The sequence below is a fragment of the Zingiber officinale genome, chromosome 6B (assembly GCF_018446385.1).
Source record: "Zingiber officinale cultivar Zhangliang chromosome 6B, Zo_v1.1, whole genome shotgun sequence".
Classification (NCBI taxonomy): Eukaryota; Viridiplantae; Streptophyta; class Magnoliopsida; order Zingiberales; family Zingiberaceae; genus Zingiber; species Zingiber officinale.
Window position 1 is genome coordinate 5,917,736 of NC_055996.1, and position 52,126 is coordinate 5,969,861.

General features: G+C 38.8%; 1 protein-coding gene and 1 pseudogene across 2 annotated transcripts; both read left to right on the forward strand.

Annotated features, from left to right (window-relative positions):
• The first annotated feature begins 26,771 nt into the window (after positions 1-26,771).
• Positions 26,772-30,547, forward strand: LOC121991802 (pentatricopeptide repeat-containing protein At3g21470-like). Of its 2 annotated transcripts, none has more exons than XM_042545840.1 (3): positions 26,772-27,189; positions 27,322-29,206; positions 30,235-30,547. In XM_042545840.1, the coding sequence occupies exon 2, from the start codon at positions 27,460-27,462 to the stop codon at positions 29,116-29,118; it is 1,659 nt and encodes a 552-aa protein (XP_042401774.1). In that variant the 5' UTR covers positions 26,772-27,189; positions 27,322-27,459; the 3' UTR covers positions 29,119-29,206; positions 30,235-30,547. The 2 variants fall into 2 exon arrangements, with proteins under 2 accessions (XP_042401774.1, XP_042401775.1); XM_042545841.1 differs by having other exon boundaries at positions 26,772-27,130.
• Positions 30,411-45,492, forward strand: LOC121990165 (annotated as a pseudogene).
• The last annotated feature ends 6,634 nt before the right edge of the window (positions 45,493-52,126 follow it).

The following is a 52,126-nucleotide window of genomic DNA, read 5'->3' on the forward strand; positions in this document are numbered from 1 at the left end:
TGGAGAACAAGCATGTGGTCGGCCATGACAAGAAGAAAAGGAAGTTTTAATTTTTTGTTTTAAAACTTTCTTTTTTAGACATTGGCAAGGAATATAAGGAAGTTTTAATTATGTTTAAAACTTTTCTTATTTGCCAAGACCAAGGAATATAAAATAGAGGGTAGAGGTGCCTCACCTCACAATAATACATCTTCTATTCCTCTTCTCTCTTCCTTGGTGGTGGCCGACCCTTACTCTTTCTCTCTTCTCCTTTGTTTTCCCTCTTGGTGGTCGGCGGCTTAATTGGTGTGGAGATCCATTGATGGTCGGTTACTTGAAGGAGAAGAAGAAGAGAAGGAGGTTATCTTGTCTAGCATCCCTTGGAGGAAAGTTGGTGGTCGAATTTCATCATCTCTTGGAGAAAGTTGGTGGCCGAAACTTGAAAGGAAGAAGAAGGCTTGGGTGGATTCTCGTCTTGGTAGATCGTCGCCCACATGACGTCCGAGATAAGAAGAGGAATACAATAGAAGATCAAAAGGTCTATAAGTTACAAGAGGTATGAATAGTTATAAGTTTCCGCATCACAACTAGTGCATCCTTTTGTATAGATCTTGTAAAACCAAACACAAGAGGTTATCGATTTTAATTATCATTTTTGTTATCGATTTTTGTTTCGATTTCATGTTTCGATAATGTGTTTCTATTGAGGTCTCTATTGTTAAACCTTGTTTACTATGAGAAGTTTAAATATCCAATTTCTTTGAAAGGCTTTGTCTAGGCAGTGGTGGATGATCCCATACTCAAGAAGGCCTAGTGCCTCGCCACGTTTGACCTGAAAGCCGATCCTTGAAATAGATATTTGATCAACTTTTATAATATGGTTTAACTTAGGAAGATCACATCGGTTGAACTTGAAGTAAGAATGTTAAGTTTCGTTCCCAATTCAAGTTTAACTCCTAAAGGAAAAATTTGGATTAATAATGTTAAGCATCGTTTGCAATCCAAATTTAAATTTAGTAGAACACATGGGTAGTTAGGATAGTTCTATGCTTGTATAAATTTTTGTACAGGGGAACTAGGATGATATTCCGAGTAGCAACCAACAATTGGTATCAGAGTTAGGGTTAGCCTCTGTGTGTTTGGTTTTAGTTTAATTATGCACATGTCATACATATTTTAGGCAGGATAATAGTAAGATGTGCAAATAGATTAAATCTATGGTTGCAAGCTCCAATATTATGACCTATTGTGATTGTGTGTGATTGGACTCTCGGATATGTCGAGGGCATTTTATGTGTGTGCATGATTGTATGTAATAAATACAGCAGGAGCTGTATTAGTTTTAGGATTTTACTTTTTGTTCGATCTAGATTACATGTACATTCCTTCGTGGAATATAGGATCGATAAATGTAAAATTCTATTTTTGTCGCGGATCGTATCTTTGCAAGGCGTGGTGCTATGTGAGGACCAGAGGCACAGCGGAAAAAGAAGCAAGATAGATGCGACAACTAGACCCGATTATGGTGGCTAAAGATGGCAGTAGCTAGGGTTGGCAGCACAGGGAGGACAGTGATAGAAAAGGTCATAATAGTTGGAAAATTGTTTTTCCATATTTATTGCTTTTATTTGCTGTGATGTGTGTGTGTGAATGATAAAACCTCATCTTAAAAAAACTAAGTGGGAGAGGGATTAGTAAATAAATTCCACGATCTCCATTACTGGTTTGTAAGTGATGCAACAAACTTCCGTGTTGGCTCTGACCTCCATGTTTCGGTTGATGTGCTTATGGAACACTTTATTCATCAACCTTTGGTAGGTTGCTCCTATATTCTTTAGTCTGAACGGCATGACATTGTAACAATAGGTTTCGTCAGCTGTGATGAAACTGACCTTTTCTTGATGTTTTCGGGTGAGTGGCACTTGATGGTAGTCTTGGTATGCATCAAGCATACATATTAATTCGCAGTCCGCTGTGGAGTCCACCATTTGGTCTATCTGAGGCAATGGATAGAAGTTCTTCCGACATGCCTTATTTAGGTCACGAAAGTTGATGCAGATCCGCCATTTATTGCTTGGCTTGGAGACTAGTACCACGTTAGGGAGCCAACTCGGAAATTGGACTTCCTGCATATGGTCGGCCTCTAGTAATTTTTCTATCTCCGCTTGAAGAATCAAATTCTGCTTCAGCTAAAGTTCTCTTCTTCTGATTAACCAGCTGGGAGTTCGGTCGGACATGTATCTCGTGCTGAGCCACGCTCGAAGAAAGACGAGACCATTCTTGCATCGACCAGGCGAACAGGTCATAGTTTCGTCTGAGGTAGGCCACCAACTCTGCTTTTTTCTTGCTCTCTAGATCGGCTACGATAAAGGTTATCGCCTCCGATCGATTCAGATGGATTTGGACCTCCTCCTTCTCATCGTAGACCAAAGTAGAAGGCTTCTCCATGATAGCTCTCACCTCCAAGCGCGGTGTCTTCCGAGTGGCTCGTGCTTCCGTTCTAACCATCTTGATGTAGCAACGCCGAGAGACCAATTGATCGCCTCTGACCTCACCCACCTTGTCCCCTACTGGGAACTTGATTTTCTGGCAGAAAGTGGATATCACCGCTCAGAACTCATTCAGCGCCGGGCGACCCAGAATGACGTTGTAGGCTGACGGCACATCCACCTTGTTGAAATTGGTCGTCCGTGTCCTCTTCAACGGCTTGCCCCCGAGTGAGACGGCTAAACGCCGTTGGCTGATCGGTAACACTTCGTTGCCGGTGAACCCATAGAGTGAAGTTGTCATGGGCAGTAAATCGCCTCGATCGATTTGCAGCTGATCGAACGCCTTCTTGAATATAATATTCACTGAGCTTCCTGTGTCAACGAAGCTATGATGAATAACATAATTAGCTATTACTGCTCGGATAATCAGGGCATCGTCATAAGGGATCTCTACCTCCTCTAAATCCTGCGGGTCGAAGATGATCTCAGGTCCTTCGGACTTCTCCTTGCTGTAGCCAACCGCGTGAATTTCAAGCCGCTGAATGTGCAACTTTCTTGCTCGATTGGAGTCACCGCTGGTCGGCCCCCCGGCTATCATTCCTATCTCACCTCCAGCAGCGTTGCTCCTATTTTCTTCCTCTCGAGCTGAGGGTCGTCTCCGTTCGACCTGCTCCCGAATAGGACTTGGATTATTCCGTTGTTGAGATTGATTGTTGTTGGATCGTGAAAGTCGATAGAGGGGGGGGGGGTGAATATCGAAATCTTTCGAAAAGAGTGAGCCCAGCGGAAAAGTAAATGCGACGCTAACACAGAACCTTTTTACTTGGTTCAGAGCCTGTGTCGACTCCTACTTCAAGGCTCGTACTCGTTGAGTACTTTCGTTGGGCAATCCACTAGCAATTCGAATATAGAATACAAATTCAGTACAAGATTGCTAATAAAGAAAATTACCGACAATAAAAAGAATTAGAACAGAAAAGGAAAGCTTGTCGGAGATCACAACGTCGCAGGAGCACGAGGAAGCAGATTGTCAATTCTGAGTTGTTTCTTGAGCTCCGCCTTTGACCCTCCTTATATAGGAGGCTCGGGGCACCCCAGATCCCTTCCGAGCGCCCTAGTGTGACGTAGCAGGCCCAACCAGCGAGCTCCGTGTATCGACGCCGCGATCAGGAAAAAATTTGCCTCCGGGTGCCCGGACCACCTTTCTCCAGAAACTCCTTCTCCTACAAGACATGGTTAGTCCAAGGATAATGTATATCCTGCAAAACAAAGTATTAGCACAGTTTATAATTTTAACATAAAGAGTATGAATTAGATTCCGTCTTTCCGAAACCGGAATCTAGTCAAGATCTCGACTTAGAGTTCTGAAATGGTTTTAAGTCAGATCGGCGCCTAAGTTCCCTTCCCGGGAACGCATCCTCACAGTCACTCTCCTCCAGTGACTTACCTTTACTTACCTGCCAGACGTCTGGTTAGCCCTTCGACCCGTCTGGACTTCGTACCAGCTATCCGGTAAGCCCATCGACCCAGCTCGACTTCGTGCTAAGCATCCGGTCAGCCCGTCGACCTGCTTGGACTTCGTGTCAGCTATCCGGTCGGCTCGTCAACCTAGCTGGGTTTCGTGCTAGACATCCGGTCAGCCCGTTGACCTGTCTGGACTTCGCCTGCACACTCGGTCAGAGTGTTAGATTAAAAACAAAACTAAATTAACCTATTTTGTCATTAATCAAAACCTGGGTTAAACCGTTAGTGCTAACCGCACCAACAATTGTGACATGATTCGACCTCTGTCCTTTCACCTTCCCTTCGCCCAGCTGATCGAAGTCTATATCTCCGATCGGGCGACGGTGACTGACGATACTGCCTTCTTGGGGCCGGTCTGTTAGCCAGGTAGCAATCACGGGTATTATGAGTCGTCGACTGATGAAAAGACCAAAACATCTGCGTTCATATTTTGCCCCTGGAGGCTTTTGGGTGTCTGACCCCAATGTGCTGCACGGCATGCGTAGGCTCGTGTTGTGATTGAGTTCCTCCCGATCGGGGTCCTTTAGGAGGTTGATGGTTGCTCGATTGACGTCAATCGGACACCACCGCTGGTTCAACGGGTGCCTCTTTTTTCTTGACCGCTTGATCTTCTTCTATATTGATGTATTTATTGGCCCTTTTCTGTAGATGGTCAACTCTTTTGGCAGTTTCCGGATGAGTGACTAGAAGAATTTTCCTTCAACGAGACCCTGAGTGAAAGCGTTTACCAATACGTCTGAGGTAACTGTTGGAATATCCATTGCCACCTGATTGAAACGTTGGATATATGCCCTTAAGACATCTCGGGCCCTTGCTTCAGTGAAAATTGATTTACGCTTGTCTTCTGGTGGCGGCGACTGCTAGCAAAGTGATGTAGGAAGGCCGCTCGAAAGTATTTGAAGCTGTGTATCGAGATGCTCGGCAAATGCTTGAACCAACGTTGTGCCGATCCAGATAACGTGGTAAGGAAGACTCGGCACTTTACCCCATCTGTGTATTGATGCAGTGTGTCCACGTTGTCAAACTTGGCCAGGTGGTCGTCGTGGTCGGTCGTCCCATTATATTCCCTAATCGTCAATGGGGTGTAATACTTCGGTAGAGGGTCATTTAGAATCCCCTCTGAAAATTTTTGATTGACTCGTTTGGGCGAGTCATCCTCCCTGGGTTTTCTTTTTCTGGTATTTCGAATGGGTGCCTCATCAGAGGATGATCCCCTATCTTTATCCATGTGGCCCCTCTCTACTAGAGCCTATAATAGGGCCTGCGCATTAGGGGTTTCCCTATAGGTGCCGATTAGCATCTTGTTCAGCTCCCAAGCGAAGTGTTGTTTAGTCTGCCACCCCACTATTGAAGTTGCAGGTTCTTGCATTTGATGATCGACCAGTTCTTCTTGTTGTTGCTCCACTATCTTTGTCGCCCGGGCTTACATCAGCGCGTCAAGATCCTCTTACGTCAGCATTACCGTCATGAATCATCTAGTGCCTTCCATTTTCTCGTTAGAATGCAGGTTATGTTCCCACAGATGACACCAAAATGATCTTGTCCGAAGGCATGAAGATGGAAAGACGAGGAGGTGATAGTTTCACTGACTGGATGAAGACCTCACATCTATTTACAAAATAAAACCAAACCAGGGAAGGGATCCTTGGCGTTGGCCCTCCGACGCTCAAGTTACGCGTCTATCTGCAAAACAAAACTAAATCAGAGAAGGAGTCCCTAGCATTGACCCTCCGACGCTCAAGTTAGAAGCAGAAGAGGAAAAAACGTGAGAGTACTAAGGATAAAGATTTTTCTTACCTTTCTTTATACCTAGCATGCCCTTTTATACATTTTCTGGTGACCCTGCATCTTCCCCTGTTTAATGATATTGATTACCGACAGAGGATATTTTTGTCTTGTCTTCTTCTCATTTAATGGTAGATGGAGTATTCTATTTGATTTTCTCTTTCCTTTATTAATTATCTATTTTTTCCCCTTTTATCATTTTATCGATTCATCATGTGTATAATGCTAACACCATTCTTCGAGCTAGACGGGTGGCTTGCTCGGCTCGGGCTCCTGGCACGCTTAGCTTGTTCTCCTGCCGACCGAATTAACTATACTTGTTTACTCAGATGGCTGATCGGACAAGGATCCCTTTAATCAACCAATAAACTGATTTTCGCTCGGGTGCAGTCGAGTCTTGCTTAAGCTCTGGTGTTGACCGTCTTGACTTTGACCTACACTATGACAATTGACTCGTGCTAGATAGGTTCTTCCTTATCGCCGCATCATTTGCTATTTGTAATTTATAAAGGATGAAATATGTTTATCTATGACTTCTTACCAAAGAACATTTTGTTATTTTAGATGTTATATACTTTTTTAAAAAGATTTTGTGAAGTATTATCGAGCATTGATACATGCTCTTGAACCCCTTGCGCCTCTTGTCGTCCCCTCTTTCTCTTTCCTAGGAAAGGAAATAATTAGATAGGGATCAAATTTCGATGATCGTATGCATGTCCTTGGAAAGAACTTTTTCTGTCCCTTAATAATTTGATGGTCGACTATAAGTTGATCCGATGATTTACCTTTCTTCATGTAACCTGAGGACGTATTATAAGGGATGCATAGGGTGAGTGTAATTATTTTTTATTACAGAAGGGAAAGAAAATAATTAAAATGGTATAATCATCTAAGTCGGCTGGGGGCTTTTTCACTAGGGATCGAAAGAAATCCCTATCGATTAAACCCTATGAGAATGCACTAACTTACACCTCAAGAGTTACCAAAGGTGTATCTGTGGCTACCCGACTGAATCTCTGCATATACTCTTTTAAAGTCTTTGGGCTTTTGCTTGAGGGCGAACAAATCGTGTGGAGTCTTTTGGTATCTCTGACTAGTGGCAAAACACCGCATGAATACCGCTTTAAAGTTTTCTAAAGACCAGATAAAAGGTGTTCGAAGGCGATTAAACCATCTTTGTGTTGAGCCCGATAGAGTCATCAAGAAAACTCGATATTTGACCCATCTGTATATTGATGCAGTAGAGAGGCATTTTCAAATTTACAGATGTAGTCCTTGGGATCAGTCACACCATTATACTCTCTAATTTGCAGTGCACAAAAATGTCTTGGTAGTTCATCTCGAAGGATATTCTACAAGAAGGGAGTAATGATAATAATGGAAAATAATCTCAAATTGATTTCAATTAATTGAGATTTATTATATTTAACATCACAATCAAGATCAACATCACATTAAATATCAACATAAATCAAATAGTAAAAATAATACTTCCAAATCTATTATATTTATTGCTATGTTTATAATTGTATGTCATATTTAATATTTTCATTATTATTTAGATAACTTGTATAAATAAGCCTATTAGCTCTAGTAAATTACAGATCAAAGAAGTATTCTCTATTCTATTTCTTTTCTCTATTTATTAGTTTCAACATAATAACAGAGTCATCTTCCCTTCCAATTTTCTTCTTCCGAATTTTGGTTACAATAGCTACAAGAGTTTCTACATGATGGTTTGATATCATCATCTATAGTGCGGCAACCTCGGCAACTTCGACGACGCCAACATCAAATTTTCTTCTCTTTTCATTAACAACTCTTTTTCGTCGACAACAGCAACTTCAACAACGTCAATCGTAGCAAGATAGAGTTAGTATTTATTCGTTTTATTTATCTCTTCATTTTTTTTCTTATTCTTCTTTAGTTTTTCTTCCTTCTCCATCTCCATTCTGTTAACAAAACTAAAACAGGAAAAAAAAACCATAAAGGAAAAAAATAGAAGAAAAAAACCAGAAAAAAATGAAAAAAAAAAGTAAAAAAAAAACAACAGAGAAAAAAATAAAAACAAAGCGGAAAAAATGCCATCTTTATATTCTATTGCAATTTTTGTGTCATCACAAAATAGCTCTTTCCTTTTTCATATGTTTCATTCTTTTTCCGTTAAACTTGACTATAATAACTATTTACTATAGAAATTACAATTTCTTCCGTTACTTTATGTTCATGACTTACTTGGTCATGTTAATGGTACTTCATACCCACCTCAAAAAGATGATTCATCCTATGTTATTTGGTTTAAGAAGGATCAATTAATCTTGATTTAGTTAATCTCATCAATTACTGAGTCTATGCTCCCCATGCTTGTTGGCCTCAATACCTCTCATCAGGTTTAGGAAGCTCTTAATCATTCTTTTGCATTCTACTCTCAAACACGGGTTCTCCATCTTCGTCTACAATTGCATTCTGCGCAGCGAGGAGATGGATCTATCAATGACTATATGCAATCAGTCAAGACCATTGCCCATAACCTAGCTGCAATTGAACATCTGGTCTCTGATCTAGAACTATTAATACATGTTCTTGTAGGTTTAGGTCCTCAATATGTTAGTTTTATTCCTAGTGTGATGACTCGCTTGGATCAAATGTTACTCGAAACACTTCATGGTATGCTATTTTCTCATGAAAGGCTTCTACAAATACAATCTCAAAAGGATGTCAGATTCTCTATCTTTATCGGCACACATAATTAGCAAAGCTCCTCAACCTTATCAATATAATTAGCCTCCTCCCCAACATGGTCATTAAAATCAGATTGGAGGTTTCAGAGGTTGAGGTCGAGGTTGAGGTTGTGGTCAATGGCGCTGTCAGATTTGCTTCAACTATGGTCATTATGCTCAAAATTATTATAAAAGATATGATTCAAATTTTTTAGGAGGACATGTATTATCAAATCGACCCTTCCTCATCTTGGCAATCTAGTACTCAATCATCTCATTATGGAGCATTCTTCCTCTCCATCCCTCCATATTTCGACCGAGCGGATATATATTTCTCGACATGTTACTTTTGATGAATCTCTTTTCCCATTTATAGTTGCTACCTCGGATCCTCCTTTAGATAATCAAGGAACCTATCTAGTATCACCGAGTAATATACTAGAATCCTCACAGATTGCTCCATCAGGATATATTGAATGTACAAGGGGGATGGTATCTTGGATCGTGCTCCATCTCCATAAATTCCAGTAGATTCAGTGGCTAGTGGTGATCCACTCCCTAATTCTAATTCTAATTCGTCTAATCACTCATCTCCGAGTAGCTCTGATGATGATATTCCTCAGCGAATGCTTTCTCTAAGTGATATTTATGCACGATGTCAACCAGTTTCCACTCGTTATCCTCTTCCACGTGCTCTTATTGCTTCTTCAAATTTTGTTGAACCTTCTAGTTTTACACAGACAGTTAAAGATCAAAATTGACGTACTGCAATGACTACAGAGTTTGATGCTCTTCTTCGCAATGCAATCTAGAGCTTAGTTCCTCATACTCCATCTATGAATATTGTGGGCTCTAAATGGATTTACTGAATTAAATATCTTACAGATGGATCTATTGAACATTACAAATCTTGCCTTGTTACTAAAGGTATTAATTAACAACCAGGTATTGACTTCAATGATACTTTTAATTTAATCGCCAAAATTACAACTATCAAATTACTACTATCTATAGTTGTTAGCTCCAATTGGCTGATACGATAATTAGATATTTCCAATACTTCCCTTCACAGACACCTTGAAGAAACTATTTTGATAGAGCAACCACCTAGATTTATCCACCTGCAAATTCCAACACATATGTGTTAATTTTAGAAATATATATATGATCTTCGATAAACACCTTATGCATGGTTTCATCGTCAATCTACTTGGCTTCATACTCAGGGATTTCCCATAAGTACCCTAAGGTAGTTTTGATGTAATCAACCAAGTCAGGTTAGGTCCTGTTGGTATTTAACCCCTGTGTCTAAGTGTGCAGGAACTTAGAATCATAGGAAGTTGAGCGTAAGAGGCAGCTAGTGAGAAGGATGGCATGAGAGGGTCAAATTGATTGACCGGACACTTGGTGAAGAGAAGAAAAGTCTAAGTGGGTCAAAGGGATTGACCGGACACTTGGTGAAGAAGTCCTAGCAGGTCAAGGTTGATCGGGTGCTAGGCATGAGGTTCCAACAGGTCACGGTTGACGGGATGTTGGAATTGGGAACCTTAGACTTGAGTTTAGGCAAGTCAAAGGTGGGTCAATCGATCAACCGATCGATTGAACCATAGTCCAATTGATCAGTTGATCGATTGGATGTGTGTCGCGAAGAAGGTTTGGCACAATTGATCGACTGATCGATTGGGAGTAATTGTCGCGAGCACAGAACCTTTCCCAATTGATCAGCCGATCGATTGGGCACCTCCAATCGATCGACCAATCGATTGGGGAGCTGGAAATCACACGATAGAGGTTGAATCTGTTGGTGCAACATCCCTCAGGTCAAGGTTGACCTGGTTAACCAAGCTGAGTCTTGGTTTGGGTTTAGATGTTTGACAATAAGATATTGATCGAAGAAGAGTCAAGTAGGTCAAGGGTGACCGGATACTTGACTGGGAAGTCCTAACTGGCATGTTAGGCAGATGGAAAATCCTGGTGAGTGAAGCCAGGTGAAAGTCCTAGTGAGTGAAGCTAGGCAGATGGAAAACCCTAGTGAGTGAAGCTAGGTGAAAGTCCTGGTGAGTGAAGCCAGGTGAAAGTCCTAGTGAGTGAAGCTAGGCAGATGGAAAACCCTAGTGAGTGAAGCTAGGTGAAAGTCCTGGTGAGTGAAGCCAGGCAAGGAAGGAAATCCAGATGGATCAAGGATGATCGGACATCTGGTGTTGGGAAGTCCAAGTAGGTCAAAGGATTGACTGGATACTTGGCAAGGAAGGAAGTCCAGATGGGTCAAGGTTGACCAGACATCTGGTGGAAGTCCAAGTAGGTCAATGGAGTGACCGGATACTTGGCACGACGAGTAAAAGTCCAAGTGGGTCAAAGGGATTGACCGGACACTTGGTGGGGAGTCCTAGCAGGTCAAGGGAGTGACCAGATGCGAGGCATGATGTACCAACAGGTCAAGGTTGACCGGATGTTGGTTAGGGAGGTTTGGGACTTGGTTTTGGGCAAAAACCAAGTGCTGGATCGATCCGTGGATCGATCCAGGCTGTGGATCGATCAGTGGATCGATCCAGATTCTTCCCAGCGAACAGAAAGCTTCTGGATCGATCCGTGGATCGATCCAGAGGTCCCGATCGATCAGCCGATCGATCGGGACGATGCTGCTTCGCGCGATAAGCGCTGGATCGATCCGTGGATCGATCCAAGCGCGTTTCCTGAGCACAGAGGCGCTCTGGATCGATCCGTGGATCGATCCAAAGCCTCCCCGATCGATTCGGAACATTCGAATCGATCGGGATCCGACCGTTGCGTCGGGTTTAAAGCCGCAGGCGAGCGTGGTCTTCGGCATCCTATCACGAGCTCTTCTCAGATTCATTCCAGCTCCTCCACAGCTCTCTACAAGCACGTGATCGCCAGTTCTTGAAGATTCTTGGAGGCTTTCCAAGTCAAGAGGCGGATCTATTGCAAGAGGAAGAAGTTAGGGTTAGGGTTTTTACTGCACATCTTGTAAGCTTTTGCTTAACTTATATTTCCCTTTCTTCTTCTTGTATTGAGAGTGTTGTAGGGCTTCTCCGCCTTTGGTAGTTACCATAAAGGAGTGTTATTCATAGTGGAGGGTGTGTGCGTTGGTGTGGATCCTTGGATTAGTCACCTCTTGTGAGGTGGATACCAAGTAAAATCCTAGTGTTAGCGTTTTGTGTTTGTTTCTGTATTTTCCGCTGCACATCCAAGAAGAAACAAGCAACGCCAAGCAACAAAGCGCACCGAGCGAACGCGACGAGCTATTCACCCCCCCCTCTAGCTACTTTTGGTCCTAACAAGTGGTATCAGAGCAAGGCCGCTCTTCACCGGAATCATCGCCGGAAGGGTCAAGCGTAACAAGAAAAGCTAGAGGGTGAAGAAGTTGAAGCAAATTCATCAAAGTCAAAGAATTCACAAGCTCAACTTCAAGATGCAATTCCAAGATGGACTTGGATTTGACACGAGGGTGGCTCCACCATACACCTCCACGAGCTTCGATTCTTGGAAATCAAGAATCGAAAACTTTCTTATGATGGAGATAGAGCAATGGTTTGCTCTTACGGAAGGCTTCGAAGCTCCAACAAATTCCAAGGGCAAAGTTCTAAAGAAAAGCAAATGGAGCCCGGAGCTAGTCCAAAGGTGCGAGGCCAATAACAAAGTGACCAAGCTTTTGGTCAATCTATTGCCAAGCACCATCCTTTGCAAAATTGGAGAATTTGAAGATGCAAAGGATTTATGGAGCAAATTGGCCAAGCTTCATGAAGAGATCCCCTCCACTGTACCGAATCAAGAAGTATCTAAAGAGGGTGACTCTTTGGAGCAAGACCAAGAGGAGGACTCCGAGGTTGAGAGATGCTCAACCTCCGAAGAAGAGGAAATCCAAGAAGCTTCATCCTCAAGGGAATGCAACGAAGGGAACAAGGAGGGAGCATACTCCTTGTTTCATATTCAAGATGATGAAGCCTCCACCTCTAGGATTGAGGGGGAGCAATCCTTGGTGACACCGGATCAAGAAGAAGGAGAAGCTTCTACATCCGGGTCAAGAGAAGAAGAGGAGGAAGAAGCTTCTACCTCCACAAGTCAAGAAAAATCAAATGGAGAAGCTTCTACATCCAAAACAAGTGCCACCCCTACAAGCAAAGGTATAAATATTTCAATTAATAATAAAAATCATATAATATGTTTTGAGTGTAGGGAAAGTGGGCACTACAAGAGCAAGTGTCCTAAATTGGCCAAGAAGAAGGGCCAAGTGGCACAAAAGGGCAAGGTGAAGCCCAAGGAGACCATCCCCGGAACAAAGAAGAGCAAGGAGCACATTGTGTGCTTTTTTTGCAACAAAAGGGACATTACCGTAGTCAATGTCCCAAGGGGAAGAAGATGGTCAAGGCTCAAGGAGGTACCAGTCAAGGGGGAGCCTCCAAGGTAAAGAAGAAGGTATCTTTTATTGAGCCTACTCCTTTACATTATGGTAAAAAGCATGCTAGGTCAAATTTATATCATTTCAATGCTATTTACCATGAACATAGGAAGCATGATAGCATTAAGGAAAAACATGTAGCTCTTCATGCTAAAACTACCACTCTTAGGGTTAGAAATGTAGGTAAAAATCTAGGCAATAATTCTAAGGATTTTAGATACAAGCCTAGAAACCAAAATGCTCATGGACTTAATGAAAACCCAAAATCTAAGGATTTAATGATAGAAAATCAAGTCTTGAGGTCAAGACTTGATAAAATGGAAAAGACCCTAAAAAGGATGAAAAATATCCTATTAAGGCAAAATGAGCATAACTTAGGGTTAGGAAAATCAAAGCCATCCAATAGCCATAGAGGTTTGGGATACAAACCAAAGGCTAAGAAGGATGTGCTTAGTTATCATAGGGTTCCATATAGTTATGGAACAAACCCTAGGTCTAGTGGGCAAGTCAAAAATACTAGGGAAGTCATCCCTAAGAGTATTTTTGCAACCAAAGTGACTAAGACTTCTAAGAAGTCTAAGAAAGTCACTAACAAGGTCACAAGGGAGGCTATCCCTAGGGTTGACCTAGAAAATGTGACCAAGGCTTCTAAGAAGCCCAACAAGGTCACTAGGAAGGTATCTAGGGAAGTTATCCCTAGTGAGTACCTAGAGCACCCAAGGAGCACCAATAGGTGTTGGGTTCCTAGGAGCATTTTCTCTACCCCATAAATGGGTTAGAGAGTGTCAACTCCGATTAGAAGGGTAGTTAACCCAACTTTGAGGAAATTGACACTCAAGGAGCATTTTCAAGGTTTTTGTTAACCTTTGAAAATGAAATGGGACTATTATTTACTCCTTGAAAGAGTAAAATGTGCCTAGTGGTGAAAAAGTGATTTAATCTTTAAATGGCACATATTGGGAAATTCATAAGAACTACCAAGTTGGGATTTTGGTATGTTCTTAGAAAATTTAAGGCAATCCGGGCCTTAATGTAAAAGTGCTACTCTTGTGGAAAAATGAAATATGCCAACATTTGAGGAATATGCTTAATTTCAATTGGCATAAATTAATCAAGGGAATTAGAAATGCCAATTTAGGTTTTGGCATTTTCTTGAAGCACTTTAGGGCAATCTAGGTTTAAGTTGTAAGTTTAGCTAAGGGTTTAAGGATACTTAGATAGTTAATCTAGGTATATTTTATTTATGCTAAATATTGCCATGATTGTTTGCCCATCATATGCCATGACATCATGTCTATTTTGCATTCATGACTTATTATGAAAAAGACAAAAATACCATGTCATGACATTCATACATCATGTAGCTATAGGATATCTTTCTTTTGAAAGTTATTTTATTTTGATGTATGCCATAACATTATCATGCATTAAGTTTAATTCCTTGTAATTAAGGACAAATGGCATTTAACAACACTTATTAACAAGTGACATCCTTGGTGGATGTCTAATATATATCTAAAATGCCTAGATAGATATGCATGATCCCTAGATTAGGGCAAAACCAAAATCTACATCTCACAAGACCTATAAGATGACTTGTATGTGTTTTAGTGCACATTAGATACAAGTGAGATGTTAGGATGATGAACAAAACTCAAGATGTTGATTTAGTGCATTCTTTTGAGTTTTAGGTTCATCAAAACACATAGTTATGTGTTTTCCCATCATTTGGAAAGCTAATGTACAAGTCATGTGCATTAAGCCCAAGGAATATGGTGGGATATTGGTTTTGAAAATGTTTTCAAAATGATTTTGGAAAACCTTGGTGAAGGCTATCTTTTGATAGTAATCACCATTGAATAGTTAGACACAAACTTGAAGAAAACACTAAAGTTTTTGGAAGTTTTCAAGTTTGTGTCAATCTTTGAAAATATGATGTATTTTCATAGAAAACTATTTTTTTCCTGATAATATATGCCCTAAACAATGTCTACACGAAATTTCATAATTTTTGGATTTTTGTAGAATTTTCTAGGGGTTTCTGAAGTTGACTGAAATGGAATTTCAGCAACTATCAGAGTTCCGATCGATCCATGGATCGATTGGAGTGCCTGAATCGATCCATGGATCGATTCAGAAGGCAAATCTCGCGAGCAGTAGCTCGCTGGATCGATCAGCCGATCGATCCAGGTAGTCTGAATCGATCAGTGGATCGATTCAGAAAGGTTCAATCGATTGGAACCCAACTCCAATCGATCCAAGTTGCTGATTTTGGCTGGGAAAGCCTGAGTTCAGCACTTTGAACCTATTTTTAGTCTAGGTACTCATTCCAAACCCTTAAAATACATTTGTATACATAAAAAGGGTGTTTTCGTGTTGAAAACAAGGATGGAATGGTAAAGGAAGGCTAAGTTGAAGTTTAGGTTGAGGTTTGTTTCAAATTTTGAACATTTGAACCTCAAAACTTCTAAATCTGGGTTTCCTAAAGGTTTAGGGATTCCAAGTCATTGTTGGTGCAATGACAGAAGTTACCACCATGTCTTTAGGGGGAGGGACTCTTTAAAGACATGAAAATTATTTTTCATGAACCTTGGAAGGTGGTTAACCTTCTGTTGTGAACTTGCTCAAGGTTGAGCATTTAAACTTGAAATGGGGATAAATGGGGAGTGGATATCCTCATCATTTCAAGTGGCAACTCAAGTGGTTGAAAATGCTCAAGGTTGGGTATTTGTCAACATTGAGGGAGAAGTTAAGGATAATGAAGGGTATGAGACCTTCGATATTAAGTTGATCACAATGAGTGAAATTGTGATCACGATGAGCAACTCTTCAGGGGGAGAGTCTTCAACAAATGGAGTTGTTGAAGTGTGCCCAAAATTGGAGCATAGGTTGATGTGTGTCCAAAGACGGGTTGATGTGTTTTATTAGTAAGAGGTTGATGTGTGCCAATAGGGGAGAATGAAAGGAAGTAAGTTAGGTTTTCATTACCTAGAGGGAGTTTGCCCTCTTAGGGGGAGAATGAAAAGCTTAATTTATGGGTTCATTACCTAGTGGCATGAAGAAGGAGGCTATAGGATTAGCATAACTTACATGTGGGATTGTAAGTGTTATTGTGGTATTGTCAAACATCAAAAAGGGGGAGATTGTTGGTGCAACATCCCTCAGGTCAAGGTTGACCTGGTTAACCAAGCTGAGTCTTGGTTTGGGTTTAGATGTTTGACAATAAGATATTGATCGAAGAAGAGTCAAGTAGGTCAAGGGTGACCGGATACTTGACTGGGAAGTCCTAACTGGCATGTTAGGCAGATGGAAAATCCTGGTGAGTGAAGCCAGGTGAAAGTCCTAGTGAGTGAAGCTAGGCAGATGGAAAACCCTAGTGAGTGAAGCTAGGTGAAAGTCCTGGTGAGTGAAGCCAGGTGAAAGTCCTAGTGAGTGAAGCTAGGCAGATGGAAAACCCTAGTGAGTGAAGCTAGGTGAAAGTCCTGGTGAGTGAAGCCAGGCAAGGGAAAATCCAGATGGATCAAGGATGATCGGACATCTGGTGTTGGGAAGTCCAAGTAGGTCAAAGGATTGACTGGATACTTGGCAAGGAAGGAAGTCCAGATGGGTCAAGGTTGACCAGACATCTGGTGGAAGTCCAAGTAGGTCAATGGAGTGACCGGATACTTGGCACGACGAGTAAAAGTCCAAGTGGGTCAAAGGGATTGACCGGACACTTGGTGGGGAGTCCTAGCAGGTCAAGGGAGTGACCAGATGCGAGGCATGATGTACCAACAGGTCAAGGTTGACCGGATGTTGGTTAGGGAGGTTTGGGACTTGGTTTTGGGCAAAAACCAAGTGCTGGATCGATCCGTGGATCGATCCAGGCTGTGGATCGATCAGTGGATCGATCCAGATTCTTCCCAGCGAACAGAAAGCTTCTGGATCGATCCGTGGATCGATCGGGACGATGCTGCTTCGCGCGATAAGCGCTGGATCGATCCGTGGATCGATCCAGGCGCGTTTCCTGAGCACAGAGGCGCTCTGGATCGATCCGTGGATCGATCCAAAGCCTCCCCGATCGATTCGGAACATTCGAATCGATCGGGATCCGACCGTTGCGTCGGGTTTAAAGCCGCAGGCGAGCGTGGTCTTCGGCATCCTTTCACGAGCTCTTCTCAGATTCATTCCAGCTCCTCCACAGCTCTCTACAAGCACGTGATCGCCAGTTCTTGAAGATTCTTGGAGGCTTTCCAAGTCAAGAGGCGGATCTATTGCAAGAGGAAGAAGTTAGGGTTAGGGTTTTTACTGCACATCTTGTAAGCTTTTGCTTAACTTGTATTTCCCTTTCTTCTTCTTGTATTGAGAGTGTTGTAGGGCTTCTCCGCCTTTGGTAGTTACCATAAAGGAGTGTTATTCATAGTGGAGGGTGTGTGCGTTGGTGTGGATCCTTGGATTAGTCACCTCTTGTGAGGTGGATACCAAGTAAAATCCTAGTGTTAGCGTTTTGTGTTTGTTTCTGTATTTTCCGCTGCACATCCAAGAAGAAACAAGCAACGCCAAGCAACAAAGCGCACCGAGCGAACGCGACGAGCTATTCACCCCCCCTCTAGCTACTTTTGGTCCTAACAAGTGGTATCAGAGCAAGGCCGCTCTTCACCGGAATCATCGCCGGAAGGGTCAAGCGTAACAAGAAAAGCTAGAGGGTGAAGAAGTTGAAGCAAATTCATCAAAGTCAAAGAATTCACAAGCTCAACTTCAAGATGCAATTCCAAGATGGACTTGGATTTGACACGAGGGTGGCTCCACCATACACCTCCACGAGCTTCGATTCTTGGAAATCAAGAATCGAAAACTTTCTTATGATGGAGATAGAGCAATGGTTTGCTCTTACGGAAGGCTTCGAAGCTCCAACAAATTCCAAGGGCAAAGTTCTAAAGAAAAGCAAATGGAGCCCGGAGCTAGTCCAAAGGTGCGAGGCCAATAACAAAGTGACCAAGCTTTTGGTCAATCTATTGCCAAGCACCATCCTTTGCAAAATTGGAGAATTTGAAGATGCAAAGGATTTATGGAGCAAATTGGCCAAGCTTCATGAAGAGATCCTCTCCTGCATCGAATCAAGAAGTATCTAAAGAGGGTGACTCTTTGGAGCAAGACCAAGAGGAGGACTCCGAGGTTGAGAGATGCTCAACCTCCGAAGAAGAGGAAATCCAAGAAGCTTCATCCTCAAGGAATGCAACGAAGGGAACAAGGAGGAGCATACTCCTTGTTTCATATTCAAGATGATGAAGCCTCCACCTCTAGGATTGAGGGGGAGCAATCCTTGGTGACACCGGATCAAGAAGAAGGAGAAGCTTCTACATCCGGGTCAAGAGAAAAAGAGGAGGAAGAAGCTTCTACCTCCACAAGTCAAGAAAAATCAAATGGAGAAGCTTCTACATCCAAAACAAGTGCCACCCCTACAAGCAAAGGTATAAATATTTCAATTAATAATAAAAATCATATAATATGTTTTGAGTGTAGGGAAAGTGGGCACTACAAGAGCAAGTGTCCTAAATTGGCCAAGAAGAAGGGCCAAGTGGCACAAAAGGGCAAGGTGAAGCCCAAGGAGACCATCCCCGGAACAAAGAAGAGCAAGGAGCACATTGTGTGCTTTTTGTGCCAACAAAAGGGACATTACCGTAGTCAATGTCCCAAGGGGAAGAAGATGGTCAAGGCTCAAGGAGGTACCAGTCAAGGGGGAGCCTCCAAGGTAAAGAAGAAGGTATCTTTTATTGAGCCTACTCCTTTACATTATGGTAAAAAGCATGCTAGGTCAAATTTATATCATTTCAATGCTATTTACCATGAACATAGGAAGCATGATAGCATTAAGGAAAAACATGTAGCTCTTCATGCTAAAACTACCACTCTTAGGGTTAGAAATGTAGGTAAAAATCTAGGCAATAATTCTAAGGATTTTAGATACAAGCCTAGAAACCAAAATGCTCATGGACTTAATGAAAACCCAAAATCTAAGGATTTAATGATAGAAAATCAAGTCTTGAGGTCAAGACTTGATAAAATGGAAAAGACCCTAAAAAGGATGAAAAATATCCTATTAAGGCAAAATGAGCATAACTTAGGGTTAGGAAAATCAAAGCCATCCAATAGCCATAGAGGTTTGGGATACAAACCAAAGGCTAAGAAGGATGTGCTTAGTTATCATAGGGTTCCATATAGTTATGGAACAAACCCTAGGTCTAGTGGGCAAGTCAAAAATACTAGGGAAGTCATCCCTAAGAGTATTTTTGCAACCAAAGTGACTAAGACTTCTAAGAAGTCTAAGAAAGTCACTAACAAGGTCACAAGGGAGGCTATCCCTAGGGTTGACCTAGAAAATGTGACCAAGGCTTCTAAGAAGCCCAACAAGGTCACTAGGAAGGTATCTAGGGAAGTTATCCCTAGTGAGTACCTAGAGCACCCAAGGAGCACCAATAGGTGTTGGGTTCCTAGGAGCATTTTCTCTACCCCATAAATGGGTTAGAGAGTGTCAACTCCGATTAGAAGGGTAGTTAACCCAACTTTGAGGAAATTGACACTCAAGGAGCATTTTCAAGGTTTTTGTTAACCTTTGAAAATGAAATGGGACTATTATTTACTCCTTGAAAGAGTAAAATGTGCCTAGTGGTGAAAAAGTGATTTAATCTTTAAATGGCACATATTGGGAAATTCATAAGAACTACCAAGTTGGGATTTTGGTATGTTCTTAGAAAATTTAAGGCAATCCGGGCCTTAATGTAAAAGTGCTACTCTTGTGGAAAAATGAAATATGCCAACATTTGAGGAATATGCTTAATTTCAATTGGCATAAATTAATCAAGGGAATTAGAAATGCCAATTTAGGTTTTGGCATTTTCTTGAAGCACTTTAGGGCAATCTAGGTTTAAGTTGTAAGTTTAGCTAAGGGTTTAAGGATACTTAGATAGTTAATCTAGGTATATTTTATTTATGCTAAATATTGCCATGATTGTTTGCCCATCATATGCCATGACATCATGTCTATTTTTGCATTCATGACTTATTATGAAAAAGACAAAAATACCATGTCATGACATTCATACATCATGTAGCTATAGGATATCTTTCTTTTGAAAGTTATTTTATTTTGATGTATGCCATAACATTATCATGCATTAAGTTTAATTCCTTGTAATTAAGGACAAATGGCATTTAACAACACTTATTAACAAGTGACATCCTTGGTGGATGTCTAATATATATCTAAAATGCCTAGATAGATATGCATGATCCCTAGATTAGGGCAAAACCAAAATCTACATCTCACAAGACCTATAAGATGACTTGTATGTGTTTTAGTGCACATTAGATACAAGTGAGATGTTAGGATGATGAACAAAACTCAAGATGTTGATTTAGTGCATTCTTTTGAGTTTTAGGTTCATCAAAACACATAGTTATGTGTTTTCCCATCATTTGGAAAGCTAATGTACAAGTCATGTGCATTAAGCCCAAGGAATATGGTGGGATATTGGTTTTGAAAATGTTTTCAAAATGATTTTGGAAAACCTTGGTGAAGGCTATCTTTTGATAGTAATCACCATTGAATAGTTAGACACAAACTTGAAGAAAACACTAAAGTTTTTGGAAGTTTTCAAGTTTGTGTCAATCTTTGAAAATATGATGTATTTTCATAGAAAACTATTTTTCCTGATAATATATGCCCTAAACAATGTCTACACGAAATTTCATAATTTTTAGATTTTTGTAGAATTTTCTAGGGGTTTCTGAAGTTGACTGAAATGGAATTTCAGCAACTATCAGAGTTCCGATCGATCCATGGATCGATTGGAGTGCCTGAATCGATCCATGGATCGATTCAGAAGGCAAATCTCGCGAGCAGTAGCTCGCTGGATCGATCAGCCGATCGATCCAGGTAGTCTGAATCGATCAGTGGATCGATTCAGAAAGGTTCAATCGATTGGAACCCAACTCCAATCGATCCAAGTTGCTGATTTTGGCTGGGAAAGCCTGAGTTCAGCACTTTGAACCTATTTTTAGTCTAGGTACTCATTCCAAACCCTTAAAATACATTTGTATACATAAAAAGGGTGTTTTCGTGTTGAAAACAAGGATGGAATGGTAAAGGAAGGCTAAGTTGAAGTTTAGGTTGAGGTTTGTTTCAAATTTTGAACATTTGAACCTCAAAACTTCTAAATCTGGGTTTCCTAAAGGTTTAGGGATTCCAAGTCATTGTTGGTGCAATGACAGAAGTTACCACCATGTCTTTAGGGGGAGGGACTCTTTAAAGACATGAAAATTATTTTTCATGAACCTTGGAAGGTGGTTAACCTTCTGTTGTGAACTTGCTCAAGGTTGAGCATTTAAACTTGAAATGGGGATAAATGGGGAGTGGATATCCTCATCATTTCAAGTGGCAACTCAAGTGGTTGAAAATGCTCAAGGTTGGGTATTTGTCAACATTGAGGGAGAAGTTAAGGATAATGAAGGGTATGGGACCTTCGATATTAAGTTGATCACAATGAGTGAAATTGTGATCACGATGAGCAACTCTTCAGGGGGAGAGTCTTCAACAAATGGAGTTGTTGAAGTGTGCCCAAAATTGGAGCATAGGTTGATGTGTGTCCAAAGACGGGTTGATGTGTTTTATTAGTAAGAGGTTGATGTGTGCCAATAGGGGGAGAATGAAAGGAAGTAAGTTAGGTTTTCATTACCTAGAGGGAGTTTGCCCTCTTAGGGGGAGAATGAAAAGCTTAATTTATGGGTTCATTACCTAGTGGCATGAAGAAGGAGGCTATAGGATTAGCATAACTTACATGTGGGATTGTAAGTGTTATTGTGGTATTGTCAAACATCAAAAAGGGGGAGATTGTTGGTGCAACATCCCTCAGGTCAAGGTTGACCTGGTTAACCAAGCTGAGTCTTGGTTTGGGTTTAGATGTTTGACAATAAGATATTGATCGAAGAAGAGTCAAGTAGGTCAAGGGTGACCGGATACTTGACTGGGAAGTCCTAACTGGCATGTTAGGCAGATGGAAAATCCTGGTGAGTGAAGCCAGGTGAAAGTCCTAGTGAGTGAAGCTAGGCAGATGGAAAACCCTAGTGAGTGAAGCTAGGTGAAAGTCCTGGTGAGTGAAGCCAGGTGAAAGTCCTAGTGAGTGAAGCTAGGCAGATGGAAAACCCTAGTGAGTGAAGCTAGGTGAAAGTCCTGGTGAGTGAAGCCAGGCAAGGAAGGAAATCCAGATGGATCAAGGATGATCGGACATCTGGTGTTGGGAAGTCCAAGTAGGTCAAAGGATTGACTGGATACTTGGCAAGGAAGGAAGTCCAGATGGGTCAAGGATGATCGGACATCTGGTGTTGGGAAGTCCAAGTAGGTCAATGGAGTGACCGGATACTTGGCACGACGAGTAAAAGTCCAAGTGGGTCAAAGGGATTGACCGGACACTTGGTGGGGAGTCCTAGCAGGTCAAGGGAGTGACCAGATGCGAGGCATGATGTACCAACAGGTCAAGGTTGACCGGATGTTGGTTAGGGAGGTTTGGGACTTGGTTTTGGGCAAAAACCAAGTTCTGGATCGATCCGTGGATCGATCCAGGCTGTGGATCGATCAGTGGATCGATCCAGATTCTTCCCAGCGAACAGAAAGCTTCTGGATCGATCCGTGGATCGATCGGGACGATGCTGCTTCGCGCGATAAGCGCTGGATCGATCCGTGGATCGATCCAGGCGCGTTTCCTGAGCACAGAGGCGCTCTGGATCGATCCGTGGATCGATCCAAAGCCTCCCCGATCGATTCGGAACATTCGAATCGATCGGGATCCGACCGTTGCGTCGGGTTTAAAGCCGCAGGCGAGCGTGGTCTTCGGCATCCTATCACGAGCTCTTCTCAGATTCATTCCAGCTCCTCCACAGCTCTCTACAAGCACGTGATCGCCAGTTCTTGAAGATTCTTGGAGGCTTTCCAAGTCAAGAGGCGGATCTATTGCAAGAGGAAGAAGTTAGGGTTAGGGTTTTTACTGCACATCTTGTAAGCTTTTGCTTAACTTATATTTCCCTTTCTTCTTCTTGTATTGAGAGTGTTGTAGTGCTTCTCCGCCTTTGGTAGTTACCATAAAGGAGTGTTATTCATAGTGGAGGGTGTGTGCGTTGGTGTGGATCCTTGGATTAGTCACCTCTTGTGAGGTGGATACCAAGTAAAATCCTAGTGTTAGCGTTTTGTGTTTGTTTCTGTATTTTCCGCTGCACATCCAAGAAGAAACAAGCAACGCCAAGCAACAAAGCGCACCGAGCGAACGCGACGAGCTATTCACCCCCCCTCTAGCTACTTTTGGTCCTAACAGAATCGATCGGGCGATCAATTCAGGCATTTTTCAGAGAGCACAGAGGCGCTCTGAATTGATCAACCGATCGATTCAAAGCCTCCCCAATTGATTGAGAGTCATTCAATCTATTGGGATCCGATCGTTGCGCAGGTTATAACCGTTGGCGAGCGTCTTCTTCGCAGAGTTCTCTCCAGTGACTACAACGACTTTCTCCACAGAGCTCACAGGCACACACTAGATCTTGGAGGCTTAGAGAGAAGTGTTGATGCACTTCCAAGCAAGTCAAGAGGTGTATTCAAGCAAGAAGAAGTAAGCTAGGGTTTTGTAAACCTTATAAGATTTGTATTGTATAAGCTTGTCTTTCCTTCTTGTTGTATTGTGAGTTTGTACAAAGCTTCTCCGCCTTCAATAGTTACCGTAAAGGAGTATTTTCATAGTGGAGTGAGCGTGTTGTGTGTGGATCCTTGGATTAGTCACCTCTTCTTGAGGTGGATACCAAGTAAATCCTTGTGTTAGCGTTGAAAGTTTGTTTCTTGTTCATTCCGCTGCATATCATCACCAAGAAGTAAGCAACGAGGCACTAGGACCAATAACGACCCTAACAAGTGGTATCAGAGCACGGTCGCTCTTTATTGGAATCATCGTCGGAAGGGGCAAAAAGGCTAGAGGGTGAAGAAGTTGGAGCAAAATTCATCAAGTCAAAGAATTAATCAAGAGCTCAACTTCAAGATGGAATTTCGAGATTGACTCGAATTCGACACAAGGGTGCCTCTACCATTCATATCAACAAGCTTCGATTCTTGGAAATCAAAAATCGAAAATTTCCTTATGATGGAGATAGAGCAATGGTTTGCTCTAATGGAAGGCTTCGAAGCTCCAAAGAATTCAAAAGACAAGATCCTCAAGAAGAGATAGAGTCAAGAGCAAATCCAAAGGTGCGAGGCGAATGATAAGGTAACCAAATTATTAGTTAGTTTATTGTCAAGAATAATTCTATGTAAAATTGGAGAATTTGAAGATGCAAAAGAATTGTGGAGCAAATTGGCCAAGCTTCATGGAGAACCCTCCACTACACCAAACCAAGAGAAATCCAAAGAGGACAACTCATTGGAGTAAGACCAAAAGGAGGAGGACACCGAGGTTGAGAGATGCTCAATATCGGAAGAAGAAGAAGAAGCTTCATTCTCAACGGAGTGCAATGAGAAGGGCAAAGAGGGAGCATACTCTTTGTTCCATGTAGAGGATGAAGATGAAGAGGCCTCCACCTTGAGGATTGAGGGGGAACGACCTTCGTTGACATCAGATCAAGAAGAAGAAGGAGCTTCTACTTCCGGGTCAAGAGAAGAAGAAGATGGGGCAACCTCCACAACACAAGCAAAATCAAATGGAGAATTAAGTATCATCCCTACCCGTGAAGGTATAATTAGCTCAAGGAAAAATAAAAATCATATTATACGTTTTGAGTGTAGGGAACATGGGCACTATAAGAGCAAGTGCCCCAAATTGACCGAGAAAAAGGGCTAAGTGGCACCAAAGGGTAAGGAGAAGTCCAAGAAGACCGCCCCACAACAAAGAAGAGCAAGGAGCACATAGTATGCTTCTTGTGTAATCAAAAAGGATATTACCGGAGCTAATGTCCAAAGGGGAAGAAGTCGGTCAAGCCCAAAAGAGAAAGCACAATTTAAGAGGGAGCTCTTAAGAGCAAATCCAAGATAACATTTATTGATGCAATTCTTCTTAGAAATGGTAAAGAGCATGCTAATTCTAGTTTATATGATTTTAATGTCATTTACTATAAAAATAGAAAGCATGATAGTATTAAAGAAAAATATATAACTCTTCATGCTAAAACTAGCTCACCTAAGGCTAGGAAGATAGATAACCACTTGGGCAAAAATACTAAGGATAGTAGATATAAGCCTAAAAATAGAAATACTTTATGATTTAAAGAAAAATCTAAAACTAAATATTTAATGATGGAAATCATCATGGACAAAATTTACTTAGTAATTTCTATATTGTATAAATAATAATTTTAAATCTTAAACTCATCCTAATATATCTCCTAAATATATTGTAATAAATATTAGATAACTTCTATTTTACTTATAGCTGTTATAATTATAACGCGGAGTCTAAGAATATTTTTAAGATAAACAGCAAGTAGTACTCATTTATATTTATTATTATTTATTTATTTATTTTCAGAGACGATTATTTTGATCTTAATTTAGCACCTGTTTTGAATTTTTTAGAAAATTAAAAAACATGTTGCGTCATTTGTTTTAATGAAATTATAAAAATAGATTCTCATTTATAATGTGTGTCTGAAACTTCCACATTAACTCTTTACTGGATAGAATTTCAAAATAGTTAAATCACGTATCATAATTTTAAAATTATTAAATTGCATACCAATTTCTCATTTTATCTTCATCCTCCAATCAACTCGATTGAAAAAATTTTCCAGTTAAATAGATTTCTTTCTATGCGTTTAAACAAATTCATCAATAAATTTTGATCAAAACTGATTGATGGAGCTAGAGACTTCGAAATGATATGAAATCAGTTTCTATTTGTTCGTCTAGTTCTCCTGATGGTAAAAATGCTATCAAACATCAATTTAACATAATATATTAAGAACAGTAATTTTTTAAATATGAATATATTTAAAAAATTAATTCGTATTCAAAAAATTACTGCTTTCAATATATTTGGTCAAATTGATCTTTGAGAGAACTAATATAATCATAAAAACTAGATGAACTCATAGGATCTTGTTTCATTTCATTCTGAGTTCTCTAGGTCCATCAACTGATTTTGACTTAATGAACCTATATTGATTTTATTTAGGTTTATACAACCATAGTTTAAAAAAAAAATCACTGTTATCAATATATTGTAACAAATTTATGTTTGATAGTATTTTTACAATCAGGAGAACTAGACGAACACATAAAAATCACTTTTATGTTATTTCAAAGTCTCTAGGTCCATCAGCTAATTTTGACAGAAATCAGGTAATGGTCTATACCTTGAAATAACATAAAATCATTTCTCTAGTTTTCTTGATTGTAAAAATACTATCAAATATCAATTTAACGCAATATATTGAGAGCAATAATTTTTTGAACATTAATGTGTCCGAAAAATTAATTTATGTTTAAAAAATTACTGCTCTCAATATATTAGGTCAAATTAATATTTGATATTATTTTTACAATCAGAAGAATTAGATGAACATATGAAAATTAATTTTATATAAATGGTCTTTCAGTCGATTTTGATTGAAATTAATGGATGAATTTTTCAAAGAGAATAAAATTGAATCAATTGATTTATTTTTCCAATTAAATTGATTTGAAGATGAGAGTGAAACGAGAAGTAGGTATGATTACTAATTTTGAATCTCTTATCTACTAGGTTCGGTAACAAACAGTTTGGTTTATTTTGAATTGGACCAAATTAGGCCGATCTTGAACCGCACCATAAACCGAAGCAAAGCCCATGACTGCGCGACTAGTCTCTACCATGTGGTCTCGAGTCCATGAAGGCGAGTGTGCCCCGCATCGCATTAACAGTGCGCCGTCCGCCACCGTTCTCTCGCCGCCGATCTCCAATTCGCTCCGGCGTTAATAACCGGGCGCTGACTTCTTTGCCTCATCTCCCCTCACTGACACTACGCTCGCCTTATCTAATTGGGTTTATCAGAGCGCGATGGCAGAGCTCGGATTTTGTGGAAGCCCGCAGTTTTGTTTCTCCATCATCTGAGTTCTTACATCGTGTTTTGCTTGTCTGGTCGTGGTAGAGATTGGTTTCAGCGTGCCACGGATGAGTGGATTATAATTGCTGGGTTTACCTGAAACCTCGATGTTTTTCTTCTCCGGAAAGGTTAGGTTCAATGATTTGCTCGTATTCTAGATCAAGGAGTTCCCTTCCTTTTCGAAATGGTCAGTTTTTTTTTTCAGGCTTAATACGTAATGCCTCTCTCTTCAATTTTCATATTGATACGATTAATTATTAATTATCGGAGAGGTTCATCATCGTTTTCCCTCCTCTGTTTTGTGTTTCCTCTGTTTCAGATAGAACGCGTGTTCCTTCTCAGCAATTCAGGTGATTCCTCGCCATGAGAAGCTTCCTCTCCTGATTCCTGCGGAGCAAATTGTAGCATGAGTCTTCCGTCAGAGCCTTCCCGTACTGCTCTCCAAGTGTTTGTGTAAATGCCACCAAGCTACCTCTACCTGAGGCAGCTCCACGCCTCGCTTATATACAAGGAGTCGCACGACGTATCACAGTGGAATCGGTTGTTTAGAGACTACCTTTCCCGTGGTTTCCCCAAAGAAGCGCTCCTTGTCTACAGCCGGAATCTCCCTGATAGAATCCACCAGCCCATCCTGCCTCTAGTGCTCAAGGCATGCGCCTCACTCTCCTTGGTCTCCTTTGCGCGATCTTTGCATGCAGAGTCTGTGAAGATTGGGATTAACCATGAGCTGTTGGTTGGAACCACCTTTGTTTCTGTGTACTCTAAATGCTATAGAACAGATGACGCCAGAAAGATGTTTGATGAAATGCCTGAGAAGAACGCCGTGACCTTTAGCGCGATGATTAGCGGGTATTTGATGAGGGGTGACATGGAGTCTGCTTTGGAACTCCTGAGGTGGTTGCCTGAAAGGACTCCGACAATCTGGGCTCTGTTGATTGAGGGCTTCATGAAGACTGGTGATGTCATGGCTGCGAGGTGCTTGTTTGACCGGGTTCCAGAGAAGTCAAGGACGGTCATCACGTGGACTGTAATGGTCCATGGTTACACTGTGAATGGCGATTTAGAGGCAGCAAGAGCGTTGTTTGACCAGATGTCTGTGAAGAATGTGTTTGTGTGGTCATCCATGATCACTGGTTACTTTAAGAAGGGCGACAGCAAGGAGGCTCAGTCTCTTTTTGAGCAAATTCCTGTGCGGAATTTGGTGAATTGGAATGCTTTGATTGCAGGTTACACCCAGATCGGTTGCTGCGAGAAGGCATTCGAAGCTTTTGAGCAAATGCAGAAGGACGGGTTCCAACCTGATGAGTTCACCATTGCTAGCTTGTTGTCGGCCTGCGGGCAGCTTGGTTCTTTGCATCACGGAAAGATGATCCATAAGATAATCAAGAGGAGTGGAATTAAGATGAATCACTTTGTCCTTAATGGGCTGATCGATATGTATGCAAAGTGTGGGAATCTTGAGCGAGCAAGGAGCATATTCAACGGGATGAACAAAAGGAACACAGTGTGCTGGAATTCAATGATTTCAGGCCTTGCAATTCACGGCAAAAGCAAAGAAGCGCTTGAGCTTTTCACTGCCATGGAGTCATCAGAAGAAAAGCCTAATGCCATCACCTTTCTTGTTCTTCTTTCAGCCTGCACGCATGCGGATTTTGTCAAGGAAGGACTAGAAATCTTTGCAAAAATGGACAAGTATGGATTGGCTGTAGGAGTAGAGCATTACGGATGCTTGATAGATCTCTTAGGAAGAGCAGGAAGACTGGCTGAAGCTTATGATATGATACAAAAGATGCCAGTAGCGCCCAATGAAGTGATATGGGGAGCATTGCTTGGTGCTTGCAAAGTTCACATGGACGTTGAGATGGCTGCCAAGGTGATGCTTCAGTTAGAACCATTGCACTCAGTTGCTCGATGCGATGCACCATATGTGATTATATCGAATATTTATGCTGCTTCAGAGAAATGGCAAGAAGCAGAGAGGATGAGAAGGGTAATGCAGGATAAGGGATTTCAAAAGTTTCCTGGTTGCAGTTCAGTAGTTGTGGCAGATAAAGAGCACCAGTTCTACTCTGGTGCCATTGGGGAATCTCGCATGCTTCAAGCTGTAGGACTCTGAGCATGAAGCTCTTTTTCTTCTCCAGAAAGGTTAGGTTCAATGATTTGCTCGTATTCTAGATCAAGGAGTTCCCTTCCTTTTCGAAAAGGTCAGTTTTTTTTTTTCAGGCTTAATACCTCTCTTGGCCTTCTTCCTCAGTAGCAATCTTTCATCTTTCTATGCGTAGTCATTTCACTAAACCAGTCCCTTTACTAACTTGTTGTATTTGCCACAGTTTGTTACTTTATTTAGCTCATGGGTGCCCTGTGTGGGCATAAATAAATCGCTAAACTGATCAAACAAATTGGTTTGATAACAATGAATGCAGTGTTTTAATCTAGGGACATGGATGTAGATTTAGCTGAATATGATGAAATACTAACTTGATATTTAGCTAAATATGATGAATTCAGATTATTGCTCTAATATGATGAAGTATTTTTAATGTTTTCCTCACGACATGTTGATATTTTCTTTTGTAAGAATTTATGATTCCGTGTGCACATTAGCAATTCCACTTTTAGTATGTTCATTAAATAATTTCAAACAGATATGGATATCTAAGATTGTTTTACTAGATTGACATGGATAGTAGCATCTTTTCAGGAATCACAACATAAATCAAATGAAGTTTGTTGTTAACTTAAGGAACTGATTGAATTGAATGGGAAGAAAACAACTCTAAAAACCTGCTATGACTAAGGCAATGGCCAAAACGTTTTAGTTAATCATCTTTATCACTGTCGTCATCACCATCATATTCGTCTCAAGGACTGACTACATAAATTTTAGTACTCAATGGTTATATCACTAGTAACTTGTTCCTAAAAATATAGCTTTAAATGATGCATAAAAGTTTGGTGGATGATATTAATAGTCTTCTCCTAAAATATAAATTAGAGAGGATCACGTGCACAGGAAAAAACTTAGATTCAGAGATTAAAAGCAATGTGAAGACACTGTAACTCCTATAAGAGAAATTACATGTTCAAGGAATTAAAATGATTCATAGGTTTATAGCTTGACTAGGTCATGTTCTACATTTCTTCTTTTTTACATTTTGCTCTTGATGAATCCATTAATTCACAAGCTGACTTCTTTCCCCAATGAGCATGCTTTCTACTTTCCCAAATGCAGGCTGATAAACATCGATTGAACTTCAAAGACAAGTACTCAAAGTTGTATTGGAACAATCACCTAATGCACCCTTTGTCGTGCCATGGATGCCAGGCATAGCAGCATGCTCTTCTTGATGTTAGTAACACTTGCAGGAAGAAAATTTAGCCATTTTACAAGATTGACTACTTCTCACAATGCTTCCAGGATTTTTTAGGAGTGATGGTGAGATTTCATATCTTTATTCTATACATCCTTGTAAATTTAACAACGGCATCTGTTCTCATTAGCGAATCAGTTCTGGGCTCCAGACTTTGCTTCTCAATTTGCAAAACATTTGAGTGAAATAAAACAGGATATATGGGTGAGGACTATTAGTGAATGCAGGAAATAAACTGGGCATATGGGTTGCAGAATTGTCTCAAACTGCCCTCAATGGGTCACTTGCTGATTATAGCCTGATTAGAATATCAAGATACTCTACATTTCTCATCTCAAAGTCGAATTGCAAGCTTGACAACGATGAATTTTGGTTGGATAAGTTGGATCAAAAGGACTGGCTTGCACCAAATGCAGTTCTGAAAATATTTAGACATGTGAGAAACCCTGAATCAATTATTAGTGCATTCAGAAAGGCATCTAGTCGCATGGATTATAGGCCTAATGAAACACTTTATAGTTTATTGATTGATAAACTTGCTCATTTTCGGAAATTTAGTTATGTTGATGTACTATTGGAAAGGGCAAAGCGGGAGAACTGTGAACTCTCAGATGATGATTTTTTTTATAGATTGATCAAAATGTACGGTAATGTGGCAAATCATCCTGATAAGGTCATTGAGATTCTCCTCAAGATGCCAGATTTTAATTGTTGGCCCACTGTCAAGACTTTCAATTATGTTCTTAATATGCTTATTAATACTCGGCAGTAGGAAGTTATACGTGAGGCTTGTTGGTGTAATGGCCTTTAGGTTTTGATATTTAATAATATGTTTAATGGAGCTTGATCAAGGTTAACATAGTCAAATGAGAAGTCTAGCCAGGTTAAAATTGATCAAGTGATTGCAAGTGGTTAGTAATATATCGAGTGACTAGCAAATCCAAGTAAGCCAAGGTGATTGATGTTTGGCAAAAGGAAAATCCTAGGAGAGGTAATCCTAAGTACCTAGGAGAGGTAATCCTAGGTAAAGAGGAAACTCTAGAGGGACGTAACCGTAGGTCTTGAAGGAGTGAACTCCAAGTAAAAGTCATAGTGAGTAAAGCTAGATGATGAAAGACCTAGTGAATGAAACTAGACTTTAGTGAGTGAAGTTAGGTGATGAAAGTTCTGGTGAGTGAAGTCAGACAACAAAACCCTAGGGGGAGGTAACCCTAAGTAGTGAGAAGTCTTAAAGGAGTAAACTCCAAGTATGTGTGATCGGATTGTTTCTGGTTGACCATGCGTGATCAACCAGATCAGCAGATTTTGGTAAACCTAAATATAGTTTTACCAACACTATTTTGCATTACTATTTTTGTTGTTGGGCTAATTTAATATTGCAGAAAAAGTCTTAGTGGATCAAGTGATCATACACTGAGCAGAGAAAGTCCAAACAAATCTGAAGGATTAGATATTTGGCAAGTGAATTGAGGTACACTACTGGAGGTAGTGAAGTGAGACCGTGTCCTATTAGGGACAAACCTTAGATACTGATCCGACTAAGAAACCAATGGTTTCTAAGTTGAGATCTAGACAGTCTTAATTGTCTGTTTCATGCATATATCTATTCTAACATTATTTTACAGGGAAAATATTATATTTATTCTAACCTTATTTTGCAGAATAAAATGCTCTAACTTTGTTTTACAAGTGTTCCATCGACGGAAAGTAAGGTTTAGTCGATGGATCCACAGATTGTTACATTGATGGAACAGAGTGTTCAGTCGATGGATGACATTCAACGGATCATATCAGAGCATACAAGGAAGATAAGGTTCAGTCAATGGATAAGGTGGTTTAGTCGACGAAACAGCTTGATTTACGAGATATGATGGATCGAATCACAACAAACAAGGAAGGGCAGAGGTTTCGTCGATGGATCAGTCGACGGAACAACTTGATTTTTAGGATCAGACGGATCGGATCGCAAAACACAAGGAAAGATTAGAGATCTATCGACGGATAGATCATTAGTCGACGAAAAGGATCAGTCGATGAACAACTTATCTGTCGACTGAACGAGGGCTATAAAAGAAGGGCTCAAGATTCGAGCTGACATAACTTCTCTGTTTAAGTCATTTGTAGTTGTGTTTCATTCCGTCAGTACACGTGCAAGCTCTACTCCTACGACACCAGAAAGCTCACTGACAATCTATGCCTCTTGTTACTCAATAGTTGTCGGTATAATTATATTTAAATTCCATTATACTTGCACTTTCATTCATATAGTAAATTGTCCAATGAAAGCGGTCGATAATCACAGGTCTTGGAGTAGGAGTCACCACAGGATGTAAACCAAGTAAAAAATCCACTTATCTTTCGTCTATTTTTTTACTTCATTTCCATGACGTACTCTGTTTTTAACTAAAGTAAAGAAAAATTTTAAAGTGACGAGATCTCCCCCCCCTCAATGATCCTCCAATTAATATCGTAGCAAAGACTCTTGATTTTGGTGCAACTACTAATCAAGAATTTCTTTTCTTTGCTTTTATTTATTAAGGTGTTATTTTTATTTCTATTGCATTACTTACACCAAGACAAAAGTTTTGGAATTTCTGTTAAGTTTTCTTTGCAAGTACAATGGCTCAGTCCGAAGAATATCCAACTGTATGCCCCCCACTCTTCAACGAAAATGACTTTTCTTATTAGAAAAGGAGGATGGACATCTTCCTCAAAACAGACATTGAACAATAGTTCTGCATCCGCCAAGGCTACAAAGTTCTAATTGAATCCGGAGAAGTCCTTCCACCAGAAAAATGGAATGACAAAATAAAGAGGGAGATCCAAGTTGACTCAAAGATGCACAACACGCTCCAGTGTGGACTAATAAAGGAAGAGCTCAACCGAGTTAGCCCAAACGACAACGCTAAAGATCTGTGGGACTGATTAGTTGAGCTACATGAGGGCACTAACGAAACCAAGATAACTAAACTATACCTCCTATTAAATCAATTACTTAATATTAAAATGAAGGAAGGTGAGACCGCAAATCAACTCCATATGAGGATCAAGTACATCTTCAACGATCTACATCTCATTGGACACCAAATCGACAACCGCAACTTAATAAGATATGTACTAAACTCGTTCCCTCGAAATCCTTTATGGGCATCCATGGTGGATGCCTATAAAGTCTCAAGGGGTCTTTCCAAAATTTGTTTAGATGAACTTTATTGTGAACTTGAACTACACAAGCAGTCTAATTCAAGTTAAACCGAGAAAAGTATTGCTCTTATTGAAGGACCAAAATATTTACTAAAAAGAAGAAAATATTTTCTAAGAACGATCTCAAAAAGGTAATACAATCCACACTAACCAAGTCACTCTCCAAGGTGACATGCTATGCATGCAACAAAAAGAGGCACTACAAGTCCAATTGCCCAAATAACAAAGAAGGAAACTCTAAATCAAGAAGAAGGAAGACACTAACGGTTGGATCCTATGTGGCCGACTAGAGGAGGGTGAATAGCTTGAAATAAAATTCAACTCTTTCTCGTTCTTTTGACTTTGATTAGTAAGCACAATTAATTAACCAAAATAATTAACATAAAAGAAATAACAACTTATAAAAGAAATGAGTAAGAATACCAGAATTTACTTGTTTACAACTTAGGTAGTTGTTAATCCAAGACAGATAAAAACACTAGAAAGATCTTCGTTGAAGGTGGAGAAGCCTCTTACACTCTTTAATAACTAAGAAAGTTCCTAGGAAATGAATATAGAAGTTGTTGTCTATTTTCTAACTTCAGGAGTCATTTTATAACCCCTAGAAAACTCTATCCGAAACTTGAAGTAACCTTCAATAAGGTCCAAGACGCCTCCAATGTGATAACTTTTATCCGCCAAAGATAAAAGTTTATCTTTGGCCAACGACTATCGAAAGCGCTTCCAACAGGCTGGAAGGCGCCTTCGGCATTGTTCATAGAAGGCGCCTTCCTAGCCATTGAAGGCGCCTTTCCTGTAGTAGATCAGCTCCTTAGTTGATCTTCATTAGGTGATGCTCCGACCTTCCAGAGTTGAGCACACTCGAACCCAACTCTGGCCTTCCCCTCGAGTAATCCTCTGCTTCAACTTCTCGTCTCTCAAAAATATCGCACGCTTCTTTCTCATCCGTCAGCATACTCTTCCGTAGCACCTTATCCCTCAGACGCACCAAGCCTGACAACTCTTCCCATGTCATCCTTCTCGCTAGCTGAGTCTTTCGCTCAACTTATTGTGCTCCTAAGTTCCTGCACACTTAGACATAAGGATAAAACACAACAGGATCTAATTTGACTTAGTTGATCATACTAAAACTATCACAGGATAAATATTAATTTCCTCCTTTTCAAATGTGAGCAACATAAGTTAAGTTAAGAAATAACAAACATAGTGAAGTAAATTTGAGCATTAAAAATACCAATTAAAATAATAATATGCAAAATGTTCTATAAATCTCTCTATTTGATCACATTAAAAATAGGGGTAAAAGATTATAAGGGTTACAAACAGTGACTAACACTTAAAAAAAAATTGGAATTATTTTTCAAAAAATTAAATTTTTATAATTTAAAAATTAGTTTTAGAAGAAATAATTTTAAAATTATTTTTATTCGTTAAAAAATTATAAAATTTTTTATAACGATTAAACACACTCAATCAAAATAAATAAAATTTCTACGAATAAATAAAAATTAAAATAAATAGTAATTAATTATTCTATACAAAATATGTTTTTTTTAAATAATACTTAACAAATAGATTTTGAGCTCAAAAATTCTTGCAACTTTTTCCCAATATATAAGATAGACATTATGTCTTCATAAAAATAAAATTTTTGAAGATTGAATTTTTAAGAATTTTAATATTAAAATTTAATATTTTAGTAAAAAATTCATCGAAAATTCAATAACAGTAAAAAAAATTTTGAAAATATATTTTATGATAGAGAATATGATATTTTATCAAAATAAAATAAAATTTTTAAAAATAAATTTGTGAAATAATTTTAATTTTAAAAATAACAGCTGCCAGGAGGCCGCCGGCGTCCAGCACAGCGGCCAGGAGGCTAGCGGTGGCCGGCACAACGGCCACCAGGCTGTCGACGGCCGGCACAGCGGCCAGGAGGCCGCTAGCGGCCGATACAGCCGCCACCAGGCCGTTGGCGGCCGACACAGCGGCCTGCACAACGGCCACCAGGCCACTAGCGGCCGGCACAACGGCTAGGAGGTCGCTGGCGGCAGGCAACTGCCAGCGCCGGCCGGCACAAAGGCCAGCAGGGTGCTAGCAGCCACAAAGAAAGGAAGAAATAAACGAGGGGAGCTACCGGCGAGATTGGGGAGGAGGAAGAGGAACGAGCTGGCTGTCGCGCGCGTGGAAAGAAGGGAAAGGGGTCGGGTTAGGGTTTTTTTTCCGGCTTTACCGACGGAATCTAGATCCGTCGGTAAAGCTATTATTTAAAAAAAAACAAGTTACCGACGAAAAGTATTTTCCGTCGGTGTATTTTTTAAAAAAAATACATATTACCGACGGAATTAAAATATCCGTCAGTAATGTCGGAACATTACCAACGGAATCAAAGATTCCGTCGGTAATGTAAATATTACCGACGGAATATTATCTTCCGGCGGTAATTTTCAGACATTATCGACGGAAATTGTTATGCGTCGGTAGACCCGTCGGTAAAGTTATTTTTTTTGTAGTGTATGATTTTTGTTAAAAAAATCATAAAAACTAATATAGTGGTCACTAATAAAATCTTTTTTCATGAAAAAAATTAAGATTTAATTAATTTTAAATAGAAATTATATAAAATAATTTATTTGAAAAAGTTAGACAATTTTAAGTAAAAAAATATTAAATCAAATTAAAAATAAAACATGCATAAAGATTTAATCTATGTATGATTTTGGAATTCAATATAGGTTCCTACCTACTGGATTAATCAAAAATTTTCTTAGAATATAATTTTTATTACTTTTTTGATTTGACCCCCTTTTGGGATCTATAATACCAATTTTGTCCTTGATAATTTCTAAAATTTGATGTAGTAAAATTTGAACATGCAGAATTTTTCAAAATTTCTATTTGTTCTTTCAATTTTTGTTTTTCATCCTTTAGTTTATCATATATTTCTAAAAGACACACATTCGCTAAGATTGCTTTCAATTCTAAAGCTACCTTTTTCAAATTAGTATTTTTAGACTTAAGCTTATATAACGATCTAATCATAGATTTAATATTTGAATATAATTCGTAAGGAGGTAGTAAACATACCTCACTTACCAGAGCCGCTCTGAAGCTTGTTTCTTCCTCCTTACTGTAGGTTTCTTCTGAGGAGCCTCCCCTTTCGTTTGTGCTCTCCTCCTAGTGATTTGTCATCAGTGCAAGTCCAACGTACTCCTCCAAATCAGATTCTGATGATGACTCATCCCAAGTTGCTTTTAGGGTTTTGAGGCTCGGTCCTTTCTTATTGTCCTTCTTCTTCTTCAGTCTTGGGCAGTCATCCTTGATGTGATCTTCTTCATTGCAGTGATAACATCTCATTTTTCTCTTTCTTCTTTTCTTGGCCTACACTTCATTGAATTTATTTGATCTAAAAAATTTCTTAAATTTTCTTAACATAAATGTCATTTCGTCATCGTCGAGGGGAGTGTGACATATAATTCGTCCTTCTTAGCTTTAGGGCAATCTTATTTAATTTTTCTATGTCCTGAGTATCTACACAATGAAACTCGTGAAGTTCAAAAGTAAAGAATAAACTTTCAAGTGTACTTACCTAGAGATCCTTAGAGATGTAATAAACATCTACTAAGGTTGACCACTCTGGAGTTTTCAGAAAGACGTTAAGTGCATACCTTAAAGAGTCACGATTTGTTACATTTTCTCCGAGGTTGTTAAGTTGAATGATAAGATCTTTGATCTTAGCATGGAGTTGAACTTCCTTCTGTCCCTTGTTCATACGGAGATTTGTCAGTTGACTTTGGAGGATGCCTCGTCTCACTAATTTTGCTTCCAAAGTGCCCTCGTAAAGTTCCAGGAATTTCTCCCAAAGCACTTTTACGGAGTCGTAGCTTCCGATCCGGCTAACCTCCTGGGGCGGAAAGATGCTAAGCAGATGGAATTCCGCTTTGCCATTAGCCATGAAGTCGGCTTATTACTTCTTCATCCACATGCACTCTTCTTTGTCGACTCCTTGTTGATTCTTAGGTGCTACAAAATCATATTTTATATTTAACAAAATTTCAAAATCAGTCTTGAAGAATACCTCCATGCGCTTTTTCTACATTGTGAAGTCTCCCTCGAATTTTGGCAAGTAGATGCTGGATCCGGTCATCATCTTTGTGCTTCAATCGACAATTAGCCCTTCTGAGATGGTTGGGCTCTAATACCACTTGTTGGACACAGTGCGGCCGGCTAGAGGGGGTCAATAGCCTGAAATAAAATTCAACCCTTTCTCGTTCTTTTGACTTTGATTAGTAAACATAATTAATTAACCAAAATAATTAACATAAAAGAAATAACAACTTATAAAAGAAATTAGTAAGAAGACCATAATTTACTTGATTACAATTTAGGTGGTTGTTAATCCAAGACAGATGAAAGGACTAGAAAAATCTCCTTCGTTGAAGGCGAAGAAGCATCTTACACTCTTTGATAGCTTAGAAAGTTGCTAGGAAATGAATACAGAAGTTGTTGTCTATTTCCTAGTTCCACGGGTCTTTTTATATCCCCTGAAAAATTCTATTCAAAGCTTGAAGACACCTTCAATAAGGTCCAAGGTGCCTCCTACGTGATAACTTTTTGTTGGGATTACAAGGTTGCAAACATAGTCCCACATTGAAAACACATGGGAAAGATCATGGGTTTATGAGGGAAAAGATATCTCCATTGGCATGATACCTTTTGGGTCGAGCCCAAGAGCAAAACCATGAGGGTTTATGCCTTAAGTGGACAATATCATGTCATTATGGAGATATCTAAATTCTTTTCGATCCTTCAATTGGTATCAAAGCCCGGACTGCCAAAAGGTTTAACTGTCGACTGTGCACAAAAGCTATGGTCTGATTGAGCCATGTTGGTACAATATTGACCTCGAACAAAGAAAGTGAGGGCTCCTATCTTCGGATCAAGAGGACCAGATACCAGAAAGGAAGTCCTAGTTGCGGCTAGGCAAGGAAGTCCTAGTAGATCGGGTGAATCAAGGGGCAGGAAGACCTTGTGGGTCAAAGATCAGATATGGGAAGCATGTGGTCCTTTGTTTGAGGGGGGGGGGGGATTGTTGGGGTTGCAAGGTTGCAAACATAGTCCCACATTGAAAACACATAGGAAAGATCATGAGTTTATAAGAGAAAAGATATCTTCATTGGCATGAATTCTTTTCGATCCTTCACTTTTATCCGTTGAAGATAAAAGTTTATCTTTGGCCAACGACTATCCAAGGCGCCTCCAACAGGCTGGAAGGCGCCTTTGGTGCTATTCATAAAAGACACCTTCCAAGCCATTGAAGGCGTCTTCCCTGCAGCAGATTAGCTCCTTAGTTGATCCTCATTGGGTGATGCTCCGACCTTCAGAGTTGAGTTCACCTGAACTCAACTCTGACCTTCTCCTTGAGAGCTCCAACTTCTTATCCCTCGGAAACACAACACGCTACCTTCTCGTCTGCCAGTGTACTCTTCCGCAGCATCTCATCCCTCGGACGCACCAAGCCCGTTGACTCTTTCTCATGTCATCCTTCTCGCTAGCTGTATTTTTCGCTCGACTTCTTATGCTTCTAAGTTTTTGTACACTTGGACACAAGGATCAAATACTATAAAACCTAATTTGATTTGGTTGATCATATCAAAACTATCACGGGGTACTTACACCAACGACAACCGAGGAATCATACACAAACGAACCAAGACAAAAGAATGTCTTGCTTCTAATGGCAAGAAAGCAACCCGACGAATCCAAGTCAGAATATAAGTCAGAATTAAGTCAAGAAGACGAGTCCGATGGAGAATCAAGCCACGGAACCGTATCCATTTCCGAAGGTTCCCAATAGGGAATATCTAATTTGAAAATCAAATTCTTTAAAATTATTGCATGCTTAAAAAGGAAACTAACTAAATCTAAAAAATAAGTAGAATTGCTCCTTAAGTAAGTTAATAGTCTTAAGGCGCAAATTAACCCAAAACTCTCAACTAACCAAGTTCAAAATGGAAACCCAAATAAGGTTGCAAGACTTGAGGAGGAAAATTTATATTGAAATGAGAAGTTGAGAGACTTAAGGGAACGCTTGAATGGTTCACTTTGGGATCCAAGAATCTTGACATGATACTTAGATCACAAAAGGTCATGTACAACAAGTTCGGTCTCGGATATCAATCTAAATCAACAAGCAACTCATTTTTTTATCACTTATTAACCAAAATAAAAATTATGTTAAAGTATGAGTTCTGAAAGTTTTTCTAACAAAGAAAGTAGAACCAAACCAATACTATGTGCCTAAAAATGATATTCATCACTTAAACATAAACCATAAAATCTATGTTCCAAGGGAGGCAGCAAACTAGTTGTCACCTCAATAACTTAATTTACCTGTTTGGGTATTTAGGACCAATAATATTAGGAAACATTTTAACTTAGTTCTATAAAAGACTGGGATGATAGTAGGTCAGGGAAGTTAAGTCGAAAGTATGTTTGGGAGAATCATATGTGTTCAACTTGGTGCAATCGTCTTAGTGGACCCAACTAAAGGTATTCTTATCTAGTTTGAACTAGTTGAACCAAGACTTAGTATTAAATTTTTTGAGCAAGACTATTTTGAGAAGTATTTAGAAAGTGGTCCCTTGTGATACTTAAGAACGTCATATATCTTGTCACTAACTGAAAACTTATTCTTAAGAAGTTTGCTTGATGGACACAAAGCTAAACCCGAAGCCAACATTAGTTAAAATTGCCCCATGAAAATTAATTAAAACTAAATAAAAATCTTAAATTAACTTAATTCAAAATTGAACCTAAATTAATCAAACTTAACCTTAATTTGATTAATCTTAAATTAGCTAAACTTAGTCTAAATTTAAATTCAAATAAAACATAATTTTAAGAATAAAATTAAACTAAGAATAATTAAACTTAAAATCAAATAAATTTTAAACTTAACTTAAATTAAAATAAAAAGGTAAAACTTTAATTAAACTTAAACTTAAATTAAGATTAAACTTAAATTAAGATTAAACTTAAACTTAAAATAATTAAAACTTAATCTTAAATGAAACTCAAAATAATTAAAACTTAATCTTAAAATTAATTAATAAAAATTAAACTTAAACTTAAACTCAAACTAATCAAAACTTAATCTTAAAATTAATTAATCTTAAAATATATAAAAGTTAAACTTAAACTTAAATTAAACTAATTAAAACTTAAAATAATTAAAACTTAAATTAAAAACATAAATTAAATAAACTTAAACTAAAAAACTTAAATGTAAACTAATTGATGCCTTAAAGATCAACTTAATTAACTTTAAATCAATCCTTAATTAATTAATTAACTTTAACAATAAAACTTAATAATTAAAATTAATCATTCAATAATTAATTCTTAAATTAATTTTAAATCTAGGTTATAATAAATTTTAAACTTAATACTTAATTAACTTCAACCTAATTAATATAATTTTTAATCAATTTTAAATTAATCTAACATTAATATTAACTTAATTAAAACTTTATTTTAAATTAACTATTTTATCATTATAAAATTAACAATTAATCAATCTCAGTTCAATCCTAAATTAATTAAAACAAATAATAATTCATAATTAATAATCATTAACTTAATTTAAAATCAAACAAAAACAAATCTTAAATTAACTAATTAATTATTTTATTAATAACTTAATCCACATAATTAATTTTAACATCATTTGAATTTCATTCTAAATTAATTTAATTAATCTAAAATCAACTTAATTCAATTTAACTTAATTAACCATTAATTAATAATTAACTTAATCTTCATAGTTAATTAATAAAATTTAATTTAATTAAATTCAAACTAATCTAAAATTCTTAGTTAAACAAATCATCTCATATAACTACATGATTACCATATTTGAAAATTCTAGAATGGGTGAAATGCTAGGAAAAGTAAATTGAAAATATTTTTGATGAACACCTAAACTTTTAGGTCTTTAAGTTAACCACGAATACCCTATTGGATATATGTAAATGGAGAAAAGGTGGAAGAGGCATGAAACTTCATTGTGAATGAGACTTTAATCTCACTTTAGGAGTTTAAAGGTATATTAGTTGGTTTATATTAATTCACATGCATTAATGATGTGAACAAATGCATGGAGAGAGACTCTCTCTCACGCGTGGGTGCGTAGGGAGTGCAAATCCAAGACCTGAATTGCACTGAACTAAGTTGACTCATATGTGAGCACGACCTGTGCACACTGAATGCCGGACCAGTCCTTTTTACTGCTTATTTAAGTGTATAACGGATGCATTAAACTGAGGATTAATGCATAATGTAAACGGCCGAGTGAAACATGGGTGTTTCACTGCTCGACGAATAATGATCAGTAATGTTCATTGGTATGAGCTCCTATATAAGGAGGCTACAATCACAGGAAACATACACACATAAGAAGAAGCTCTCCATCTTCTTTCCCCTCCTCCGCTGTCATGAATCTCTTGCTCGGCGGATTACTCGTGGTAGTAATCGGGTGCATCTTAGTTCGTCATGACCACCAGTACTTGGTGCGCATCACGGTTAACTATTGTATCTTGGGAAACAGATGACTCGAAAAAACCTTGAAGCATAGTCGGAGGTGGGGCGAATTTGTTTCAAGGAAACTATGTCCATTGCAGGCCTCAGCCTCTTCATCCACTCAGCTGCACACCCGTTCGACCACACACTCGCTTGGCCGCTCACTCACTCGGCCTCTTCCTCCGCTCGGCTGCACGCCCATCCGGCCGCACGCTCGCTCGGCTGCTCACTCACTCGACCACTTTGTTCACTCGGCCGCTCACTCGGTCGACCTCTCTAACCGCTCGGCTGTTCTGCTGGTTGGCCACTTAGCCTAATCGTTCTACTTTGCTGCTTTGCTCACACTGTCCGGTCAGCCTCTTCGCCCGTTCGGCCATCTCCACCGCTCGACTGATCTACTAGCTTTGTCACGTGTCAACTCTTCCTCATAACCCACTTGGTCAATCTGTCCACTCTGCCAATCTACGTCAGCGTTTAGCACTTGGTAGAAAATCAACCATTGCTGATAGCCTGAGATTATCAGTTCAGGTCATCTTGACAGATAAGTTGAATTTAATTTAGTATAATTTAAATTCGGTTAATTCTCCAATATCTCCGGCAGATTGTTTCTCCAACATACCATTAGACACATATGTATATTTTCCTTGTGGATAACAAGAATATCCTAAGAAGTGTGAGGTTAAGGGGGAGAATCTATTGAAATACATATTTTAAAACTAAAGTTAAAAATTAAATATTTTTTAAAACTATGTCTTCAAAGGAATTTAAAATTTTTTATATTTGAACTTCTTTTCTTCTCAAAATTCTTTTGAAAATATTCTTAAAATCATTTTTAGAAAACATGATGAAAAATATATTTTGGAAAGATATTTTTTTAAAATCATGTTATAAATATTTTTAAAAATAATTATTTTTGAAATTACAGATTATTATGCAAAATTCTTTGAAAATTAATTTGTACAATATTTTAAAAATGCATGTTTCCAACAAAGAATATTTTTGAAAAATGTTTAGAAAGTTGTTCAAAATTACTTTGAAAATTATTATACTATTATATTTTGGCAAATATATTTTAAAAATTGCCTTTGGAAATATTTTTAAAATTATTTTGCAAAATCTAAAAATTATGTTTGAAAAGGAGTTTTTCAAAATTGAAAATTATCTTTTAAGAGGATAAAGATATTATTATTGGTGCAAAACTTAAGGAATACTTTAGAAATCAAAATATTTATGTAAGTTTCTTTTTGATGAATGACAAAATGGGGAGGAGGGTTTAAATTAGAAACCTAACTCTTTTGACTTGATAAGTTGGATTAAGTAATTAGTCTAACTTAAATATATTTGTCAAAAATCAAAAAGGGTAAGATTATTGGTATAATCGACCTCCAAGACTTTGATGTTTAACAATATATTTAATGAAGCTTGGTCAATCTTAACTTAGTCAAGTGAGAAGTCTAGTATGGTCAAGATTGACTGAGTGACTGCAAGTTGTGAGTAGTGTACCGAGTGACTAGCAAGTTCAAATAGGTCAAGGTGACCTGATACATGGTAAGAGGGAAATCCTAGGAGGATGTAACCCTAGGGTCTTGGAGGAGTGAACTCCAAGTAAAAGCCCTAGTGAATGAAGCTAATTGGTAAAAAACCTAGCGAGTGAACTAGGTCCTAGTGAGTGAAGGTAGGTAGTGAAAGGCCTAGTGAGTGAAGCTAGGTGATGAAGCCCTAGGGGGAGATAACCCTCGATAGTGAGAAATCTTGCAGGAGTGAACTCCAAGTATGTGTGATCGGATGGTTTTCGGTTGACCTAAGTATAATTTTATCAACACTATTTTGTATTATTATTATTTGCTGTTATGTTAATTTAGTATTGCAAAAAAAATTTTAATAGATCAGACGATTAGACACTGAGTAAGAGAAAGTCCAAATAGATCTCAAGAACTAGATGCTTGGCAGGTGAGTTAAGGTAATTTACTGGAGATAGTGAAGTGAGATTGTATCCTATTAGGGACAAACCTTATGTACTAATCTAACTGATGAAGCCAATGGTGGTTTCTAAGTTGAGATCAACATAGTCTTAACTGTCTGTTTCATGCATATATCTATTCTAACATTGTTTTGTAGGGTAAAGGCTATATTTATTCTAACTTTATTTTGCAGGATAAAATGCTCTAACTTTGTTTTACAGATGTTTTGTTGACGAAAAGTAAGGTTCAGTCTACGGATCCACAGATTATTCCATTGACGGAATAGAGTGTTTAGTTGACAGATTGGGCTCATTCAACGGATCAGGTCGGAGCATACAAGGAAGATAAGGTTCAATCGATGGATAAGGTGGTTTAGTCAATGAAACAGTTGATTTATGGGATCTGATGGACTGAATCACAGAAAACAAGGAAGGGCAGAGGTTTCGTCAACGGATCAGGTGGATCAGTCGACAGAACAACTTGATTTCCAAGATCACAGATAGGATCGCAACACACAAGGAAATATTAAAGATCCATTGACGGATAGATCATTCAGTCGACGGAAAGGATCAGTCAATGGAACAGCTTATCCGTTCACTGAACGAGAACTATAAAAGAAGGGTTCAGGATTCAAGTTGAAAAAACTTCTCTGTTCAAGTCAATTGTAACTGTGCTTCATTCCGTTGCTACACATGCAAGCTCTGCTCCTACGACATCAGAAAGCTCACCGACAACCTACGCCTCAAGTCCTTCAAGGTTTACTTAAGTGCTCTAAGATTATGTGTAACCCTGGACACTTGTTCCTTTAATATTCTGATCAAAGGCTTGTGCCAATGGGGAAAAGATGGGTGCTCCTTTTTCTGTGCTCCAGGAAATACCAAACCAAGGATGTAAACCTAATGCAACTACTTATTCGACAATAATGTATTATCTTTGTAAGCATGACAGGGTAAGTGAAGCACTTGATCTTTGCGAGACAATGGAGAAATTTGATTGTTACCCAGACACTAACTTTCAACATTTTGATTTCTGACCTGTGCAAGCAAGGAAAAGTGACCGAGGCTATGGTGCTGTTAAATACTATGAAATTAAAGGGATGTTATCCAAATTCAGGCATACACCAGGTGCTACTCTATGGTTTTGCTCAGTTCAAAGAAATTTGTGGAGGCTAAGTATTTTATAGACACAATGATCTCTGAAGGTAGCAGGCCATGTTTCTCATCATACAAAATAATTATTGATGGTCTTTGTAAGGAGAACTCTTTGGCTCATGCTGAGATGGTGTTGGAGCAAATGGTGCATCAGGGATTTGTTCCTCGAATGGGGACATGGAAGATATTACAAAAATGCATGTTTTTAGAAGACAAATAATATTATTGCGTATTTTGTGTAATCACACAATTATTAAGGAAGCAAAGTGAAGCTAAGGCACTGCACCATGATTTCAGATTGCGGGTAGGATAATTCTTGTGGTTTGTAATGGCTTCTTTGGTTCAGCACTTCATCTAGGATTTCAGATACGCTGTGTGTTTAATTCAAATTTTAAGTTAGATTCTTTAAACGAGCATGTGTTAATTATTTGATAGATTGTTGTCAACTCTGTTGGATGGTGTCAACTTCCCACGTTTTCTTTTACCCCTCGATTCCTTCAAAGTCAATCGATCAATACGGGTCTGGACTCAATTGAGCCAGGTCCTAGCCCGAGTCCATCTAATTGATTGCAACAACTATCGGGTCTATCCAAAATCTATGGATCGGCCGGGTCGATCACATTCCAATAGAGTAAAGAGATTTGATTAATATCGATAACTCGTCTTATTATTATTTTTTTCTCAAGAGTTGTATATATCTAATTTTGCTTGGCATTGTATGCTTATCAAAGCCAAAAGATAAAGGAACAGAACTAAATTATCAGATTTATTCCTCTTTGAAATACAAAGTAACTTAGCTTGTTGAATTTTAAATTTTTTCTAATACATACGATCAAGCTACAACGAAAATAATGATAGATAAGTAGAAAAATATTGACTTGCAAATTTCACTATATATATATATATATATATATACTCGGATTGAACCACTAGCTATATACCTATTTAGTTCAGAGATACGATGCCGGATGAATTTTCCGACTCAGTGGTTATGCTCCCTCCGAGTTGGTACTCACTCTACCATGTTCAAAATAATCTTCAGCCGATCAGATTAGCCCAATTCTAATGGTTATGTTCCCTTCGAACTAACACTCTCAACCAACTTAGACATGCTACTTAGCTGATTGGATTGCTGATTGGATTCCTCTGATCCCCCAGGGTTGTGCTCCCTCTGACTCTGATCCAATCGGCTAGCTCTAATATCACCTTCCAGTTGGATTCTTCTAACTTTAGTGGCTCGGCTCCCCTCACTTCCTCATAGATGTGGAGAAATTAATAGGCAGAGAAAAGAAATACCATAAGACTTTTTAATAATCTTATTACTAAAGTCAATAGATTTATTTATACAAATTCTCTAAAACAATAATGGAAAGATTAAATAAGACATACAATCATAATAATTATAAACATAGTAATAGAATATACTTGGAAATATTATTTTTTACTATTTGATTCATATCGATCTTGATTATGTACCAAATATAATAAATCTCAATTGATTGAAATCAATTAGAAATTATTTCCATTATTGTCATTACCCCCGACAAACTCAACGAGAGTGCCTGAACGTTGAGTTTGAGTGCTAATTTGGTGAAATGTTGTCTAAATAATTGCTTGGTAAATATATCAGCAATTTGATCTTCCGTAGAGATATAAGAAACTGAAAGTTGTCGAGTCGTCACACGCTCGCGAACAAAATGAAAATCAATCTCTACATGCTTGGTACGAGCATGAAAAATAGGATTTGTCGCAAGATAAGTTGCTCCAATATTATCACACCATGTTTTAGGCGTAGCAGTTGGGAAAAAGTGTAATTCTGAAAGAAGAGATTGTAGCGAAATAATTTCTGACGTTGCATTAGCGATAGCTTTATATTCAGCTTCAGTACTCGAGCGAGAGACTATAGGTTGCTTCTTTGAAAGTCAGGAAATAAGATTTCGCCCAAGAAATATAGCATATCCACTAGTAGAACGTCTATCTTCGGGAGATCTAGCCCAATCTGTATCACTGTAGGCAATCAACTCTCGTGAAGACTGACGATATAAAAGAAGACCATGTAGAATAGTGCCTTTGAGATATCGAAGAATTCTCTTAACACCTTCCCAATGATGTTCAGTAGGAGCATGCATAAATTGACAGACACGATTCATAGCGAAAGTAATATCGGGTCGTGTAATTGTGGTATATTGTAGGGCACCAACAATCCTACGGTAGATCTGGGAGTCAGACATCGAAGAGGAGAATGAAGGTGCAGTGAAACCACCCTCAATGATTGGTGTGGAGATAGGACGTGCACCATCCATTTTAGCTCGTTGTAGGAGTCCAGTAATATATCTGCTCTGAGAGAGAAGACATCCTTCAGAATGTGAGAGAAACTCTATGTCAAGGAAAAAAAACGAGCATTGTAAGATCCCGAGCAGGAAACTCTTAACGGAGAAGATGTAGTAAAGAAGTAATGCCGTTTTAATCACTACCAGTTATTAATATATCATCCACATAAATCAGAACAAATATTGAAAATTCCTCATTACATTTGTAGAATAGGAAAGAGTCTATTTTTCAGCACGAAAATCCCTGAGTATGAAGCCAGGTAGATAGACGATGAAACCATGCACGAGGTGCTTGTTGAAGACCATATATAGATTTCTGAAGTTGACACACATGTGTTGAAAGTTACGAGTGGATGAATCCAGGAGGTTGCTCCATATAAACAGTTTCTTCAAGATGTCCATGAAGGAAATCATTGGAAACATCTAATTGGCGTATTGACCAATTGAAGCTTACAACTATAGATAGTAGCAATCTGATAGTTGTAATTTTGACGACTGGACTAAAAGTATCATTGAAGTCAATACCTGGCTGTTGATTAAAGTCTTTAGCAACAAGGCGAGCTTTGTAAGATTCAATAGAACCATCTGCACGATACTTAATTCGGTAAACCCATTTAGAGCCCACAATATTCATAGATGGGGTACGAGGGACTAAGTGCTAGGTCGCATTACGAAGAAGAGCATCAAATCTGTAGCTATCGCAGCACGCTAATTTGGATCTTTGACTGCCTGTGTAAAACTAGAAGGCTCAACAAAATTTGAAGAAACAATAAGAGCACGTGAAAGAGGATAACGAGTGGAAACTAGTTGACATCATGCATAAATATCGCTTAGAGGAAGCATCCGCCGAGGAATATTATCATCAGAGCTACTCGGAGATGAGTGGTCAGACTGATGAGAATTAGAATTAGAGAGTGGATCACCACTAGCCGCCAAGTCTACTGGAACTTGTGGAGATGGAGTAGGACCCAAGATACCATCCCCCTTTGGACTTTCAATATGTCCTGATGAATCAATATATGGGGCTTCTAATATATTGCTTGGTGATATTTGATAGTTGCCTTGATTATCTGAAGAAGGATCTGAGGTAACAACTGCAAATGGAAATAGAGATTCATCAAAAATAACATGTCGAGAAATATATATCTGACTGGTCGAAATATTGAGGCAACGGTACCCATGATACAAATTACTATAACTAATGAAAACACATTGTAAAGAGCGAGGATTTAACTTATGCTTAGAGTAAGGTCGTAGCCAAGGATAACATGCGCAACCAAAGATACGAAAGAAGAAGTATTCTGGAAGACAATTATAAAGTCTTTCCAAGGGATACTTATTTTGAAGGAGTGGAGTGGGTAAACGATTGATAAGGTAAACTGCGGTTTGTACGACATCATCCCAAAATTTAAGTGGAACCGACGCATGATTAAGAAGAGCTAAGGTAGTTTCAACCACATGACGATGTTTTCTCTCGGCGGATCCATTTTGTTCAAGAGTGTGGGGACAAGAGACTCAATGGATAATGCCAGAGGAAGCAAGATGGCGATGAAGCGCTTGAAACTCTCCACCCCAATCATAATGAAGGGAGAGTATTTTACGATCAAAATAGCGCTCAACTTGTTTTTGAAAGCGACAAAAAATATCACAGAGATCAGACTTTCTTTTCATAGGAAAAATCCAAGTAAACTTGCTGAAATTGTCAATAAAAATAACAGAATAAAGAAAACCTTGATTAGATAAAATAGGAGCAGGACCCCACACATCAGAGTGAATAATTTCTAAAGGAAAATTAGATGTGCGAGAAGAAGACACAAAAGGTAATTTATGAGATTTTGCTTTCATGCAAGCTTCACATAAATGAAAAGAGGAGGCTAAAGAAATTGGTAAATCATATTGGTTAATGATATTCTGAACAACACGTAAAACGGATGACCAAGACGTGCGTGCCAAGAGAATTTATCAGTGCGTTCTTCAACAAACGCATTAGTATAGGTGGGCTGAAGATGATAAAGATCATCTTTAATATTTCCTTGAAGTAAATTATTTCCTGTTGTGGGATCCTTCACAAGACAATGATGAGGATGAAATTCAAAGAACATATTATTATCAAGAGCAAACTGATGGACGGAAAGTAAAATTTTAGTAATAGAAGGAATATGAAGAGTGTTGTGCATGCGAAAAGTACGACCGCATGAGTGAAAAGATGTGTTTCCAATGTGAGTAATTTGTAAATCTGAGTCATTACCTATTTGTACCATGTCGGGTCCATCATACGACGAAGTTTCTGTGAGAATATTATATTCCGGTGTAACATAATGAGTTACTCCAGAATCCGGATGTCATTCTGGGTTCTCAAGAGTCGATGAAACTATATTAGGAGAGATAGAATATGAGAATGTTCCAAATTGAGATGACTGGGCTGGAGATTGCCAAGAATATGGTGGTCGATATGAAGATGCATGCACTCCTTGTGAAATAGTTGGTTGTCCCAAAGTTACAGGACCACCAGTAAAATTTGAGTCAAATCTTTTAAGACATTGAATTTCAATATGTCCAACTCTGAGACAAATTTGACATCTTCTCCGACTACAAGATCAATCAAATCTTCTAGAGTAATGAATACCAGTATGACCAACAATGTCATAAATTTGACATCGGTCTAAACTTTACTTTTGACCACTTTGACATCGTTCAATATCCGACATCAAAAATATCCTGGGGGGCTAGGCTCAGGGGGCCGCTAGGGTGGCGGTTGCACCTTTTTGCTCAAATATCTGACATCAAAAATAAATAACTCGTCCCTTGATAATAATAAATTTTGCTGGAAGAATTTTTGTGTGATGGCTGGAAACAGGGAGTAGCAGCAAAGTTTGCTGCCTTCTTTTGCTAGTGGAAGGCTGCTGTTCCAGACGTGGACCTTTAATTTGGATGGAGCAAGCTTTGGCTGGATAAGCAGCAAGGGCCAACGGCAGTTCTTCCTCGGCAGCTCTTCCTTGTTGTCCGGCCCTGCTGGCAGATGCCGCTGGCGACTGGCGTCGGTTTGAGCGGCGGCGGAAAGAAAAAGCTATGACTTTATCGTTAGCGGCAGAGAAGGCACACTACTGCTACAAAGGCTCAAAAGGAATAGAAAAGATTATTATTATTATTGATATTATGATTTTGAAGATGAATTAGATCTCAGTGGGAATAAAAAAAACAAAGTAGAAAGGAAGAGACGGCAGCGAGTTGCGTCTACAAAATCAGCATAGAAAGGAGAAAAGAAGCAGAACGAGGAGAGAAACGAAGAAAGAGAAAGCAACAGTTAAAACAAAAAAGAGAGTAATTAAGAGAAATTAATTAAGAAAACAGAGAAATGGAAACGGTAGAAAAAAAAAAAATAGATTGGTGGAGGATCATGATTTTGATATCATCTAGAAATTAATAGGTAGAGGAAAAAAATATTATAAATTTTTTTTATAATTTTATTACTAAAGTCAATAAGCTTAGTTATATAAATTATCCAAAACAATAATAGAAAAGATTAAATAAGACATACAATCATAATAATTATAGACTTAGAAATATTATTTTTTACTATTTGATTCATGTCGATCTTGATTGTGTGCCAAATATAATAAATCTCAATTGATTGAAATCGATTAGAGATTATGAACATGCACATAATTAGGCCAGTTCAAGACCAAGGGCTCCACACCCTGATATTTATACTGTTCCACTAAGACCCCCGGTATTCAATCCCCTTTCTTTATGGGCCAAGCCTAGGAAGCCCAATGAGCCCTGCGGTTCATGGACTGATCTTGTAATAAATGTTGCACGTACGGTGCCAGAGACACATGGGATATTATCATTATACACAGATAGAGAATATAAGCGATAAGACTCTGGTTGATACAATAAATGATTGATTGATAGAATATGAGTGATGAGACTAGTTGATATAATAAATATACAGCAATTTAACATATTTTTTTTATCATAGCATGCTGCTTAATTAATGAAAAGAAATTATTATCATAGAGGTATTATAAAAAGAGCCTGCTCCTGTGAGCATAGGTAGGCTTTCACAGACATATACATTACATTTTCTCTATTGTTTATCTTCCACATCTACTCCACTAACTTGAGCTTTGAGCGTCGGAGTGGCCATGTTGGGACACCCCCTGGCTTACTTACTAACGCTTCCTTTTCCCCATCCCCTCAATAATCTTATAGATGTTGTTGTTGCAAGACCCTCTTCTAGTCAACTTTGAAGTCAGCTCACCGGTGGTTCAACCATTATCAATTTCAAATAGAATCAAATTTGGCATGGTTTGTGGGAACATATGTACTTCTAATCGAAAACATGAAGATGAATGACACCGGAAGTTCCACTATCATCACTCTATCATAAGAAGACCTTGACTTGCTAGTAGTTGCTAAAGTGAAAGAAGTCATGCAAAGGCAACAAGTCGTGCATTCCTCACCATCGAAAGTATCTACTGTAAGTACCCCAGATTAGTTTTGATGTGATTAACTGAATTA

Bases quoted from the DNA above. Each gene is read 5' to 3' on its own strand.
- LOC121991802 (XM_042545840.1), top strand. From the start codon at position 27,460: ATGCCACCAAGCTACCTCTACCTGAGGCAGCTCCACGCCTCGCTTATA.